Source organism: Hibiscus syriacus, unplaced genomic scaffold, assembly GCF_006381635.1.
Source record: "Hibiscus syriacus cultivar Baekdansim isolate YM2019G1 unplaced genomic scaffold, ASM638163v2 tig00018586_pilon, whole genome shotgun sequence".
Taxonomy (NCBI): domain Eukaryota; kingdom Viridiplantae; phylum Streptophyta; class Magnoliopsida; order Malvales; family Malvaceae; genus Hibiscus; species Hibiscus syriacus.
Window position 1 is genome coordinate 229,869 of NW_024062441.1, and position 69,123 is coordinate 298,991.

A 69,123-nucleotide genomic window follows, 5' to 3' on the forward strand; every position below is an offset into this window, starting at 1 on the left:
TCACCAATGCTATCCACATATCCAACCTTTTACCAATAATTGCAACATTTTCCATTGATAACCAATCAAGTGGGAAGTCATGAACAACCTAAATCCAATATTGAATACTAGAAAAGGTCTACATCACTCGATATTTAGAGCTCATATTCGATTCAACATTTTAGTCGATAATATTATATTTCTCACAATTGATGATGGGTTTAAAAATTAAAGAATGGGATCTAAAATTTTAATACTCTAATTTTAAAAAATATTGAGTACATAAATTTACTTATTCTTTCAATTTCTATTAATAAAATAAAATAAATTAAATATTTTTCTAAAATAATAAATGTGCAGTTACTCTTTTAATGAAGCACTCTGCCCACAACCATAAACTAATTTAAAACAATCCTACCATCATCCTTGCCCTCCAAGTTAAGTAAATCTTCAGATCGCTTATCCTAACCGCTATGGCGCATGATTTGAATGAATCAAACAAATAATTGTGCCACAAAGCTTCCATCTATTTATTAATCAATAAATCTAAAAGAATGTAAAGTACAAGAAAACATAGGTTGACTCTATGGTTTTACTCAAGAAATGACTCGGAAATTAAATAGAAATAAACCTAACTGTTGACACAAAAAGAGACTAAAAAAAATACACGAAATTAATATTTTACATAAAGTTTAAAGATTAAATTGATGTTTAGAGATTAATATTTAACATTTAAAGTTTAAAGGTTAAATTTATTTTTTTAATTAATATTCTATATTATCAGATTAACAATTAATTACAATTCGATGATCAAAATATAAAAAATCAATAATATATATATATATATATATAAATTAATAAAAAGCGAATAAAATCAAAGAAAATAGCATTATAATATAAAATATTAAAATCAGATATATTTAATAAAAATTAAAATTCTTACAAATCTGGGTAACATACCATTGACATCTTATTTATCTTATAAAATTCCAGCAATATTTTCCACTTCAATAAAAAAAAACCCACCGCCTAACTGGCGAGGTTCGTTCTTTCAAAATTTTACCCACACCGTAACCGTACATCAAAATCATAATAAACTAAAAATTAAACTCTATTTTTCTATTATTTTTAATAAAGATTGAGTGTTCGATCGAGCCAAGTTAAATATTTTGAATCATTTAAGTTAACGAATCTTATTTTATAACTCAAATTTTTGTTCAAAATTTTTTAATTTGTATTAAATTTATAAAATTCAAGTCGAATTGATTCGATCTTTTCAATTTTTTAATTTAATTATAAATATTTATAATATTATGATATTATTTAATTCAAATTTAAACGATTTTTTATAACTACATACAATATACATACATAGTTCTTCATGTAAAATTTAGAACTCGACTTCAACTTAAAAATTAATCTACTTTTGATTAAGGGTTTCAAGTTATTCAAGTTTTATTTTATAATTCAACTTGGATTTAATTTTTTTTAAGTCGAGTTAAATTTATAAAATTATAAGTTAAGTCTAGTCAAATATTTTAATATCCAGTCTAATTAAAATATTTAATTTTTAAATCGAGTAATGTTTTATTCGCCCATAATTCTAACTTACCTAAAACTTCCTTCCACTCAAAACCTGCCACGTCTGCCCCCGAGGCTCCATTAACGAACCTAGCCTGCCCTCTTTCTTCTCATCTCCACCACAGTTAAAACAAAGCAAGACAGACAGATCCAACGGCTACCAAGTTAGGGCCGCAACTAACCGGTCAACCACCCATTATTAAGAGCCACAAACGCCATCTTCGGCCCACGACACCTTAGAAGATTCACCGGATTACATGGAATTGACGGTAACCATCCACACAACCATTACCAACAAAGAACTAACAACCAAGTTTTTACCTTTTGTTTTTTCGTTCCCCATTTCTCTTTTTATATCCCTTGGATCAACTTACCCGGAAAATAAAAGATAAAAAATACGGCATAAACAAAGCACAGAGAATCATCATACTTACCCTTTGTGAGGATTTTCGTTTATTTTTCTCTCCTGTTATGATCTGGGTTTCTTTTTTGGAGAAATTCCTGCAACTGCTTTGAGTGATTGTAAAAATCCAAATTTTAGATGGGCTGTTGGATATCGTGATCCAAATGTAATTCAAGGCTTAGTTATCGTATAAAGTTTGATTTTTTTTTCTTTCTTTTGATACCATCTGGATTAAGATAGTTTGATCTCGAAGTTGACTCTGGGCTCTTCATATTTTAGTAATGCTACATCTTTACCCAACGAATTGGTTTTTTCTCAGATTTATGAATTGTTGCCGTGGAACCCTGATGTGCGAAGTATCAGATTCCTTGAGGTTGGGATTTCGACAAGGCATTTGATTGTTTCAGTTATTTTATCTGTGTGGTAAGAAACTTTTGAGAAGTTTGGCTATACTTGAATCTTCAAGCTTGATTTGGAAGATTCTTGAGAAGTTGCTTCAGGATTTGGTTGTTTTTGGAACCTTTTGAGACATTTCCCCGGGAACTTTAGAGAAGGAATTGCTTTATAGTGCTTGAAATTTGAAAGGGCTTGTTTTTTTATCTTCAATTTATGTTCGGGAAAGTAATATGGTAGCGGATATGGATTTTTCACCTCCATGTGAAATCACAGAAGATAGTTATAGTAAGGATGATGTATCAGACATGGAAAATGAAAATTTGGATAATGTAAAACGGGTTTCCCTTGGTAAACCTCCCCGCCACCTCTCGGTTATGTGCCATTCCATGGGTTCGGCAAAGTTGATTGCCGAGGCTAACTTGGTATGTTTGATAACTTCTGATCCCTCTTTCGATCATATTATCGAATATCATGAGCCTGCCTGATCTTTAAGGACTTCTTAAATGAACATAAAATCTGAACTTTTATCATAAGGCTTATCAATTAGTTTCAAGTTACTTAGAATTGTATTCCATTTAAATCTTGAAGTGGTGTTCTTAAGGCCTAGCTGACCTGTATTTGTTTTGTGTAAACTTCCATCACTTTCTCTATTTTGTTCGAGATATTAGGAGAAAGAAGGATTATATTTTGTTCAGAAAAAATCTGTAACTGTAATTTGTTGAAACTTATCAACTTGAGCAAGATTTTAAATTGATTTCATCTGATGTTTTGTTGGATCATCAATTCAGAAATGGCTGAAGATAAAATCAGATTTAGCAATTTCGTTCCACTTATTTAATCTTATGTAGTTACTAGAGTCGATATTCCCTTCCTTTCCTAACACGCCTCTTTTTCCTTCTCCAGGAATTGGATATTGGTATTATAGTCCACAAGTCATCTACTGATGAAAAGAGCAAGTTTTTGCCTGTATTACGATCAGGAAGCTGTGCTGAAATGGGACCTAAACAGTATATGGAGGATGAACACATTTGCATAGACGATCTTATTGGACATCTAGGGACATCTGCGGAGGTTCCTTCTCCGGGAGCTTTCTACGGGGTATGATAATGTTAGAATCTTCCTTATATGATCTGACGAGTGTGTTTAATAAGTAATCTTTTACTGAACCTCTTAGTTATCATTTCAAGTAGGGAACTTTAATTAATAGTATTTAATTTATGCACTTCCTTCAGCTTGTCTATGTTGTATGGTTGTTGTTAGTCGGTTAAAAACAGGTTTCCTCATTGATATAGCTTCTGCCTATATCATTCACTATATTTACATCTGCGTTTAATATGGAGGAAGGTTTGGCTGTGGTTTTTGGAGCGCATTTCGTTAGAAAAGAGAAGGGAATCTAGAGATTTTATCCCAGTCCAAAGGAGAAAAAAAAGGAAAGACATGGGAACCATGTGCATTAGTTTCTTAAGTTAACCGGACTTGGGAGTATCTAATATTATGTGTCCAACATGGTATACTTATTTCTCCCCCAAATTTTTCTATATATTTGGAGGACCATACCCCTATAACCATGCCCAAATGGGTGTCAGGTGCAGGTTTCAAGGAAAATGAACAGTTAGGTCTAACATTAGCTTTTGAAGTACCATAAGTTTTTGAAGTACACAATCCTTTGTCCCCGAATGGTTATTAATTTATAGTACTTTTCTCCCTTTGATCTTCTGCCTCCTTATACTTGGCTACTTCTTGTCTAGGTTTAAGGTGTCTGGACATGTCATTTCTATTATATTTGGTTTGTTCTATTACATTTTGTTTGTTCTCTCATTTACAATTACCTTAAAGGGTGGCACTGGAAGCATAGTTCGCCACACTACTCATGTACTGATTCTTTCTGATGCATTTGGACAGGTTTTTGATGGTCACGGAGGAACAGATGCAGCCTTATATATTAGGAAGAATATCCTTAAATTCATAGTTGAAGACTCGCATTTTCCAATTTGTGTGGAGAAGGCAATCAAGAGTGCTTTTCTAAAAGCAGATTACTCATTTGCGGATGCTAGTTCTCTTGATATATCGTCTGGCACCACCGCATTGATTGCACTTGTTTTCGGAAGGTTAGTTAAAGTTAACAACAGATCTGCACTAGTAATTTTCCTTTTAGGTATTGTTCATCAAGTCATGGCATGATAAGGTCTTCATTTGAAACAAGCATGGTATTTTACATTTATTAGTTTTATTCAAAAAAGATTGGATGAAAGGAATATATAAAAAAAATAAAGGCAAAATGCGAATGATTTGAAGTGTTTTCTTCTTACATTGCAAGCAATTTGAAGAAGACGGTCAAGTAAGTTAAAACTTGCATACAATGTTAAATAGAATCGGGATTCCATTCATCTTGGAAACTTAATATGGTGTTCGTCGTTCGAGGTTATGTGGGAAAGCCATTTATAATGAATTTTAATTGCTTAGCAAAATAAATTTAGAGGTAGAGAATAAGCAAAACTTCTGCTTCTGTTTCTATTTCAAGCATGAGCAGGATATGTTAGTTTACAAGTTGAACCTGGACTTAAAAGTCGTTTACGAGTCTATAATTTTGTATTGAGAAAGTAAGGATTATGTCTCTCTAAGACACTAACAATACACTCTCTTAACAGGACCTTGATTATTGCAAATGCTGGAGATTGTCGAGCTGTGTTGGGAAGGCGGGGTAGAGCGATAGAAATGTCCAAGGACCACAAACCTAATTGCACATCTGAAAGACTAAGAATTGAGAAGCTTGGTGGAGTAATTTATGATGGCTACCTCAATGGTCAATTATCTGTGGCACGAGCACTCGGAGATTGGTACATGAAGGGCCCAAAAGGATCTGCCTGTCCTTTAAGTGCAGAGCCGGAGCTGCAGGAGACAGAGTTAAGTGAGGAGGATGAATTCTTGATAATGGGATGCGATGGACTGTGGGATGTTATGAGTAGCCAGTGTGCAGTGACTGTGGCAAGGAAGGAGCTGATGCTTCATAATGATCCTGAAAGATGTTCAAGAGAGCTTGTGAGGGAGGCACTGAAACGCAACACTTGCGATAATTTAACAGTAATCGTGGTTTGTTTCTCCACAGACCCTCCACCGCGAATAGAAATACCCCAATTCCGTGTTCGGAGGAGCATATCAGCGGAAGGACTGAATTTTCTAAAGGGTGTGCTGGATGGGAACTGATGAAATAGCGGATAAATGAAAAGAGGCTGTGCATAAAGACGGTGGAGTTCAAATGGTGGTGGCATGTTTCTCCCAAGTGGCTGCAGGCGAACATCCATCGACGTTGAAGGGCATAGTTAGCACGTGATTCTTTACGAGTTATTAAATCCTGCACATCTGAGATAACTCAGGTAGGTTGTACTTGTAGGGATTGGCAGGATTAGATAGATGTTCAACCCTTTTTTACTTTCTTTCTTCCTTCATCTGCTTACTCCCGTCCTGTGTAAATAAACTGAATCTTGAGAGATATGTTGTAGCAGTTTTTCAGTGAATCAAATAATTGCTATCATTGACAATTTGGTTTATCTATCTATCTATATATATATATATATTATTGGTTATTGAAGCTCTGCAGCAAATACAATGATGCAACTGCCATTGCCATGCAAGCAGTAATTATGCGAAATGTAAATACAGAACAGATGATGCTAGTTATTAAAATGATAAAACAGATGCTATGATTGTAAGTTTTCTTGTATTTGTAAACTGAGAATTCCGTTGGCACTTGGTATCTCTTCATTCGTTCGCATTGATTGACTATTCTTCCTCTTTTGCTGGAAAAATAAAACGAGATAAAATTGAAATGGAAGAGATTGGTAGGGTTGTTCTATTTCACAAGGAAAATAGTCCTTCTAGTTTAAATGTTTTTACTGTTAATGGATTTCGAAATTGAAAAAAAAAGGTAAGAGATGAAGAAAAATTGTTTATTTTTAGCACATATTGAGAAAGATCGCAATTCTCCTCATCTAAATGTTGAAATAGCACGTGCAGACCTTATTAATCAATCTTCAAATGTTCAAAGAAAAAAATAAATAATTTTCATCTCAACAAATTGTGAAGAATATAGTCCGATTTACATGGTTTGTATCTCAAGGACGTATTTTTAGAGATGATGATGAAAGCAAAACATCACAAAAAGCCGATAAATTTTATCCAACTACATCTTATAATGACGAGGTAGTAACAATTATAGAAGAAGTTTCAAAAGAAAAAAAAATGCTACATACATTTCGACACAAATATAAAAAGAAGTCTTACATGTCCTCTCAAATAAAATAAAAAATGTCATTCGTGAAAATTTTGGTGATAAAAAGTTTTGTATAATAGTTGATGGAACTCGAGATCATGCAAAAAAAAAAAAAAAGAGCAAATATATATTGTTTTGAGATATATTATTAAGAATGAACATTTAAAAGAGTGAGTTTTTTGGACTTGTTAAGACATTATTGCATCTACATTAAATGATAATATATTTTTTACCCTTTCCCAAATATAATCTTGATATTCATAACATTCAAGGATAATGCTATGATGGTGCAAATAATACGAGAGGTGAGTGAAATGACTTACATATTTTGATTTCAAGTGTATGCTTATATGCTTATTATGTTCATTGTATGACACATCCATTGCAATTTATGTTAGTTTTCGTTTTAAAAGAAGTTGCATGTATTCATTAGTTCTTTATCAAACCGAGTTTCATTATCAATATAGTTTGTGCATCATGCAAGCGTACTGATCAATAAAAAGTTTCTCATGCTATAAATGTTATTTTTTTTACTTGATATTGATGAACTTTAAAGTGGACAAGAAATTAATCAAATTGGCCCTTTACAAAGGTTAAGAGATATTTGATGTAATTCACATTTAAAATTCATTTATAGGTTAATCAATATATTTAGTGCAACATGCGAAGTTTTGTTGAACATTATTGATGATAGTGTTACTTTAGCTCAACGTGCAAAAACAAATGCAACATGTAAGGCTTTAACTTCTTTTGAGTTTGTTTTTATCTTAGATCTTACGAGGTAAGTTCTTGAATTTTCTGATATGCTATATCAAACTTTGCAACAACAATCTTGGAACATTTTAAATGTGATGCATCTTGTTTTACGTTCTATGTCGTTACTTTATAAATTAAGGGTTGAAGGATGAAATAACCTAATTATTAAGGTGAGATCCTTTTATGACTCAATTACCATACCTACTATGTATTTGAATGCTCATAATGTTGCAAAAGAAGGAAGAGCTCGCCATGAACAAGATGACATTACATTGGAGCATCATTATAAAATAGACATTTTTAATAATGTGATTGATACTAAATTGCAAGAATTGAATGATATATTTAATGATCTTTCAATGAAATTGCTTACTTTTAGTTTAACATCAGATTCAAATGAGATGAACTCTTCATTTAGAATTGATAACATTTGTCAATTGGTTCACAATTTTTTATTCTCGAGACGTTGTTGAACATGAGATGATGCATCATTTAAGGATGTAATTTGAGCATTTTGATCATGTGCGAAGACTTCAAGATTTCAAAAGTTTAGAAACTATTTTTAATTGTGTCAATGGATGGTAAAAATAAAAAGAGTTTGAGGTTTATCATCTTGAATACATTACTTTCTTTTTTATCATTCCGGTTTCTACAACCACTAAACAACGATTTTTTTAACGATAAACATCATTAAAAGTAAGCTTCGTAACAAGTTTGAAGATGAATTTTTTATCTAATTATTTGTTGTTGTATATTGAAAAAGAAATTGTCAAAACATTTGGTGTAGATTCAATTATAAATAACTTTTGTGACATGAAAAAACGACACATTCCATTTTATTAGGTTGGATTTGAATGTATTTTAAAACTATTCTAGCAATGAATGTTATTTTATTTTGTTGGATTCTCTAATTAGTTTTACTTTATCATCTCCTGAGATAATATTATCTATGTTCATGTTAATCCTCAAGTCATTTTTAACAATTAGAATTATAATAAAATTCAACTTAATTATTAAATAGAATTTGAGTTAATATCTAACTTTTTAAATATAAACCACAAACAAACATAACCTTTTCAAATTTAAAATATACAATGTTTTATATTACTTAAATCTAAAATCAAAGAAAATAATTACTCACCCAACAAAAATTACAAAAAAAAAACATATATTTAATATTTGTAATTTGAAGTGAATTGTATGTTTAATATAATTGTATAGCCAATATAAAACAAGAGGTAATTTATAACTTTTTGAAAGCATTTAAAAACTAGTTTGAAGGCAAAATATTGTTGAACAATACATACTTTTTTTAGTTAAAAACCAATTTAATGGTGAAAATTAGTTTGTTAGTATTTGATCTTGTTGTCTAATTGAGCCAAATTATCCAAACTTCACCTTAATCAAGTAGGTTTCATTAGTTTGTTAGTATTTGATCTTGTTGTCTAATTGAAGTGATTTTTTTTGAATTAATCAATGATATCTGATTTATAGACCGACTAATTCAGATTGGGTATTGCAGAGGCGAGGGCGATCCTCTCAACTCAGTTTGCTCCATTCGCAAATGTAAGGATTCTAACCCCTGACCTTAATTAAGGGACCTAGTGCCTCATCCCACTAGACCAACTGGTAGTTGGTTATGGTTGAAGTGATTTTTAATCTAACTTCAAAATCTCAAATTTCTAATTTTTACTATGAAAAATTACTTTTGGATGAAATTATATTTTTATCATCAATTACTTAATTTAATCGATTTTTAAATTGATACCTATACATGTATAAAATGAGTATTTTATATTTTAAAAAATATTTTTTTATAATAATCTTAAATAATTAAATTTTAAATTTCCCTTTTCAAAACTAATATGAAACTAGGGATGGTCTATAACTCTAAAATCCAATGAGAGAGCATAGATAATTATGAGAAGCAAAAAATTTATGTCATGAATTATTATCTTCTTTTCAAAAAATTTATGATCGATTTACATAATGTAAAACTCGTTTAATTTTACATATATTTTAGATCATTAGATGAGTAAAATAAATGGTTGAGATTAACTCATTATTTTTTTCCAGTGAATATATTTTTATTTTCTATTGTTAATCTCAATATATATTTTTACTCATCTTATGATTCTAAATCTATGTAAAACTAAAAAGAAATTATATTATGTAATAAGATTTTATTTATACACACAAGTTAAAATGCGTAACATCAATCACATCAATGTTTTTAAACTTCAAAATCTCTCTTTTCTTTTTTATATAAGACTAAAATTTTTTATCTCTCTAAGATGTAATATTTAGAAGTCATGTGATCAATAAAATAAAAGGTAAATTATATATTTAGTCATACATTTATTCTAATAGTTTTGTTTTGATCATTTAACTATTTTTTTAAAAATTATATCTAATGTTACATTTTAATACTATTTTAATCATCCGTTATTAAATAATATATCATCATACCGTAACATCATATCATCATTGAAAAATAAAAAATATCAAATCAATAATTCTATTTATTTATTTAATAGAAGGTGACTAAAAATAACCAAAAACATGTTTAATACAATTTTTTAAAAAATGTTGAGTAACTAAATAGAATCACGGAAATATAAATAGATAATTTACCCAAAAATAAAAGCACACGAAAGGGTGTTGTGGAATGCAAAAATTCCAAATCCCGCCTAAACCCCCCGGCCCCAATTTGGTCATTATCTCTGCCTTTCGAGGTTCACCCCTCATTATTTCTTATCACATATCGCGTCCCTTAACCCTAACCCTAGAGCTCTACCAGGTATTTTCCCTTCGATTCTTGTCGTTTTTGTATCGATTCCACTGCCTTTTTATCTCTCAATTTCCCAATTTGCGATTTTAGTTGCAGGATTCGACATGAAGGGAGGTAAATCCAAGTCGGTTACCAAGAGCGCAAAGTAAGCCTTTCTCCTTTTTATCTCGTTTTTTCTTTAGCTTCTTCGAATCGAATCGTGTCTTCTAAGAGCTCCGATCCTGATATGGATTTACGTTTCCTATTAATTTGACTTTTTTTTATTCATTTATAGGCTCTCCGTGGATAAGAAATCAACCAAAAAGGCTGGAAAGAAATCGGGGAAGGCGGCTAAGGATCCAAACAAGCCAAAGAGACCTGCTAGCGCCTTCTTCGTCTTCATGTAATCATTCATGAATCTCTGTTTTCTTTAATGTATTTGGTTTCTTGCGTTTGCTTCGCGGAAAACTCTGGCGTTTATATTGAAGAGGTGAATTGAACTATTTTTCTTATTGTCATAGCATAGTTGATCTTCGAGGATGGTTTTGCTGATTTTCCTTCATATTTTATCTAATTTGTTAATGTTGGTTTCGTGGTTTAAGGGAGGAGTTCCGTGTGCAATACAAGGAGGAGCACCCTAAAAACAAATCCGTTGCTGCAGTAAGTATGAACTTTTCTTTCAGGTTTCTTTCCTTTCCTTATAATTTGTGTTTTTTAAATTTCTCCTTTTGCTTTCAAATTCAGGTTGGCAAAGCTGGTGGAGATAAATGGAAGAGCCTGTCTGAGGCTGTAAGTATTTTGCTATTTTTAGCTTTGTTTTTTTTTTAATTAAATACATAAAAAAAATGCATTCTGACTAGTTTGACATAAATGGTTATAGGAAAAACGACCTTATGTTGATAAGGCAGAGAAACGAAAGGCCGAGTATGAAAAGAACATGAAAGCCTACAATAAGAGACAAGTAATTTTTCTTTAATCTTTAAAGTTAAATCCTTTGTTACACTCTCTTTTGATGAGCTAAAATTTAATGACCTTTTTTGGATTAATTTCAGGCTGAGGGTCCCAAAGATGATGATGAATTGGAGTCTGAGAAGTCTATGTCGGAGGTGAAAGATGAAGAGGAGGAAGATGATGAAGGCAGTGGAGATGTGAGTTTTTCATGTTGTTTCAATTGTGTACGGATCTTTTGGCTTATTTTGGACTCTGGTGATTTGGGCTTATCTCATTTTTTTTTGAAATGCAGGAAGATGATGATGAGTAGGAAATTCCAAGGAGGATAGCATAATCAAAGTAGGTTGTGATAGTGTTTGATCATCTTATGTTAATGCTTTTAAATGCACATTTCATTTAAAGAAAAATGTAACTTTGAATCTTGTCGGTTTCTTTTTACATTTTGAAATTAAAAGGTGTAGATGGGGAATTCGCTGCTATATATATTTTACGTTCAAGGTTGAATGGCTTAACATAGGTATGTGATGGTAGAAAAAAAGCATTCTATGTTATTATAATTTGTAACATCATTTTTGTCATTTTTCCTTACCTTATTTTCTCGATATTTGTATACCGAGTAATAGATATAATGAAAGCATTTTTAGAATTGTTTTTTAATAAATATTTAGATTGAGTTCAATACTCATCATGAACAAAAATTTTCTCTTCTCCTCTAGATAGGGATCGTTCGAAAGACTTAAAAATTTCTATTACTTGCTCCTTTGTGTTGGACAACATTATTTGGAGTTCCTGAAAGTCCATAAATAGTCAAAGATCTAACCCATCAGAATCAAAACAGCTACAACCAATCGCGTAACATTAGCATGTATTTTTTTTAATATTCTAGAATGTTATAATGTGGTATTTATTCATAATCTTTTTTAATTATTGATAATATATATATCTTGAGACCCTACTCGAATCTAGGATTTTAAGGAAAACAACACTCTCTTTAAACATTAAGACCACTCAATGGGTTCACATTACATGTATTTTTAAATGTTAGCTAACTATTATGTCCAAAAATTTCTCAAATATTTAATAGATAATTACTTTGACTTGTATTCTTTTTTTAGTACTTTAACTCTGAGCATTTGATTTTGAGACAAAATATCTCATAATTGAATGAAAATCATTAACCAATAGTCACGCTTATTCTTGATATGATACGTCAAAAATAATGACATATCATAAGCTCAAAATATTAACGTGATATGTATCACATCAATAAAAAAAATATTTATATTCAGTCAAACGAGAGAAACGCAACACATGTCTTTTGTCCATTAATTCCCCATAGTTACATTATGATGTCACCTTCAAAACTTCCTTAACTTACGTCTTTATACAATATACGAATTTTGTATTGGCTTAATATCACTTTTGACCCTTGCACTTTACCTAAATTTTTGTTTGACCTCTCTATTAATTTTCTCTCCATTTGGCCCTTGTACTATTATTATTATGTCCATCACTGTATCCCGTCACCATTACCATTAACATAATTATATACTCCATTCAGAATATGTAAAATGGAATAAAAATATAAAACCTATAAAATTTTAAAAATTCATTAAAATGTAAAAAATGAAGAAGCTATTTTTATAAAAAAAATCTTTAACAAATTCTCAGAATTTTATAAGTTATGTTTTGAATTTCTATTCTTTTCAAAATTGTAATTATAGCTAATTTATTTTTTGAACAGAAATAATTTTATTTAAAATCTGTTTTTTATAAAGGTCTAAATACTTCTTAGTGCACATAACAACCTCTTGCTGAGCCACATCGTATTTTTTGAAAAAATGGATGTGATGAAGTAAAATGATGGACAAAATGATAGTAAGAATAATTAAGAACAAATATACATTTGCCAAACTAACAATTTGGATAAAGTTCAAGGGTGAAAAAGGGTATTAAGCCTTTTATATGCATGCCATAAAAAATGGATCTTGTCTTATTTGATCGATTTGATGTCTTTAATCCAAAATTAAGTTTATTTTTTCATAATTATTTTGAGGCCGGCCCCAGCACCAAAATGTGGTCATCCAATTCTCATGTATTATATCTTAATCGGACGAGAAAAACAAATTTTCTAATACATTAATTTACTAGTATTATATACGTCACTTTCTTTTATTTCTTTTAAAAATATTATTAAAATTAAAAATAATAGATTTGTATAATTACAAAAAAAATAATCGGTGCAATATATATGCGAATTATATTTGATTATAAACTAGAATGATTTTAAATAATATTTATATATAATAAAATTCAAATTAAAATAAATTTAAAGTAAAAATCCACAACTAATATTTATAAATGATAAATTTAAACCATTTCAACCTTTGATAACTATGCTAGTTTCTCTATCACTTAAGACGATTATGTTTACGTAGTCTTTGGGGGTCACAGACGAAGATAAAAGGGTTTGACCTTTTCTTTACAATTAAAATGGGTTTGACCGGATAAAATTTATTATTTTTCTTAATACATTTAAATCATTAATTTTGTTCTTAATTTAAATTGTATTAATTTTACCCTAAACTTAGTTGATTGTGTTAATTTATTTCTTCGAGTGACGTTGATGGTTATAATGTTAATATAATAGTTAAATAGGCACAATGACAAAATTACTTTCTAACGTTTGTAAACGTGGTTACTTTGCCCTCTCTTTTTTTATGGAGCGTTTTAGCTTTCAACGTCTGAACTGTATTTTTTTTATGAAAATCATTAGTTGGCTGACAGTTAATGTTTCATGCGGATGTGGCAAGTCCATGTGATGCCATACCAACAAAAAATATTTTTTAAGTAAACTATAATTGTAATTAATTACATATAAACTTATAAAAGTATATTTAAAAATAATTTTTTGATGATGTGTCATCACACATGGACCTGCCATGTCAATAGGAAGCTTTGAATCAGGGATATTTTGCCCTAAAATAAAATGTTAGGGGCTAAAATGATCCAAAAAAAAGATAAAGGGCAAAGTTACTATTTGTACAAACTTTGTGTAGTAATTTTGTTATTATGCCTAGTTTAATGTGCTAAAATGACTCTCCACATGGCTTTTGTAACCGTCTACGAGGATGATGTGACAATATGCATATGAAGGGTATCGAGACAGAGAGTTTTAATTAATTTTTTAATCGAAATTAAATGTATAAGTTGATTTTAATTTAATATTCGACGGTTCATTTCATCTTTAAATAAAAAATTATTAAAATTTAAAAAATATAAAAATAGTAAAATATTCAAAAGTTGCTAAAAATATTATCAAAAACTAAGTAAAAAATTAAAAATATATATTAGAAGCCATAGAATGAAAAATAATTAAATTATTAAAAAAATGTACAATTTTATCGGAAACATCCACCTCTTGTTAGGTTGGTTCTATTACTAATCTATAAACATATTTTCAGTGGAATCAACCTTATATTATAATGAATCTATTTAAAATAAAAAATATTAATTAAAATTATTTAAAATTTAATTATATAATTATTAAAAATAAAAATTTATATAATATGAATTTTTTTTAACTCGTACTGATTTCACTTCAAGAACATAAAAATAGGAAAGAAATAATCTCAGTTTATTTGATTGGGTGTGAAATTTGTCTACAAGTTCACATTATCATTACCCAGAACTCGTATTCCACGGTGTAGTTAAAGACTGGCCCCATTGGCTCCCAAGTGATTATCGTTTTTATTATTGAAATATACACGATCGCAATAGGAGACTTTCTCAAACTAATTTGCAGGAAAGAGATTTTACAAGTAATATATTATTATTATTAGAATAATATAGAAATCATAATACAATAATATATTTATGTAATTACTATTAAGATCAATATTATAAGATATAAATTAAATTTTAGTCTTTTTTTCTACCTATAATCTTCGGGTTTTTTTTTTCATTTTGGTTTCATAGACGACGATGTTAACCTTAATGTTGACTGTAGATCGCCTATATTCTTTGTTTCTCATTTATTTTCTTATATTCATATTTATACCTTTGTGTTTTTTAGTTTATAATAATTTTGTTTTTATGACACATTTTTTTTTGTATTCGTGACACGATTTTAGTTGTTTGACCTTTTTTAGGGTTATATTTGACATTATCTCGACTGATCAATATGAAATTTATTTGTTATCCCGTTGATCTTCATTGTTTTGGAATCTCGAATTGAACTTGGATACTCAATTTGCTTTCGTATATAATTTTCTCATGATGCTCGATTCTAATTTGCTATTATCAATGATCTTTCATTAGTTTAATCTCTCGTTGTGGTTCATTTACCTATGCAGTTAATTTGTTTGTATCTATCTTTTATTTTGATTTGTTGGATGAAGTTTAACTTTTTTCGTGTATGATCTTGAATGATCTCGAGTGACTAATTTATTGTATCAATAGTTATAAAAAATTCTAATTACGTGTTTAGTTAAAACTTCATTATAATTTTTCTTTTTAATAAAATCAACAACTTTATTTACATAAAAAGATATAATTAAATATTAAATTAAATTAAAATGGATGGATCATAAGTTTCCGTGCCATTGAATGAAAATTAAATAGAGTATTGATGTTGAATGAGACACAAAGCTCTCAAGGATGGGCGGAGATTACCGTTTAGTTCCTCCTCCACTCTGATTCTTTTTTATTATTTTTCTAGGGTAAAGTATACAAATAGTGACAGATTATAAGATATTATTTTTTCAAGTCCTCAACTATTGAAAGTTATAAAATGATCTTTTTAACCATAGGGAGTTACTTTGTTGAGTCCATCAACTATTAAAAGTTACAAAATGACCACTTGAATATTCATTATGTTCTAAACTTACCCTTTTTCGTTGAAAAATTAATGTTCGTATGAGTTGTATGTTAACATCTGAATGATATATGATAGTCGTTTGAGATTATGAGATTATATTTTATCATATCTCAAACAGTAGGTGTACGTCCAACTCAGTCTGTCTTTAAATTTTTAACAAAAAATGATGAGTTTAGAACACAATGAATAATCATACATTCATTTTGTAACTTTTAATAGTCAAGAGACTCAACAAAACAACTCCTATAATTAGGGGACTATTTTGTAACTTTTAATAGTCAGGGACTCAATAAAATTGTATCCTATTTTCAAGGGACCATTTGTATACTTTACTTATTTTTCTAGAAATCTTCTACCTCTTTCTAGTGCCCCTCCGATCAAATATTGACACCTGGATCAACTTTTAATCCATTAAATATATTTTAGGTTCAATTTTTATCTCGAAAGGTGGGTCGGGTGAAGTCACCATAAACACATGTTGAGTTGGATTTTGGGTGGAGGGTGTATATTTTGCAGGTCGAGTTAAGTTGATCGGAATCCCGACCCAACTTAACCCAACCCATACCCATACCCATACCCATACCCATACCCATACTTGTGTTAAATGTTAAACATGTTAAACCCATCATGTAGGAATGGACATAAAGGGTGATTCCATTAAAATTTTATAAGTTTGTCATATCCCAAAATTTTATAAGTTCACCTCATAAGATAAACACTTACGTTCATCTCTGGCATCATAGATGATTGTAAAAATGATACGAGTTAATTATTAAAATTAATTTGTTGTATATATTTTAGCTTTTTTGATTTATCAAATTTTGACCCACATTAAAACTTTTTTTCCTGGGTTAAAATGTTAAAAAAATATAAATAGGGTAAAAAAATAGTTGTATATTTTTTATAATTGTTAGGTCAACAATTAACAATAAAATTGAGTAGAAATTAGAAGAATAATCAAGATATCCAAATAAAAATAGTGTATAAGATTTCAACGTCATAAAATTATATTTGAATAGAAAATAAATAATTGTCATAAATTTAAATTATAAGGACTAAATTTTAAATTTTGAAATAATAAAAGAACGTGTAACATATTTAAGCCATTATAATTCTTTTGCGGTTCGATGATTTTGCACATCTTAAGGGATAGAAACAATAGACCAGAGTATAGAAGTGGAAGTTGAAATGCGACTTATAGAGAGAGATTGTAACAACCACATACTGCAGGTGACCCGATCTGATTCGAGATGTCACATTAAAGCCATCGGAGCGACCCATAGTAAAAATACAAAAAATAAATTAAAATTTCTGATAAAACATGTAAAATTATAAAACAAATTATAATTAAAATACAAGTTCAGAAAAATCATTCATATACTACAAACATAATTAAAATCATACACATTTCAGACTCAGATATAAAAACATAATACAACCTACATGCCCCTTAATCATAAACACCTTACTCCGCAAGTAAAGCCGGTGGAACTCCAATACTGATGTCGTAAGCTGTACTGGATCAATTTAACCTGAAATAGTAAGTAACAAAGTGAGCTTTAGGAAGCTCAGTAATACAGAACTACCAAGTGATGCTGAAGGACAATGCAAATAACGAGCAAGCATAAAACTTCCTTATCGATTCAGACATCTACAAGTTTTCAGGATGAGCTGAGGTTCCACTAATATTTCTTCGAATAAAAGACATGAAATTATAGTTTCAAGGAAACGTTCAGAGAACTAGGTTCAGGAGATCAGAATAGGGTGTCTAGTGTGTTCCCAAAAAACCAGTAAAAAGGTACTAATCTTTTTAAACATTAACAATTTAAAACGTATTTTTTAAAACAATGGTAAAACCCTCCAACCGAATGACAGTATGCAGTTCCCTAGAACTGCATCCATAAGGACTTACCCTAGGCCCATTGGGCACAGGTTCCAATCTAAGGGAACAACTTGGGTCCATAAGGTCTTACCCTAGCCGAAGCATAGGTGCCCACCTGAGGGGAATGCCCTCAGGTCCATAAGGACTTAGCCAAATCACATAGCAGAGATGCCACCCTAAGGGAGTACCTAGGGTCTATAAGGTTTTACCACTATGCATATTAGGCCTAGGAGCCCACCCAAGGGTCACCTTAGATCCGTAAGGAATTACCAGCTCGATTGGTCTGAACCTATATAAGAAATTACCAGTTTGACCGAGTTGAACCTGCAGAAACTTCATACCAGATCCTAGAGTACCATGAAGGAATCAATTTTCAGACAGTATATTACAGCAACAGAGAAACCAAAGTTCATACATATCAATTCAGTATGAACAATATCCATAGATCATTAATCAGACAGACAGACTTAAAACTTCAGTAACTCAGAAATCTCGGTAAAACACATTTCAGAACAGATAAAACAATCATATAACACATAGGGAACACACTAGAAGATCTAGTTATTTTCAAAAGGCACTTGGTATTTATCATATAGGGAGCCATGAAACCTCTGTAAACTGATTAAATTTAGAAACAAGATCCCTATAAAAGAGTTTGATAGCTGACAAATTCATCAGTTATTCGGGACATGATTTATCAAGATCATATAATATTCAAATAATTTTCGGAGGCACTATGTGATCGGAAAGGTATTCAGAATCCTTTGCATCAAAGTTACTTGTGATTTCATATATGAAAGGAGTGATTCCATTATTCAAGAAATCAAGGGCATTTTGAACATTAGGTTCTCGGAGGATTCTTAGTAAGTTTATCTAATAAGGGAGAAACAATGATTCATGCTATTTAAGATTCATGTCAATTTATGAGGATATTGAGTTAACTCAAACTGAACAAATCCAAGCATTGTGATACCTGTCAACCGGTTAAATCGTTACACTTCAAGGGTATTCACACTTTAATACTGACAACTCTTGTCGAACTGATTATCTTAAGAATCATTGTTGAATGGATCTAAAGGAAACGAACATGTATTCCAATGGTATTTATTTCATTTCTATATTACAACGATCTCAAGAAATGTCGACGTGCTTGATTTATGGTTCAAAACCCTTATAGACGATACAACATATAAGATCATCAGATTTTCCAGACTTATCCAACTTATTCGCTTAATTCTAGGTCTTTGAGGATACTTAGATCATTTAGTAGTCAAGTTATCTTAGTCACTTCAGAGTTTCTAGAGTAATTTAGTCGTTTCAATAATTCAGAGACTTATAATAGTTCTATTTAGTTTAACTTGGTCATATAATATAGTCATTTTACACTTTAGGAGCAATTTCGTGATTTTATAATCAAGTAATTTCAGTATTAAAGTTTTTAACGAGGATAAATAAAATTTAGATATTCCGAGGTTATTTGTTTTTCTGGATAAACGCTGAACTTGAAATCATTCTTATCAATCTTCTTGTGTCTAAGCTTATAGTCTAAGCCTTATTCAATTCAATTTATTTTATTTCACAATCATAGCGAGTTTAGAATTTTTAACTACACGCATGTAACCATATTCAACCATGTATTTACCAATACCAACATGTTCCATACAACATACATAAGGCAATAATGTATTATCTCGATATACGAGCCATATCGATTGACCATTTAAACTCTATTCAAATTCCCTCAAACTTTAATTCTACGTCCCATAATGTCTCAGATACATAACAAACGAATTTACGTTAGAAACTGAACTTAATCGAAAAACCAAATTAAATCCGAAGATGAAACACTGAAAAATAGCTTACCAAAGGCGAATTTGGAAAAACGGACTTCGGATTCAGACTCAGGACGTCGAAAATCATAAAATAAGACTTTTCGAAAAATTTAACTTTTTTGTTCAAAGTCAACGGTCAGACCGGTCGACGGGTCATGTCAAAGTCAACGGGTCGGGTCGAATTGGGTTGACTCGGTTCGAGTCAGATTAACTCGATTTAGGTTAAACAAACTTGGTTCAGACCAAATTGGTTGATTCGGGGCGGTTCAGACCAAATTGGTTGATTCGGGGCGGTCCAGACCGACTGGGTTTTGGTCGCATAGAGGAGGGGATCCCTATGGTGTAGGCGGTGAGGTGAGGCGATGTCTTGATCGACTACAATCAAGTGGAAAACGAGCGGTGGGGGTCTTGGAAACAATAAAGCTTCGATGGTCCCCACACGTCGATCAGCGGTTGAATTCGGAGCAACAAGAGAGGGTTTTTGGTTGGGACGAGGTGACAGTTCGGATGGAGGTGGTGGGGTTCTACACTGTCGGCCGGAGTAAGGCGGATCGGGGGAGGAAAGGTGACGGGATAGGGATTTTAGGCTTGGCGAAAAAATTAGGGATTTTTGGGTTGGCTTGCTAAATAGGGGGTTTAATTTTCACTGTTAAGCAAAAATGAAAAAATTTTAGGGTTAAGTCCTTAAACTTCTCAGAGTTTTAAAACTAAGCTGCAAGTTTCTAGAACTTATAATTTAGTCCTTTAAATTTACTTAAATTAATAAAATATAACCCCTAAATTAGGGTTTGACAATTTTCATCCCCTTAAACAAATTTCGTCCTCCAAATTCACTCAAGTCATAGAAATACAGAAATGAAGCTTCTAGAAATTCTTCAATATCTTCATATAGTTTTTACAGAAGTACGAGTCATCTATTAATCCTTAACCAGTTGAGTATATATTCTTGTCAGAACTCTCCCTCATCCTAATAAAAAAATATGAACTAAATTATCCTTGTGGAAATAATTCGGTATTTCGCTATGAGGTTAGGTTCATAGGGTCAGAATTTCTCGGATGAGTAACTCTCACATTACTCGTGAGGTACTTTACAGAATTTGGATAAACATTACTGGTATTCCTTTATGCATAGGTCGAGCCCTAATGGATATAAAACTTTGGTTAGCTCATTACAGAGAAGAGCTCGACTTTGGAATTTCGGCTTAGAGAAGTACGATTATAGTCTAAGGGCATGTACTGACGAGACATCGTATAACAGTCGATCGATCGGTCTACCCAGAAAAACTCGAATCAACCTAACCTCTGATACCACTAAATGTAACACCCACACACTGATATGGGTGACCCGATCCGAATCGATGTGTCACATTAGGGCTACCAGAGTGACCTACAGTAAAAATCCTAGAAAAATTTAAAATTTCTGTTAAAATGTGTAAAATCATAAAATAAATTATAATTAAAATACAAGTTTAGAAAACCATTCATATACTACAAACAGAATTAAAATCATACACGTTTCAGACTCATATATAAAAACATAATATAACCTATATACCCCTTAATCACAAGCACACTACTCCACAAGTAACGCTAGTGGAACTCCAATGCTGATGTCGTAAACTGTAATGGATCAATTTAACCTGAAATAGTAAGTAACAAAGTGAGCTTTGGGAAGCTCAATAATACAGAACTACCAAGTGATGCTGAAGGACAATGCAGATAACGAGCAAGCATAAAACTTCTTTATCGATCCAGACATCTACATGTTTTCAAGATGAGCTGAGGTTCCACTGATATTTCTTCGAATGAAAGACATGAAGATTATAGTTCCGAGGAAACGTTCAGAGAACCAGGTTCGGGAGATCAGAATAGGGTATCTAGTGTGTACCATAAAACCAGTAAAATGATACATATCTTTTTAAATAGTAACAGTTTAAAACGTATTTTTAAAACCATAGTAAAACCCTCCAACCGAACGCCAATATGCAACTCCCCAGAACTTCATCTATAAGGGCTTACCCTAGGCTCATTGGGCATAAATACCAATCTAAGGGTATACCTTGGGTTCATAATGTCTTACCCTAGCCAAAACATAGGTGTCCACCCGAGGGGAATTCCCTCAGGTCCATAAGGACTTACCCAAAGCACATAGCAGAGGTGTCACCCTAAGGGAGTACTTTAGGGTTCATAAGGTCTTACCACTAGACCCATTAGGCCTAGGAGCCCACCCAAGGGTCACTTTAAATCCGTAAGGAATTACCAGCTCGATCGGTCTGAACTTATATAAGAAATTACCAGTTTGACCGAGCTGAACCTGCAGAAACTTCATACCATATCCTAGAGTACCCCGAAGGAATCAATTTTCAGGTAGTATATTACAGCAGCATAGAAATCACAATTAAGACATATCAATTTAGGAGGAACAATATCCAGAGATCATGAATCAGACAGGAACACTTAAACTTCAGTAACTCAAAAATCTCGATAAAACACATTTCAAAAAAAATAAAACAATCATATAAAACATAGGGAACACACTAGAGGATCCATTTATTTTCTGAAGGTACTTGGTATTTATAAGATAGGGAGCCATGAAACTCCTGTAAATTGATTAAATTTAGAAAGAATATCCCTATAAAAGGGTTTGATAGCTGACTGATTCATCAGTTATTTGGGACATGATTTATCAAGATCATATAGTATTCAAATAATTTTCAGAGGCACTATGTGATTGGAAAGGTATTCATAATCCTTTGCATCAGAGTTACTTGTGATTTCAGATATGACATGAGTGATTACATTATTCAGGAAATCAAGGGCATTTTGGGCATTAAATTCTTGGATAATTCTTAGTAATTTTATCTAATAAGGGAGAAACGATGATTCATGGTATTTAAGATTTGTTTTGATTTATCAGGATATCAAGTTAACTTGAACTGAACAAATCCCAACACTGTGATACTTGTCAACCGATCAAATCGTTACACTTCAAGGGTATTTACACTTTAATTATGTCAACTCTTGTCGAGCTGACCATCTTCAGAATTATCGCTGAATGTATCTTATAGAAACGAACATGTATTCCAATGATATTTATTTCATTTTTGTATTGCAACGATCTCAAGAAATGTCGACGTGCTTGATTCGTGGTTCAAAACCCTTATAGATAGTACACCATATTAGATCATCAGCGTTTACAGACTTATTCAAGTTATTCGCTTAGTTCTATGTCTTTGAGGGTAATTAGGTCATTTAGCAGTCAAGTTATCCTTGTCACTTCGGAGTTTCTAGAGTAATTCAGTCATTTCCACAATTCAGAGACCTACAATACTTCAATTTAGTTCAACTTGGTCATATAATATAGTCATTTTACACTTCAGAGGCAATTCTGTGATTTTATAATCAGGTAATTTCAGTATTAAAGTTTCTAATGATGATAAATAAAATTTAGAGATTCTGAGGTTATTTGCTTTTTTGGATAATCGCTGAACTTGAAATCATTCTTATCAGTCTTCTTGTGTCTATGTAGGTAGTTTGAGCCTTATTCAATTTAATTTATTTTGCAAATCAGACCAAGTTTAGAATTTTTAACTACACATATGTAACCATATTCAACCATGCATTCACTAATACTAGCATGTTCCATACAACATGCATAAGGTAGTAACGTATTACCTTGATATATGAGCTATATCGATCGACCATTTAAACTCTATTCGAATGCCATCGAACTTTATTTATACGTCTCATAATGTATCGGATACATAACAACGAATTTACGTCAGAAACTGAACTGAATCGAAAAACCAAAATGAATCCAGAGATAAAACATTGAAAAATGACTTATCGAGTGCAAATTTGGCAAAACAGACTTCAGATTCGGACTCAGGAAGTCAAAAAATAGAAAATATGACTTTTCGAGAGAAAAAATTTGACTTTTTGTCAAAGTCAACGAGTCTGATCAAAGTTAACGGGTCGGGTTGACTCGGTTCAGACCGGGCTAGCCGGTTCGTGCCGGTCTAGACTGAATGGACCGGTTCTAGAAGGTTTCCAGGACGGGCTGAAGAAGCCCTCGCGCACGCGGAGGTGCGTGGCGGTGACGACGGGCTCGGGGTGATCGGTCGATTCTTTCGAGAGCATCTACACATCATTTGCAACCAAAAGTTTTTACCACAACAACCATCAACCATACCTAAACAATCAAAAATATAATCGACTTACCCAATGACGGTCGTCCGAGGAAACGACGACGATGCGACAACCCCCGGGCTGGGTTTTGGGCGCATGGAGGAGGGGAGTCCGATGGTGCAGGCGGTGAGGTGAGGCGACGTCTTGATCGACGATAATCGAGTAGAAAACGAGTGATGGGGTCTTGGAAACGACAAAGCTTTGATGGTCCCCATACATCGATCGGCGGCTGAATCCGTAGCAACAAGGTAGGGGTTTTTGTCGGGACGAGGTGACAATTTGGATGGAGGTGGCAGTGACCTACACCGCCGGTCGAGGCAAGGCGGATCGGGGGGTGGGAAGGTGATGGGTTAGGGATTTTGGGATTAGGGAAAATTGGTGATTGTTTGGTTGGGTTGCTAGACAGGGGGTTTAATTTTCACTGCAAAGGAAAAATGAGAAAAATCATATTTAAGTTCTTGAACTTCCCAAAGTTTTGAAACTGAGTTGCAAATTTCTGTAACTTGTAATTTAGTCCTTTAAATTTACTTAAATTAATAAAATTCAACCCTTAAATTGGGGTGTGACATAGATATATTCTATGTGTAGAGAAACAAAAAGTCCAAACAGAACTCCAAGTCTCCATCTTCTCCTCCCACATCGATACAGCTGGTCTGGTTGCTTCCTCCCCCTTTCTTCTCTTCTTCCTCGAACCTGCAAATAAAAACAAAAAGTCAATACTCATTACCCTTCCCATATCTAAAATCTTCCTTTTCAATCCCAAATACAAAAAGAGTTTTTTGTATATCAGTTATGGGGAACTGCTTTGGAACTCAACAAGTTGATCACCATAGCCAATCCACCATCAAGTCATCCAGCCCAGGTACGTTTAAATTTTGATTTTGTTCATAGTTTTCTGTTTTATCATCTTGTGTGATTGACGATACACATGTATTTGCAGAAGAGTCGAAGAAAGTAAAAGACGGCACACCAAATGGATCACTTCCACCACCTACAACGAACAAAGAGAGCAGCGGCGTTGAAGGGAGAAGCAAGGAGGTTGGTGAAGCGGTGTCCGTGCCGGAAAGTGGAAAGATTCCGATGAACACCACCTTGAAAATATTCACTTTTGCTGAACTCAAGGCCGCCACGAGAAATTTCAAGCCGGCTACGGTGCTCGGAGAAGGCGGTTTCGGTAGAGTTTTCAAAGGTTGGGTCGATGAGAAAACATATGCTCCTTCGAAAGTCGGCGTTGGCATGGCGGTCGCCGTCAAGAAATCGAATCCCGATAGCTCTCAAGGCTTGCAAGAATGGCAGGTATTTTTTTTCTTGCTTCCATCAAACATTAACTAAGCAATGTAATTTAATTTTGTTATCACCAGTTCACCTCATGTTTAAAGATTATTGTTAAATGAGTGCATAATCAAAATATTCTATTATTAATAATTTTGATTACCAATTAATTTATTTGATTATATTTGAAATCCTTTAAATAAAATTAAATGTTTTAAATTCTATGATACTGAATAAAGAAAATTAAATTAAAAAGAATGTGCTTTTTTCGATTAAGTTAAAGTGATTACAAAGTTATATCTATTCTAAATAATCTTAATTATTTGACAATCAATAATCAATCACTTTTATAATCTTTGATGTTTAAACCTATAATCTTCAGAAAAATCAACGATTTCGTTAACTAATTTGATTAGTGTTAAAAAAAAAAAGAATGTATTTAGACGCAGGCCTTGGTTATTAAGTGTAAACACTGGGAAGGAGAATTGAAATGTCTTCCCAAAATATACGACGCCGTACTAATTTATGTATACCTTTCAATGTTTACATTTTGAGAATAAATATTTACAATTTGGCCAGTTTTTTCTTTGAGTTGACCTAACCACTACAACAATAAAGTCTTTTAATATATAATGTATTGGAGGATCATTATTGTCTTAGCGATAATTAGAAAAAAGAACTTTAATTTTTGATAGTTTTAGAATTATAAGTTAATATATTATAAAATTTTATTTCAATCTTCTAAAATTAAAATTTATAATTTATTTAAAAAAAATATAAGTTAACATCATAATAAATTTATATTTTAACTCTCATAGAACTTATGATTCAATTTTGTAGTCTGTCGTAATATAATTATGTGTTCAGCCCGAGAGGACTCTGACCTCATCCTTTAATTTTTTTTTATAACACTTTAAATTTTTGGCAATTTAAATATTTGTCACAGTAAATATGGTTCTATTTATTTTTAGGTTCTTTTTAACATTGGATCTTAGTTTTACTGTTGATATATTTGAAGATTAACAATTTAATCTCTTCTAATGTTTGATTCTAGTTTCGTCTAAGATATATTTAAAGTTTGCATTTTTGTGTAAAGAAAGGATTTTTGAAGAGTGGTGGATTTGGCTGCATGTGCATGATTATATATATATATATATATATATATATATATATATATAGATGGATAGGGGGCAGATGGGACAGTTACCCTGAAATTTTAAGATTATCATATATTTTAGATATTTTTATATATTTTTTATTGAAAATATATTTTCCCCTTTTAAAAGTACACTTCCCCGAGTATAAAATTTTGCATCATTCCCTTAATATATATAAATGAATCCATGATCTTTAAGGAATGAAAATTAAGTTGGTTTTGGTGGTGTGAGGACAGGCAGAAGTGAAATTTTTGGGCAAGTTCAGCCATCCAAATCTGGTGAAGCTATTGGGGTACTGTTGGGAGGAGAATCAATTCCTCCTCGTCTATGAATACATGCAAAAGGGCAGCTTGGAAAACCACCTCTTCAGATGTATGTAATTTAATGAACAAACACATCTTTTCTTTATCTCTATCTTAAGAGATTGGGGAAACTCAAAGCTGTTTTATATATATGAAAACTCAATTGCAGCGGGCAGAGCAGAGCCTCTTACATGGGCAACGCGGCTTAAAATAGCCATTGGGGCTGCCCAAGGCCTGGACTTTTTGCATACATCCGAGAAGAGTGTTATCTACAGGGACTTTAAAGCCTCCAATATTTTGCTGGATGGGGTAAATTCAATCCCACCCTCCCTCTTTTAGCTTTCTCCGAGTCATATACGACTAACAAACGGATTCGACTATCTTCCAGGACTACAACGCTAAACTTTCGGATTTCGGATTAGCGAAGTTTGGCCCTATAAACGGCCACTCGCATATCACCACACGAGTCATGGGCACTTATGGTTATGCTGCTCCTGAATATGTTGCCACTGGTAATGTACCAATCTTTCCTTTTGAACGGCCACCTCCTCTGTTGTGTTATGGAATAGGACTACAACTGACGTTAACATGTACAAAATTGTGTAGGTCATTTGTATGTTAGAAGTGATGTGTATGGTTTCGGAGTGGTGTTGTTAGAGATGTTAACGGGCCTGAGGGCCCTCGATACGAATCGACCGAGTGGAGAGCACAATCTGGTGGAATGGACCAAACACTCGTTGACGGAGAAGAGGAAGTTGAAGAAAATAATGGATCCAAGGTTGGACGAGCAATACCCTATGAAAGCTGCATTGCAAGCCGGTGCACTTATTTTAAAGTGTTTGGAATCCGATCCCAGAAGCCGTCCATCCATGGAAGAGGTATTGGAGACGTTACAAAAGATCAATGCCATCAATCAAAATCCTAAAGAGAGTAGTAAAGGTAGCAAATCGAAGTCAAGAGCTAACGATAATCGATCCCCGGTGCATTCTAGGTACGGTCGGGATACAAATAACCAACGCTCCGCCACGGCTACACCGCATCGATAGTTGTTCGGTTTCGGAGATGTGCATGTAACAAATTGTAATAATTGATGTTGTTCTCCTATACACGTATGTTTAACTTTTTTTTGGACTCGTATATAAAATACAATTCCAATACAGCGTACTTGAGGTCTAGTTTTATGTGAAACTCGAGCATATATTATTGTTATTATCACAATGAAAACTTTGCAGTTAATTTCAACATCAGCTTGAAATAATCAAAAGGCCAACCTGATTATTGACCATGGAAGCTTGGCCAATTTTGAGGATATCGATCTACATGGTTAATTGAGAATGATAAACATAACCTTTTACATGAAATGTTTTTCAAATATCTACAACATAGGTGTGATACCGTCAAGCGAGACTCGAGCCATGATCATGATATCATTATCATATATATAAAGATATATATGCAGTGAGTTTAGAAGATTTATGGAAGATGGTCACTCGTTCTCATAAGCTGTAAAAGTTTATTTGCTTTCCTTTGTGCTCTGTTTGTTCCGGTTACGGAGATCTCAACTAAATGCTCTTAAACACCAAACTGAAGGGCTGCAAGAATGTGAGATGAATTGTTCAAACTCAACTCGAGAAGAACCGAGGCTGCGCACTCCTTATTCTTCGGGTCCCGTCTCTGATGATATCGACCAGCACCCCAATGAAAAATAGCTGTCCGATCTCATATCTACCTTGTGGATGAGTTACTAGAAGCAAGAACATGGAGAGGGCCTCATCAACCATGCCCATTCTCTTATCCTTGACTAAGAGCTTCAATGGTGGCACAATGCCAGCGTCGATGGCCCTTGCCTTATTGGCTTGGTTGAGACATAAGTTGAACAGTGCAGTGACAGCATCTGTTTTGCCTCTACTCATCCCGGTCTCCAACAATTGTACTAATGCAGGGATGCCTTCTGAGAGAGCGATCGTTATTTGTTCTCGTCGAGCATCGATAAGATGAATAAAGCTGCGGTGGAATTCTCTCTCGACTCCATACTTCCATTTCTCGAGACGTCTAGTATAGCAGGTATTGCTTGTTCTCACGCTATGAGCTTCTTGTTAGCGTCGTCGATCGATAAATTCAATAGAGATGTCACGGCATACTGTTGATTTTAGGATTCAGATAGCGCAACAGTTGCACCAATGCTGGGATTGCTCCGCAATTAGTGAACAGAACTCGGCTCTCCGGGTGCTCCTTCGAAAGCATATGAATATCCTTCACTGCCCTTAACAGCACTTCTAATTCAGAGGAAGATAGTTCTTCAACCAAAGATGAGATCTCTTCCTCTTTGACAGAGGAGCCTTGTGAAGATTCAAGATCCTCTGTGTTGGGATGCTTATAATTGTTCTTCTCACACCATTGTGTAATAAGGTTCTTGAGGGCATGATTCGGCACTAGCGACAAGTGAGCCAGAGTCTGCCTCGTCTTCGGGCATGTCCTATTGTTAGAATCAAACCACTTCTGTATGCTCTCTCTTTCAAATGTCTGAAATTCAGTTTGAAAACACATGTATCAAACAATCAAGTGTAAATGATTCAAATGATGTAATTGTTTTCAGTCATTCTCATTCAAGTGGTTGAAACAAAGAGAAGTCCTTACCTGTCCGCTCGCGATGATAACTGGATCTCTCATTACGTCGAGTGTGATCGGACAAAGGAACTCATGAGGGATCACGAAGGACATCGACTTTTCCAACATTTTAGGCTTGACAGACTCCTTGAAAATATCAGTTACTTCCATGCCTAACATCTGTTTGAATTTATTGAGAATGTCTATAACCTGCACTACGCACTCTGAGGTTTGGCCTCTTTCTTTGGAAAGATTCCTTACAGCTATGGTTTCTTTCTTCAAGTCCTCAAAGGTATGCAAATCTAATTTCTTGGCTAGCCTTTCTATGATGGCTACATCAGCCATCCTTTCATCGGTTTCCGAGGATAGTACCATCAAATCTAATGCAAGTTCCATATCCTGCAAATGTTTTCGCCGTCTGCCTAGCCTCAACTGCGTCACCATTAGCTCGACCTGAATAACATCCGGCATTCGAATTTCAAATATACACATTGCGTTCCGAATAAGGCTTCAAAAACAAAGAAAGATTAACGGCGTGAAATTTGACCATCATTGCCTCAGTCTCCAATGCCTGAGAAAGAATAACCAACAATGGGAATTTTGAATTCAACGGATATAAATAAATGGACGGTGATGATGGGAGGCCAAATGTAGAAACATTCTCACCAGGAAAATCTTGCTACCAGCCCTACAAGTTTTCAGAAGTTTCTTCGCCAAACAAAGTACTTTCTTCAACTTCGACAATGCGGTACACCGTTAGGAGGAATGCAGGCACCGAGGAGCTGAATCTCGTCGAAGTATGGCAACAAAATCTTCATGCGCCTAACGAGGCTGTAACATTCTTGTCTCAGGGTGCTTTGGAAGTCTCCGAGCCGAGCGAAATATTCAATGAGGCTCACGCTTTCCTGGACAAAACCGGATTCATTTTGCTGTGCGTTAGCTGCACTGATTTCTTTCTCTTGCTCCATCCTCTCCCCTCTTCGGAAATCGATATCTACGTCTCTCTCCCTATGTACCAGCATCATGGTTCCCAAGCAAATGGGGACCGTGCCTATAGGTTTCTCTTCGGGCACCGGGCTCTGAAAGAAGGGAGAAATCATGTTGAAATATGGAGGAAGAGGAAGGGGAAGGCCAAGCCGAAGCCGAAGAGGGTGTCGAGAACTTAAAATCGAGAGACATTGAACATTAACGCAGGTTTCCATGAATGAATATGCTGATGGGGTTGATGTGCTTCTCCCGTGTGATCCCTTAGCGTGCATTTCGGGTCTGTTGCAAGGAATTTCGCCCGAGTTTTGCTTCTTAAAATAGAAAATCTAGAACAGGTGCTGTCTTTTATGTGATTATGTCATAATAGATAACTAAGTAAAACAGTTATATATAAATGAAATAAAAGACGGATTAAAAAAAAAGAAAATAACCTTAGTGACCAAAAATGTCTTATAATATATGATTTTAACCAACTTTTTTTGGATTTGTCAAAATGATCAACTAAATCGCAATGCGATCGATAATTCGCAACGCGATCTCCGGTATCGCAAATCAATTTCCAGATTCGCAACGCGATTCTGACTATTGCATTGCGATTTTCCAAATTCGAGTTGCGATTTTTCGACTATCGCAATGCGAATATGTAAATCGCAATGCGATTATGACTATCGCAATGCGATTCTGACTGTCGCAACACTGCATTTCAAATTCGCAATATGTTTTAGTTTCGTAACACAAATGTTTTGGGTATATAACTACGCAGCAGAAGCAACTCATAACCTAAATCCCTAAATCGCAACTCATTCCATCTCCATCTATCACTCTCTCCGGCGACATCCGTTCCTATATCTAACGACATCCTTCCCCATCCGGCAACAGGTTTTAGTTTCGCAGCTCGTTTGTTTAGTAAATTAATTTAAAATAATGAAATCATCTAATGTTGATCATGTTTGGATAGATTTGTGTTTTGGAGGGTCATGGGAGAATGTTCATGGTGTTTTACAATATATGCCTTTACCCATGAATCTTCAACTAAAACTGTTATTAAAAAAGTTAACTTATGAAACTCTAATGTTACGTGTTGCAAATAAATTGAATTTAGAGCCCTTAAGTGGATTTAGGCTATCTTATTAGAGAAAATGTAAAGTTTATTTGTTAACCGACAATGAAGATGTTAAACGATTCACTGCTTACATTAGTGTTTCGCAAGATGATGTTACATTGTATGTTGTTGAACCTAGAAGTAGTGAAGTTGGGTCAGTAGCGGGTAGTAATCAACTAAGTTTTTCAACCCCAGTTTATGGTGCTCAAAATTTAATGGTTCCACCACAATTTCATCACCAAGCAAATTTTGTTTCACCACATTTCCAATATCAAACACAATCTCAAAACCCACAACATTTCCCTAATCCAAATCCCAATCAACATTCAGCACCAAATTCCGGTTTTCGTATTAACCAGTTAGGCGATGATGAGCCAACAGAAAAAATTGTGAGTACTAGTCGGTATTCGAAATTTGATCTTGGTCAATACCCAGACTTTGATCTTGGTCAATACTCGAATTTTGATGATTTTTCATAAGAAGAAACAGACCCTGCGTGTAATGATTTTGATATTGATCAATACCCGAATTTTAATGATGAAACAGCCGCTGCCGAGGAAGATGTTGTTGATGATAATGAGGAGGAAGTTACGACTTTGAATGAACATGTTGAACATCCATTCTGTAATTCATATAACCCTGAAAAAGAAAGATAAGAAGAAGAAATCCCCGAAGAAAAGTCCTCGAAGAAAATGTCACGGGAGTATAACTGGAATATGCCAGAATTACTTCAGATACCGGAAGAAGAGTTGGTAAAAATAGCAGTTGATTGTTACACAAAATTATTCGTATCAAGAAAGATGATTGTTTTGATACAAAGGAAGACTTGAAGATAGCTTGTATACGAAATGTGTGGAAGATGGCTATCAACTAAAAGTTAACAAATCAAGCAAAGATCATTTCGAAACAAGGTGTATGATTGACAAGAACTGTACGTGGCGTATGATTGCAAAGAAGATAAAAGATTGCGAAATGTTTCAAGTTAGGATTTTTATTGATAAACATACATGTTCAAGAACCCAAGTTTTTCCTCACCATAGACAGGCAAACAAAAAGGTATTGGGTGGTTTTCTGGCTGAGTTAATGTTTTTGAATGACAGGGTATATCGGGGACATGAAATTATGACTGACATGAATGCTCGGTTCAAGATTAGTATCTCATATTCTCAAGCTTGGAGAGCAAATGTTATGCCTTGGAATTGTCGAGGGGGTCGCCAGAAGCATCGTTTGCCCAAATGTCGGCTTATTGTCACAATTTAAAGCAGAAAAATTCTGGGTCGGTAACTCATATCAAAACAGATAGAAATGGACGCTTTGAGTTGCTGTTTATCGCCATTGGTGCTGCGGTTAGTAAATCAATATAATTTTGTTGACTCATTTTTGTTAGTTACATGCATTTCACATTTAAATGATTATATTTCTTGTGTATATGATTTTGTAGATTCGTTCGTTTATTACTTGCATGCGCCCAGTTATTATAGTTGACGGAGCACATTTAAAAGGTCGATACCATGGAGTAAACTTATTAGCAGTAGCCATGGATGCTAACAATAGGATACTATCAATAGCTTACGGGGTTGGCAAATCTGAAACCTCTGATTCATGGACATGGTTTATGGGGCATCTTAGGGATTGCATAGGTCCTATTAGCAATCTGACAATCATATCCGATAGGGCAAACTCAATTGACAACGCTGTTAGAAGGTGTTTCCCATATGTTTTTCATGGATTTTGTGGTGTTCATTTATATAGAAATCTAAAATCAAGGTCTGCTGGTATAAAAAATCACAAATGGACATACTGGAAGGCTGTAAAAGCTTATCGGGAAGTGAATTTTAATAAGCATATAAATTGTTTAAGACGTGTTTTGCCTCAGTGTGCTCAAACACTAGAAGATATCGGGTTTGAAAGATGGTCAAGAGTACATCAACTTGGAGCAAGATATGGTTTTATGACGTCTAATAGTGCAGAATCAATCAATGTTCTAAGTCGTCATTCCCGGAAATTACCCATTACTATGTTAATGGAGTTTTTTCGGGCCTCTATTCAACAGTGGTACTACAAGAAAAGAAACCATGCAAGTATTATTTCTTTAAATTCGTAACTTATCATATATTTTACTAAGTATTATTTATTTAAATTTACAGGAACATTGGAACATCGTGTTACACCATGGACTGAAAAAAAGATAACGAAACGTGTTGTGAAGTCAACGTCATGGAGAGTTGAACCATGTTCAAACACTTTGTTTGAAGTACTGGATAATAGCTTAAATGGGCTTGTCGATCTAAATGCAAAGACGTGTAGTTTTATGAAATGGCAAACATCTGGTTATCCGTGTGGGCATGTTATAAAAGTTGCTCTTCATCTAAACCAAGATGATTCAAGCGTATACGCTATGGATTGCTACACTACAGAAGTATATCGACAGACTTATACCGAGATTATCTACCATATTCCACATCCTTCTGAGTGGGACATACCAGATGACTTACAAACAGTTTTGCCACCAGCCATGGACAGAAGGCTACCTGGCCGACCAAAAAGTCACGATCGTATACCGTCTAAGGGTGAAGAGAAGAAGAGATCGACATGTAGTCGGTGCAAGGAAAGTAGTCATACAAGGTTGACATGTGGATCACCAGTTCCATCACAATCATCTTTTCCTCTACCAAAATATAGATCCTCATCAAAATCCAAAGCTCATATGGTGTCAAGAAAAAGGCAATCAAAATCGCAATCAAAATCAAAATCCCAATCACAACTGACTTCACCTTTTGGGACTATTAACTTAGGTTATTTTTAAATGCAAACGTTGTATTATGTGTAAACTTTTAACATTTTCAGTTAGGCATGTATTAGTAACTTGAGTTTGAACATTGCTATGATTTGTTCAGTTGTTATCACTTATTACACATTCATTTGAATATCGCAATATGAATTTGACTATTATGTGTATTTTATGTGTAAACTTTTAACATTTTCAGTTAGGCATGTATTAGTAACTTGAGTTTGAACATTGCTATGATATGTTCAGTTGTTATCACTTATTACACATTCATTTGAATATCGCAACGCGAATTTGACTATCGCAATGCGAATTTGATTATCGCAACTCAAAAATCGCAACGCGAATATGACTATCGCAACACGAATATGACTATCGCAACGCGAATTTGTCTATCGCAACGCGAATTTGACTATCGCAACGCGAATTTGATTATCGCAACGGCTATTTGACTATCGCAACGTGAAAATCGCAACGCGAATTTGACTATCGCAACGCGAATTTGATTATCGCAACGGGTATTTGACTATCGCAACGAGTAATCGTAAAGCGTATTAGACTATTGCAACGCGAATTGACTTTCGCGTTGCGATTTTGTCTTTCGTATTGCGATTTTGAGTTTAGCGTTGCGAAAGTGTACCTCCAACAGGTCTTTTGCCTTTAATATGATGCAGATTGAAATCAACAAATCAACTTTTACATTTCAATCAATTAAACAAGCACAAATAAGAATTATTTACACATCAATATTAAACAAATCAACTTTTACAAATCAATTTTTATAAATCAATTAAACAAGCAAAAAATGATAATAATTCTTATTTTCCTCATCAATTAAACAAATCAGACTTTTAAGAATCAATTAAACAATAAAAAAAAGTGTACCCCAGATAGTTGTTTATGCACCCATACATCAATTTCACGCAGCTCACTTCAGGATTAACTTGCAGAAACCAAACATTTGCTCAAATAACATTTTCTACACATCTAAAACCAGTAAACAACAAATTATTATTGAATTCTAGGTACTTAACAACACTTGCATTTGACTTACAAATTGTTTATGGACACTTTCATAACGCGGATGCAGGTAGGCAGCGTCTCGCATATATCGCTCTAGCCATAAAATGCCGAAACCACAAGCCTACTGCACCTCTATCTCTATCGGTGGGAGGTAGAAACTGTGTACTTCCTGTTGTCAAACGCTCCAAGAACATGCATACGAGAGAACCACAATCCCCTTTGGCTTTCGGCGTTTATTGTGGCGCGGTCTCATCTCTGATAACTGTAACATTGAACTTCTTTGGCTTCTTGTTTCCAGAACAAGTCCAATAATTAATCGCATCCAAGAATTTAGTCAAATGAGAGCTCCATCCCTTAATAATATCTCTCAAATCAGACAATGATATGTAATTTATCATGTTGTCATATACTATTGTCTTCAGGAATGGGAGTTGAAGCTCGACGAGAAGCCAATGAGTACGTTCCAAAACAGGGATAAACACCTGCAATCATAAGTAATAATTCAAATTGCGCACTTATTTATGAACACCTTTAAAATATTTAAAAAATAAATACTAACCTTATCGACCTCCCACCATGCAGGATAAAGTTTAGCTTGTCCATTAGCCAACACATATGATTCCTGTCGTTGATTCTTCAAGTGAACTATGTGAAAAGACGTCGGCATAATTGTATATCGCGTATTTTTTTATTTTTATTTTTCTTCAATTTCCTTACTATTAGAAGACGTGACACCCATGCATCAATATGTTGTTTTACAAAAAAAGACATATATTGGTGAATTACATAAATTTAAAAAAAAATTAATCAAAATGAAATATAAGAAGAAATATAAGACTTACTCCCCTATCGAAATAGCCACTGTCTTCAACCCCTAATAACACACCACACCAAGACCGTTCAATCAATAAATGCATATCATCGTTGAGTTTGTATATGTCAGCGTAACACCCTTGGCTCCGCTCATGTAGATAAAAATCAACTGCGGTCTTAGCCCAAAGGATATTATCCAGAATTGTTTCCGGCAGTTGTTTCCTCTTCATTTCATCTGCCGGAATGGTACTGGCCGGTAACTTATACGAAAGCTAACGATCATCCATCATGTCCGGTACGTGAGGGGGTTTCTCAATAATTCGATATATTACGCTGTGTGAATCGGGCTCTAGAATGTTGGGAGGGACCTCTTCAACGATGACAGTGGCCTCTTGAACGGTGGGAGGGGACTCTTGAGGGATGATAGGGGCCTCTTAAACGATAGGGGAGGCCTCTTGAACGATGACAGGTGAGTCGGGCTTTTTCTTACGGATTCTTCGCACTATTGGGGTGAACGGAGACGTAATGGCACGTGCACGCCATCTGATGCATGAACTTCGTCTTGCAAGAAAAACCCGACGTAGAGCATCCACCTTAGCGGGCCGCTAAAATAAATTAATACATAAATCAGTAAATAAACAGACATGATATTAAACAGTGAAAACAAAGACAAATATATTTCAAACTTGCACGGTATTCACCCAAGCCATTATTCTATCATTGTTCACAAAATGCATCAGATAACATTCCAGAAGTAATCACTTATATAAGCATTTAAAAGGACAACATATAGGTTTAGTGCAGGTTCAATGACAACATAAAGAGTAGTAGTTTATTCTTGAAACTTAAATTTTCAACACTGTGAAGTTAGTATTTGTCTTTGTCTTTTGGTTGAAGTAATGCAATTCATTCAAGTTTCAATTTACAGAAGAAGAATAGAATCTGAAACTTAAAATCGCAACACGAATGACTATCGCAACGCGAAAATGACTATCACAACGTGAATTTGACTATCGCAACGAAAGAATCGCAATGCGATTTTCATTTCGCATTGCGATTCTTTCATTGCGATAGTCAAATTCGCGTTGCGATAGTCATTTTCGCGTTGCGAAAGTAAACTATTCTTCTTCTGCAAATTGAAACTTGAATGGATTGCATTACTTCAACCAAAAGATAACCAAAAACAAATACTAACTTCACAGGGTTAAAGAATAAACAATTTAGCAGTATTGGCAGCAACCGAATGAATTTACTAAGCAATCTAAGTGAAATGGTTAATCTAAGTGAAATGGTTAACCTAAGTGAAATTACGAGTAAATTTATCATCAAGTTAAATATGAAAAATATTAAAATTACCTCATTGCGTAGAGTATGAACCTCATTCTGTAACGATGCTACCATCTCACGTAGAGCGGCTACCTCACCACGTAAAGTAGACACCTCAACACACCATGCACCATTGTCATCGCGTAAAGTACTGACCTCCTCATGCAAGGCATTGACCTCATCACGTAACTCCCCTAACTCATCCCGTGGAGGTGGAGGTGGAGAATAAGGAGATAAACGTCATGGCATCTTTGCCGGTCGCCTATCATGAGGTGATGGTGGAGAAGAGGCTCGATGAAGTGACAGAATATGTGATGGCTCTCGTTGTGGAGGTGTATAGTTGGGTCGATCAGGTGATGGCTCTGGGTGAGGTGATGGCTCTCGAAGTGGAGGCTGCTCATCATCTGTTCCATCAAAAAAACGCTTACTAGCTTGCCACCAATCAGTGGCAAGCTCAGCTTCCATGGGTGTCAGCCTCTGTAATGGAGTGTTGGACTCCTAACAATATAAAAACTCAAACAAAGTTAAACGTGTACTAGTAATAACTTGTTTATAAACATATGGTAGTATTTGTATTAACTTACATTATTTATTGTCGTATACGGTAGTAAATCTTTCCATTGACGCAAGGTCCGTTTCCTCTTCCAGGAAATAGCCCTAGGAATATCATTAGAAGTTTTTAATGCATATGTCTGCATGGCGGGAAAGGCCTCAAATATCCAAATCTACAAACAATATAATAACAAATATTAGTAATTGTTAAATAATAATTAATTATAATTTTGGAAACATTATATAAAAATTCTTACCTTAAAGGCCCAAATAAAGCCTGACAAAATGTATTTGGAACCATCACCACGCAAACTTTTTCGATCATCAAAGGCAGAAGACAACTTATTCCATGTAGCTTTCCATAGATACGAACCCCACGGAAACAGGTTCCATACATTTAGTTCCTCTACCAATTTAATTAGATCATTAGGAATAGGTTGTCTAGCCTCTTGCCTAAAAAGCCGGCATGCAAAAGTATTAGAAGGCATACTCGGACAACATCGACGTCATCCATCCGAGTAAAACCATCTTTCTTATTCAATAATCTCGTCAAGTCTTCCACGCGTAAATTCGGCTTCTCCATTGACAGCTCAGGAAAAACCCGGGATAACCATGATAGGCGGGTAATATGTCTAGTATACCGACCTACATCATCGTGTCCGAAGCGTAGACCGGTGATTAAGCAAAACTCCTCCCACCCAAAACACGTATACACCGGTGGAAAATCAAACCATATCTCTTCATCATGATGTTGTATAGTCTCTGGTAGATCGCTAGTCATTGTTTGAAGAAACAGATGGGTCAACATAGCATCTCCACCCGGATGTTGTACTTTCAGCCATGGCCCGAAGCAAGTATCCTCAAATATTTTTCTTTGTGCAGGTGAAAGCTTCGACGCAATTGTTTTGGTCAAGCTTAATTTATTTCTTAAGGTCAATTGAGCCGAATAAAAGTTCTACAAAAACAATAAACATACCAAGTTAGATATACCAAAAACTACATTGTGAAGATATACCAAGAACAATAAACATAAAGAGTAGTAGTTTATTCTTCAAACTTAAATTTGCAACACTGTGAATTTAGTATTTGTCTTTGTTTTTTTGTTGAAGTAATGCAATTCATTCAAGTTTCAATTTGCAGAAGAAGAATAGTTTCTGAAACTTAAAATCGCAACACGAAAATGACTATCGCAACGCGAATTTGACTATCGCAACGCGAAACTAAAATCGCATTGTGATTCTGTCGTTGCGATTTTCATTTCGCGTTGCGATTCTCGGTTTCAAATACTAAAATTGAAACTTGAATGGATTGCATTACTTCAACCAAAAGACTAAAACAAAGACAAATATTAAATTCACAGGGTTTAAAGACTAAACAGTTTAGCAGTATTGGCAGCAATCGAATGAATTTAATAAGCAATCTAAATGAAATGGTTAATCTATTATTGAAATTACCAGTAAACTTATCATCAATTTCAATATGAAAAACCTAATAATAATGCAAAAATTTCAAAATAAAAATAATTAAAAAAACTAACCCTCGGTGGTTGATTTGGTTGATTTTCCATTTCTGACCGTGAATGATTGTGAGGGTGGCTCTGAGAGATGGAGATAGACGGATTTCGTCGGAGATGGTGACTGATTTCGTCGGAGATGGGGACGGATGTCGCCTTAGAGAGTGAGAGATGGAGATGAGACTGAGTTGTGATTTAAGGTTTTAGGTTATGAGTTGCGATTACGGGATATACTGTGGACGGTTCAGTTTTTCGATACATTAATATTCGTGTTTGGAATTTGAAAAAAATACGCGTTGCGATAATAATGGCGCTTTGAAAATCGCATTGCGATAGTCAACACCGCGTTGCGACAGTCAGAATCGCGTTGCGACAGTCAGAATCGCGTTGCGATAGTCAGAATCTCGTTGCGATAGTCAGAATCGCATTGCGATTTACATATTCGCATTGCGATATCGCAATGCGATAGTCGGAAAATCGCAACGCGATTTTGGAAATTCGCAATGCGAAAGTCAGAATTGCGTTGCGAATCTGGAAATTGATTTGCGATACCGGAGATCGCGTTGCGAATTATCGATCGCATTGCGAATTATCGATCGCATTGCGCTTTAGTTGATTATTTTGACAAATCCAAAAAAAGTTGGTTAAAATCGTATATTATAAGACATTTTTTGTCATTGAGATTATTTTTTCTAAAAGAAATTAATCCATGCTTACAACATAACCTGAATGATAGCTCCATTGCTCTAATTTATCTAATTTCATGCTAAAAGAAGTTAGACACCCTTCCCCTCTTCAAAGAAAAAACTGGCAAATTAATTTGATAATATCTTGATCCAAAAATATATGTTTGCTTGGCATTCCTTGTAACAATATGTGGGTTGGGCTACAACTAGAGCTGCAAATGAGACCGATCAAGTTTAAGTATTGTTGAGTACGTTTCAAACTCGAAAAGTTTAAAGTTAAACTTCGTTTGAAAGCTCGCGAAGTTAAAATTATTAAGTTTGACTCAAACTTAAATAGCTTGCGATACGTCTAATCTCATTTACTACCTTAACTACAACAAGACATCCGAATCTAGTTAATCTATGCGTTTAAATACACATTAGATTGGCAACAACATTGTGTTTAAATGCACATTAGATCGCCAACTTTTTGGATATTAACGCGTTCACTTTTTCTCTATATCTTTCATAAACTTGAGAATCATATTCTCCATGTCCGTATTTGTCAAACCAAAGTATCAGACATGAGTATTTGTCAAACAAAATATATAATCGCACTTGCATTTTTCCCTATGATCACAAACCGTAATGGACGGATTCAGAAAAGCGATGGGTTCTTAGATCAGATGTGCATGATCTATAATGTTTCCCCTGCCTCGAGCAATTATAAAAAATAAGATCATTTTAGCATTTCAACAAACGCATACACCTTGCTTTCATTTGGATCCATGAAAAATAATTTCATTTTCCACAACACAATAAAAGTATAGATCCTTTTACATCAAATATCAGTACATGCTTTGATCACTAAACACAATAATTTCTCAAGTGAACTATAATCATCAATGCTGCTCTTCACATATGAGCCTTAACCATTCGACAAGACAACATTATCTACGAACAGATGGCACAGCGCCTCTACCACCTGTTGTACCACGCCCAGCAGCTTGAGCCTGTAAAACCAAAAAAGAAATGAAATCAAAATTTGGGGAAATAAGCTTACAAGCCAAGGAAATTTATAATTAGATAAGCAAAAAATGGGGAAAACATGATTCTTTGTTTCCGTCTTAATTATGGATAGGTGAACTTACTTTGGCTCGCATTGCAACAGCTCTACCTCTTCCAACTCCTAGGGATGAGCTCTTACCCTTGAAGAAGTTATGAAACAAAGTCAGAGTTCCTCAAACACGTGCATAAAGTGATAACTTGCAAGTAGATACATACCTTAATTTTAGCATCTAGGCGTTTAAACATAGGAGCATTCTTCAACATGTCAGGTATGACCATAAACCTGTCAAAATACGCCCACCATTCAATAAACAAATAAGGTATGCCTGATTTGAATATAGCTGCATGATAAAGAAGAAAATCCGATCCTAATAACCAAACTAAATTAAACTCGAGTGCACCTGCATCACTGCAGACCTATTACCATCAAATGCTGCAGACTGAAAACAATGAGACATGGTCAAACAAGGGGGGGGGGGAGAGACCATGATACCTGACTTTACTGCCGCGAATGAAAACATGTTCAAGCTGTGATACCTTTCCATCCTGAAGCCAAGCAAATCCACCAGCTTAAAATCAGTTACAGTAATATGAGAGGAAATAAAAGAAGAGCCTTGAGCCAAAGGGCATAAGTTTTTTATGATGAAAGAAGATGCACTCAAATCACAATGAATTTTCTGAGAAAGAGCCATGACTCTATTAAATTCTCATTTCACTCATTCAACTTTTAACTAGTTCTATTAAATAAAGGACAATTATGCAAGAAGTCGGGGACAGAAATGATTCATTAAATCAGGTAACAACCCCACATTTCTATAATAATCTAAATAGAATCACACAACAGACAATAAGAACAACCCACGAGCAAACTCGAATATAGAAGTGAGAGATTGCAGAGAAACACCCTCAATTTTCAAACCCTAGAAACTCCATCCTTCCCTTCCTTTCTCTCCTGAGGCTTAACCCGCTTATAAACTTAAGTCCAGGGTTCCAGCACGCAATGCCTAAATCTAACATCAAATACATCAGGTTTGTCACTAACTGAGCATAAACCCTAAATCCTTCAGATCCAAACTAAATTAATAAATCAAACTCATTACTGCATGACTAAAGAAAAAAAAGAAAAGATTTACTTTAGCGGTGTAGGTGATGTTCTCGAGCTGGCAATTCCAGTTATCCTCGCACTCGACCATCCCTCCTCTGTAAAGCTCTCCGCTCTTAAGTTCCACCGTTACTACGTGGCCCGACGACTCGTGTAGCAGCTTCACCGGTATGCCCAAGCTCCGGCTCATTGTATATTTCCTTTTACCTTTCTTTCTTTCTCGCTAGTTCGCTCTGCTTTCGCACGAATCGCAAACCCTGGCGCACTAAGACAAATGATTATGCCCGGCGAGTTGTTTAAATTTCTAAATCGAATGATTAGGGTTATAATTGTAATTCTCCACACGTAATGAGTATGGGTGTGCAAATCCAGGTACCCGGATTTTCGGGTACCCGATTTCCGGGTACCGGAACTTTCGGGTCGACGATTTTTCGGCCCGTGTCCCGACCCGGATGTTATGGGTACCCGGTAATCGGGTACCCGGATTTTGCGGGTACCCGGTAATCGGGTACCCGATACCCGGTTTTTAATTTTTTATTTTCAAATTATTAATTTAAAAAAATATATACACAAATTTAAATGTTCGAAACTTCGAATTACATACTCTAATATCCGAACATAAAATTTAAAAGTTTGAAATATAAAATATAATAATCCATAATATAAATAATTCATTATATTTTATATAATTATATATAAAAAATAAAAAAAAATAAAAACTAACCGGGTACTCGGGTAACCGGGTACCCGGAAAAACTATATTTTGTGACCCGGGCCCGACCCGGGAAATGTCGGGCCGGGTACCCGACCCGGCCGGGTAATTTTTTTTAGAGAATTACCCGGTTTTTTTATATCCGGGTCAGCGGGTCGGTGGGTCGGGTCAACCGGGTCGGGTAATTTTGTACACCCAGTAATGAGGTCAAGTTTAAAGAGATCAATAGGTCGGTTTACCTCTCTGATTAGGGTTAGGGTGTAAATGTTTGGTCACAAATTCGAAAACAGTTGGTGTTTTGCGCGTATATATTAGCTTTTTTATTTTTTAAGCTGAATAATATTTTTAAGTTAGTAAATAAACGAATAAGGCGCACAGTTTATTTGCAGCCAAATAAAAAAATAAACGAATTCATTTATCTGTAAACAAATCCATTTGTGTATCTAAAAGTTATTTAATATATAAGTATATTTTATCCTGAACAATTTATTGTAGATGGTAGTAGTTAGAAATTTGTAGCTTTGATCTTTTATGTAAACTTCGATATTTTCATTTTAGTTCAAGTATTGAAATTTGATTTTAAATTAAAAAAATATTTTTTTATTAATTTAAGGTGATTACAAAGTAATATTTGTTATAATTAATTTCAAATATTTAAAAATGAACGTTCAATCACCCTTGCAATCGCTGGTACTCGAATATATGTCGTATAGAGACAACAACGATTCCTTTAATCACTGAGATAAGTAGGTTCGTACAAATTTAAAAAATACTATTGATTATAAACAAACAAGAGATGTGATTTTTTACTTGGTTGATTATTGTGGTAACCCAATGTGACATATTGATTTTTCTTGTGCTTATGCAATGATGCCTTCTCTTACTTAATGCCTTTTTTTTTGTTGGTTGTTAAGGACGAACACAAGATTTTAAGTTAGAGGAGCGAATTTATAAAATCTTAGGTGGCGTTTGGTTGGATGAAATCCCTTGGAATTGGGGGGAATTGAAATCCAATTCCACCACTTTCTCATGTTTGATTCAAGTTTTCGAAGGGAATTGAAATCCCTCATGGCTTCAACTTTCCATCAAATGAGAATGGATGGAATTCAATTCCCTTGTTGGAGGGAATTGAAATTTGATCATACTACCCTCATCAATCTTTTGGTAACTTATTCATATATTGAATAAAACTATTTTTATTATTATTTTGGGTCGGTTCGGGTTTCTAATTTATATATTCGGGTCGGGTTAAACTTTGTTTTGGTCGGGTTGGGTCGGTTTTTTTAAGTGTGATATTCGGGTCGGGTCGAGTTCGGGTTTAGGGTGAAAAATACTCGACCTGAAAATATATATAATTTTACCTTATATATTTAAGAATAATTACAATAATACCCTTATATATATATTTTTCAATAAAATCACTATTTTTATTGAATAATTTTTTTTTATTTCGGGTCGGATTTCTAATTTATATATTCAGGTTGGGTCGGGTGAAACTTTATTTTGTTCAGGTTGGGTCTGGTTTTTTAAGTGTGATATTCGGGTCGAGTCGGGTCGGGTTTTTTAAAGTGTGATATTCGGGTCGAGTTTTTTTAAGTGTGATATTCGGGTTGGGTCGGGTTCGGGTTTAGGGTGAAAAAAAGGGGACCGACCCAAAAAATATATATAATTTTACCTTATATATTTAGGAATAATTACAATAATACCCCTCTATATATAATTTTTTTCAATTAAGTCAATGCTTTTATTGAATAAAAATATTTTTTTTATTTTGTGTCGTGTCGGGTCGGGTTTCTAATTTATATATTGAATAAAAATAGTTTTTGGTATATTTTTTGTAACTAATTAACATACTCCGATTGGAATGTATCGAAATATTGCTCTATCTTTTGGTAACTTATTAACATATTTTGATTGCGATGATTTTAACTTATGATGTTTATTAGCATAATTTTTATAATTTATTGAAATGAATAATCAATTAATAAAATGAAAATTTAATATTTTTTTAATTTTTTATTATATATTACTACATATAAATTATAAAACAAACTAAAATAAAGCAAAAAAATTAAAAAGGGCAATTCTGTCATTTTATATTACTGAAATCAAATTCATCTGACATGTCTGCGAATCAAACATAATATGGAATTGGATTCTAATTCCATTTTCTGCCAACCAAACAGAATATGAAATTGGATTCCAATTCCTGACAGATTCCAATTCCTTCACATATTTCAATTCCTTCACAGATTCTAATTCCCTCATAAATATTCCAGCGAACCAAACGCCACCTTAGAAGTGAGCAAACTATAAAGCTTTAGGGGGTTAAGATAGATTATCAATTGAAAATATAAAGAAAATGTTTAAAATCAATGGCGAATCCAGAAAGATTATATAAATTAGGTCAATATAAATATAATAAAAAATTATCAAAAAAATTCATATATATATTTTATTTAAAAATATAATAAAAATTATATATATTATTGTAATTGACCATTATCTATTAAATTACGACCATAATCCACCACTATTGATGTAATTTCATTTTATGACACTATTTTTTATAATAACAATTTTAAATTGTGTCGTTACTTTTATATAACCGTAATTATTCCGCTATGTAACCACAAATTTTGTATGTTAATAAACTTTTAATCGGGGTATTGTCAGTGTTCTATATTACGTGCATTGAAAAAATGTCTGTGGACGGGACGAATTAGATAAAGTTTATTGCAAATATTGATATAAAAACAAAAGAGGGGAGAAGTGATAAAAGGGAGGGGATATGTTTTTACATATTAACCAATAAGATTGGAGTAATTAGTAGTGCATTGCGTTGGATCATCTTCGCTTATTCGGGCGGGTTTTCATTTTAATAATAAATCGTGATTTTTTAACGGGGAGCTGAGTTGCAACGTGTGAGCATATGCGGGTGTAAACTAACCGAGTCGAGTTTGAGTATTGCTGAGATCGACTCGAAAATTTTTAAATGAAGTTCGACTCGAAAATTCGCGAGCTTAAAATTTTTAAATTCGACTCGAACTCGAAATCCTAAATTGAAATTAGTTAGCAGCTCGAAAAGGCTCGAAATAAAAAAAAATTCTTAAACTTAACTCGATTGAAACCTCAAACTCAAACTCGAACAAGAACCTTAAATACAAGAAATCTTACTTTATTTTTTTATAAAAAAATCAATACATAAATATTAATATTATTAATAATTTATTTAAAAAAAATAAAATTTTAATATATTATATTTTCAAACTGCTTACGAGCTTTTCGAGTCGAATATCGAGTAGCTCGTTCGAGCTCGAACTCGAGTCGAATCCATCTAATCCAAGTATTTATCGAACTTTGATCGAGTCAATCTCAAATAATTTACTATATAACTCGTCTAATTTACGTCCCTAATGCTTTGTCTCTTTGGGAAAGGCAACTCGATCGTCATTTCAACTGCAGCACTTGTTTTCTGCTGAATAACAAAACTAATTTTGCTTATTTTTCGTTGAATAACCAACGGCCTATATTTTTATTCAATTAAATAAATATGGGATCTGGCGCTAATGCTGATCAATTGTGTTTATGCTTTGCTCTCTGTTTAAACCATTCTTTGCTTAAAAGAGACAATGGAGCTGAGCTTTGCTTGAGAGGCTGGATCTTGGATTCACACAGATGATGGCTTCGTTAAGTCTTCTCGCTACGCCTTCTGCTTTTCGATCTTTCTCACTTTCATCAAACAACAATCGCTCTTTGGTAATCTTAAAATTCTCGATCATTTGCAATGGCGTTTCTACTCCTTCGATGGCTGTTTAACTTGTTTATGTTTCTACAGTATTCAACAACTAATCATCATCTTGCCAAACAACTAGCCGCTGAGTACCGTCGTGGATCCCAAAAGTTGCTTCGGCGACATTTATTTCCCTGTAACTCTGTGTATGGAAGGGTATGATTTCTCCTTTCGGTTTCTTTTGTGCATGATTTGTTTTCTTCTTCTTTTTTTCATGAATATTAGTCGTAATCAGCGCTTGTGAACATATTTCTAATATCTTGCACGATGAAATGAAAAATTGATTGAAACCCTTGGCTATCTTTGGTGTCAGATATGGAATTGTAAGTGTTTTGGTGTTGATTAAGTCTTCTTCTCTGCTTTACTTTCCAGTTTCCCCTCCAGGTCAGCTATGGTTCCCCAATATCAGCTGTTATGGTTCAGGATACTTCAACGATGACAACCTCTGAGGAAGAAGCTGAACACATCCATATCTTGGATGTTGATACTGCACTCCGACCATTTAAAGATCACTTTCAATATAGAATTAAGAAATATGAACTCTCTTTGAAAAACATGAGGGAGGGTTGGAGGAATTTGCAACAGGTCATTTCAATGCTATCCGCTTATTGATTTGCTTTATCAAAGGCTATTTCGATGATGCTAAGTAATTAAGTCAATATTTTATATGAGAATGTTCAAATGAAATCTGTCTTTTACCCTCTTCTATAGGTTATTTGAAATTCGGATTTAACAAAGAAGATGATGGAATTGTCTATCGTGAGTGGGCTCCTGCTGCTCAGTAAGTTTTTGGTTTCTGAAACACAAATATACTAACTTTTGTTATTATCGTGCTACATATATTTGTTTGCTTAGATGGATTCTTTTGCATCATCCAGGGAAGCTCAAGTTGTTGGAGATTTTAATGGATGGTACGGTTCCAACCACCAGATGGAAAAAAATCAATTTGGCGTTTGGAGCATAAAAATTCCGGATTCTGAGGGGAAACCTGCAATTCCTCATAATTCAAGAGTTAAGTTCAGATTCAAGCATGGTGATGGAGTTTGGGTAGATAGGATTCCTGCTTGGGTTAAGTATGCCTCTGTAGACCCTAACACATTTGGAGCACCATATGACGGCGTGCTTTGGGATCCTCCAGCTTCAGAAAGGTGCAATTTCTTCAGTTTTTATTTGATTTATATTTTTACTCATGATTTCATTTAAACTAAAAGAAGCATAGTTAGTAGTCAACAAAAGTGTTGTGTCTAGGCCCAAAAAAGGGAGAAGAAGAAGAAGAAACAACTGTGTGGTGCAGGGTTTTGGACATTGTAGTACTTGTTTAGTCTTTTATTTCAGAACTTAGAAACCATTACTAAAATCAGTATAATATTGCTTGAGATTGGAAACTTGCTGCCTTATTCTTTTAATATTGCTGATTTTCTAATTTTAATATATGTGATCTCGAAATTGTTCCATTTAATGTACTCTTAATTGATAATGCAGGTATGAGTTTAAGTACCCTCGTCCTCCAAAACCTAAAGCCCCAAGAATATATGAAGCGCATGTTGGAATGAGTAGCTCAGAACCACGTATTAGTTCATACAGAGAATTTGCTGATGAAGTTTTACCCCGCATTAAGGCAAATAACTATAATACTATACAATTGATGGCTGTAATGGAGCATTCCTACTATGCTTCATTTGGATACCATGTTACGAACTTTTTTTCTGCAAGCAGTAGATCTGGAACTCCTGAGGACCTCAAATATTTAATTGATAAAGCTCACAGCTTAGGTCTACGGGTCTTAATGGATGTTGTTCACAGCCATGCAAGTAACAATGTCACTGATGGACTCAATGGCTTTGATGTTGGTCAAAGTTCACAGGAATCATATTTTCACACTGGCGAAAGAGGCTACCACAAGTTATGGGATAGTCGACTGTTTAATTATGGTAATTGGGAAGTCCTTCGCTTCCTCCTTTCAAACTTGAGGTGGTGGCTTGAGGAGTTCAAATTTGATGGGTTTAGGTTTGATGGAGTGACCTCCATGTTGTATCATCACCACGGTATCAACATGGCATTCACGGGGAATTACAACGAGTATTTCAGCGAGGCTAATGATGTTGATGCTGTTGTTTATTTAATGCTGGCCAATTCTCTGATACATAGCATCTTGCCGGATGCGACTGTAATTGCTGAAGATGTTTCTGGTATGCCTGGACTTGGTAGGCCTGTCTCTGAAGGAGGAATTGGTTTTGACTACCGCCTAGCAATGGCCATCCCTGACAAGTGGATTGATTACTTGAAGAATAAGAATGATGAACAGTGGTCAATGAAGGATTTATCCTGGAACTTGACAAATAGGAGACGCACTGAGAAGTGTATATCCTATGCTGAAAGTCACGATCAGGTATAAACAGTGAGGAATTGTTTTTCTCACCAAACTATTTCTACATTTAGTTAAACCATTTCTTTATGACACCAGAACTTCTTTTCCTTTGGACTTTGTTTTTCTCAATTTTGGATGATGACAGAAAGAGATATAACATAAAGAATGCTTGAGTAATAAAATGCTTACTATCTTCTCTGTCCCTAAGCAAAGCCTGAATCTGACACCACATTTGCACTTCTTAATGTTTCCTTTGCTTTTATTGTTTGTATATTTTGCAATTTCTCACGCTTCTCTGATACCACTCTTGTTTGGTGCAGTCTATTATTGGTGACAAGACAATAGCCTTTTTCCTGATGGACAAAGAAATGTACTCTGGCATGTCATGTTTAGGAGATGCTTCTCCTGCCATTGAACGAGGGATTGCACTTCACAAGGTTGGTACTAGCTCAAAACTTATAGGCTTTTCTCTGTTGTTTCCTTAATGTCTTGCCTTGATGAATTACAGCAACCATGAATCTGTGTGTTGTTCTGAAAAACTGCAAATATGGAACTCTGATTATTTTATTCAGCCATCATATTTTGCATCAGCAATAGATCATTTTCTTTGTTACTTTCTCACCCCTAACATTTTTCCTTTATTTAAAATTTCTTATGCAGATGATACATTTTATCACTATGGCATTGGGAGGAGAAGGCTACCTTAATTTTATGGGAAATGAGGTAAACATTCTAGCTCAACTTTTTCATACTGGACAGTACATCAATATCTTATTTGGGTGGATATTGGAGATATTATTAAGTATAGGAACGTAGGATGAACCAATGAAGATCTGCCCAGTCCATTTAAGTAAAAAAGACACTAAAAGAAATAAAGGGGTTATAGGCTATACCTGTCTAGAGGGCAATTTTCGAATATAAGGGTTTGTTTTCTCTTTTAACAAATAAGTTTAGTAGATATCTCCTCTGCATGTTTGTACAGTTTGGGCATCCTGAATGGATTGACTTTCCGAGAGAAGGCAATGGGTGGAGCTACGAAAAGTGCAGAAGACAGTGGAACCTGGTGGATACCGATCACTTACGATACAAGGTCCATGGTCATTTTCCTTGTTAAGAATTTATTAAAGTTTCCGTGCATTATTTCCAGTGGGCAGATCATTGTGGAAACATAAACACTTCTCACCTGCCTTTTTAACTTTGAAGGCATCTGTATAATCTTATTTTATAAACTGAAGTTTCTTCACTATTAATCACTGTTGTATCTTACCTATTTTATCTTTCTCAATTCAGGAGTGGTTTGCTCCTCCCATGCAATCTTTACCTAAACTTTTCCCTTTGCATTTGGCTTTGCAGTTCATGATTGCATTTGATAGAGCTATGAATGCACTTGATGATAAATCTCCATTCCTTTCATCGGCTAAGCAGATAGTGAGCTGCACTGATGAAGAAAACAAGGTAAATCTACAATGGCAGTTGGTGGTTAGAGTAAGACAGTTGCAGCAGTCCATCTGATTCATGATGCAAAATACATGCATATTGTTGATAATCAAAGTTATTTGACATTGTTAGGATTAAACTTTTAAATTTTAGAAATAATAAATTGTTTATCACTCTCTTTTTTATGGTTATTGGAAAACCAAAAGACTGCAATGGCCAACAAACAAGATTATTATTTCCTTTTATGAGTTCCAAACACGTTTGGTAATTAGTATAATGGATGGTTTCTTGTTATGTCATCATGCTGGTGTTTTTTTTTTCTTTTCTTTTCTTCTTTATACTTCTAACGGATGGAGATAATGGCACTACACCCTTGTTTAGTTCTTCTTTGCCTTATAACCTTATGTTGCCATGTTTTAACCACTTCAGTTTTGGTGGATTCGATAATGATTTCCTGATTTAGGTTATCGTCTTCGAGAGGGGAGATCTTGTTTTTGTGTTTAACTTTCATCAAGAAAATACATATGACGGGTATGTATGCTTCAAATCATTAAAACATATATATTTTTTTATTTGTGTGTTTGTGCAAGGATTCATTTATGAATGGAGACTAGTCTACTTATCTATATATACCAGAAAGTAATTACTTGCACCTTAAAACTCTTTGAGTGACTATTGTGCGAAACATGCAGGTACAAAGTAGGGTGTGACTTGCCAGGGAAGTATAGAGTTGCGTTGGATAGTGATGCTTGGGAATTTGGTGGGCATGGAAGAGTAAGAAACTCCTGCTATTGTTGTCATTCTTGCCTTTTTCTATTGGGATAAGAGTCATGTTATCTGGCTTGTTTTCTTCCATGTAATCGGAAGTCTACAGCTACTAATTTCATGAACTTTATGGGAACATGAAAACAATTTTGATTGTTTCCTTGGGTATAGGAATGGGTTGTGGTCCTATAAGTTGCTAACCACAATTTGTCTACCCTGATACCGGCTACTAATGAAGCAATAGCATCTAAAGCCTCTTTTTCTCATTTATGCATTGTTTTCTCTCATAGTAATGCTATAATTAATTATTCTGGTAGGTGGCTCATGATGTGGATCATTTTACATCTCCTGAAGGAATTCCGGGTGTGCCTGAAACTAACTTCAACAATCGCCCTAATTCTTTCAAAGTACTGTCACCAGCTCGCACATGTGTGGTATGATTATCTCTTCCCGGTGTTTCTGATTATACCGTATCATTTATATCCACCACGGCCTACTAACAACTCAATTCCGTCTTTTAATCGGCATGAAAATGCACCTGACTTCCTACTTACCATACTTTGCTGAGGATTATTGTGTATATTTATCATTGTGCACTTAGGCTTATAGCTTTTGAAACTTTGAATATGGGCATCAAATCTCCACGTGTATCTATGGTCTTTGTGCCTTCCTTAGAAGGAAAACGTAAATTGAAAGATCTCTTACAAAATTTCCACAGGTTTATTATAAAGTGGACGAAAGTCTAAAAGAAACTAATGACGCCGACTTAAGCAGTGTCGACGAGACGTTAAAAGTGGATGCACCAGAGCATGAGAATGTTGAAGAGTCGACTATCTTGGTAGGTGATCAAATCTGTGCCTTTTTGTATTGGCCGCTTACCCTAGAGATGAAAAACTTAACTTGACAGATTTCTTAAGATTCTTCCCAGGTTGCTCATGGAGCTGAACAGAATCCAGGAGAAACTAATGAGCGTTACTTGGGCAGTGTTGATGAGAAATCACAAAACGACGGAGCAAAGCCGGAAAGTATTGGAGAGACAGTTTCTGTGGTAGACGAAATGATTGTAGCTAATAAGCTAAATGATCATGAAGTGGAAGAGACAGAGGAGGGAATGTCGAATGAATAAGCTTTTCGGCTCCAACACAAATCCCACCGGACGGATTTGATTACTGAATCCCCTAAGTGCTTAGTTTTTGTTTTGTGAATAATAATAGTGCGAGGACCGAGTAAGCATGGAATTTTATTTTATTTTGCAGTTGTAAATATTATGTAGACAACAATAATTGTGTTCATGTTTAGAACCATGTGTTGTAGCACTGGAACTAATCAAACAATGATTGTGTTCATATTCAAATATTATCTGGTAGAGTAACCAGAAATCAAACACACTTCGAATATTGAAATATATGTAGTTTCTATTCAAACATTCAAAATTACTTGAAATTAAAAAGGGAAAAAAAAGCCTAAATTCCCAACTTTCAGAGCTTACTTAGCAACTCTTCTAGCCGCTGTTTTCTTCCGAGTGGCAGTGACAGACACTGCAAGAGGAGGCTTCTTATTCTCTGTGTTCATGCTCCGTAGCAGATACCTTGGAGTCTCCATCTCCATTGCCGACCTCTTCAAGCTCTCAAGCTTCTTCGATTGCCCTCTTCTCTTTGAAGATTCAACTTTTACTCCAAGTTGATGACCTGTCATTGGTTCGTTTTCCTTTTCGCCTTTTTTTCTCTTTAGCCTCTCGTCTCTCCTTGCCGAGTACTCGTCGTACAATCGGCCCCTCTCGAACACCGGACAAGATTTGTTGGCGCTGAGAATAGTCTCATCGCCTAAACCAGCCTTCTCCTTTTCCTCATTTCCGAGTTCATCTTTAACTTTCCGAGCCAAAGCCCGTAACTCGCAAGAAATGGAGAGGTACTCGGGACGGATTTGAGATTCTTCAACTCCCCATGTATGGATCGGCTTCTTGGATTTAGTTAAAGAACCTTTAACAAACAAAAAAATGAAATGAAAAGAAAATTATTTATCGTTTTACAGTAAAAAGAAACAAAAGTTGGTTACGAGTTCTTGAGCGGAGATAACCTGGTGGGGTTTGCAGAGAGGCGGAGTTTGATCGGAGAGAGCGGCCGGGAGGTAAGCGGATAGGCGATTTAGCAGCAAGCGGTGGCTTCCGATCATATTTCATCTTCGACATGATGATTGAAAGATATCTTTTTTTTTCTTGCAGAAAGAAACTGCGGAGATTCAAAGAGGGGAAACAGAGTATTGACGAAAAGTTTACGACAAGTTGTTTAAAATTTAAATTTGCATTGGCGGACTTAGCGTTTCAAACGGTCATATCCAATGATTTGATCCGACGGTCTACAGTTAACTCGGTCATTAATTAATTATTTTTTCCTATTTTGACCACCAAATTAGTTTTTAAACGAAAATATTACTTCAGAGTGTTAGGTGTAAGTGGGGAAATAGGATTTAAGAAGAAAATATATTAAAAAAAAGATAACATAAATTTTCATTTTTAAATTATTTTAAATTTATAAAAAAAGTCATAGTTAATATTTTATCTAAAATTCATAGTTAAAATAAGAATTAAACTAGCATGTTATATTATCAATCTAACGACATTCAATGTCTTAATAACAAAGACATAATAAAAAGTAGGAGTGTAAATGAACATTGTGTTTTGTGAACCGTTCGTATAACGTCTAAGCTAAATAAACGAGTATGAACAAATTTTCAGTTGATTTGCGCACTTATTTCCTCCACGCTAAATTTATCTTATTTTGTTTATCCAACCTTCCTTTTCGATCATTTCGCTTAATCAACGCACCGACTAGCGACCAAAGGCGTCTTACGGGGAAGGTTGTGGTCATGACGGGAGCCTCACCGCTACTCCCTCGCATACTTCTAAAAATGGAAGAACTGGGATTGAAAGTAGTCCACGTATATGGCCTGACTAAAACCTACGGTCCAGGAACAGTTTGTGTAATACCCCAATTTAGGGGCTAAATTTTTAGAGTTATAAAATATGAGATTTAATTGGTATTTTGGAAGAAATTGAAGATTGAATTGTAAGATTTCAAAGTTGACAGACCATTTTAGGAAGTGCTGGAAATTCAGTGACTAAACTCATGATTTACCCATTTTTCTTTTGGAGAGAATTATAAACTCTCTCCCCCGATTGTTTCTGTAGATTTTTCTCAGTTTCCCTTTCCCTTTGACCCTCCTTTCCCCTTTGACCCTCCTTTCCACTCCGATCTACTCATTGTCCGACCACCGTTTGACGAACCGAAACCACCATCGTGTTCTTTGTCGAAAGATGGATAAAATCCCTCAAACCTTTCGTAGTGAATCGTCGTCGTTCGTCGTTAATTTCAGTCAGAAGTATCATCGGTTTTAATTCAATTTTCTTTGGTTTTCCGTCGATTCACGTCGATTCGACCACCCGTTTTCAACACCTCCCACACCATCGTGTTCCTTGCATCGTTCTGAGTCTACCGGTGACCTCCGTGTTTCCATCGTCACCGGTAGTTAGAGGGGTGAGGAAGTTAAAGTTTTCGATGTTTCAGAATCGAGCTCTCCGCCGTTCAAAATTGTGAACCAAGCTTGGTAAGTGTCTCAAAATGCCTTAAATTAATTTTTAGAAATTTTTCCAGAAATATTTTGACACCGCACGCGTCCCACGCGCCACCTCCTGCGTGTGGGGATGGTTATGCACGTGGAAAGAAGAAAAAAAAATCGGTTTGACCTGTTTGAACCGGTTTGACCCGGCCAGACCCGATCCGACCTGACTTGTTGAGTTAATCAATCGATAAAATAAGCCAGGAGGGGGTGAATTGGCCATAAAAATTTCGGTGGAAGCTTTTGCAGAAAATTGAAAATATTTGCACAGTAATTTAGAGTGGTTCAACTTTCTTAACCAAAGTCTACGTCCACTACCTTAGCTATCCACACTAGGATTTTCCACAAATTCACTAATTTGTCTTTCTTTTGAGGACAAAGAGTAACCTTAAAAATCCCTCAAGAATTATACCACAAATTCTTGAGAACACTCTCTCCCAAAGAGAACAATACAAATTTTGCAAACTTACAAAAAAATCCTCACATGGAAAGATGTTTACACAATTCTAGAACAAAGAAAGAACACTCAAGAATAATACAATTGAGCACAATAAGTGTTCTTGAAAGCAAAAATGAATATTGAATGAAATAGACTTGAAAAATACTTAAACTTGAGGTTTGATATTTTCTCTTTGATTCTCTCTTGATTCTTGATAATTGTTGTTGATAAATGGCTTCTAAACTTGTTTAAATACTCCTTCGATCATTTCTAAATATTGGGGAACATTAGTGGAGTTAATAGAGCCGTTATTGCGTGAAAACAATTAATAAAATAGCTTAGAGTGTTGGGGGGTATCGTTACCCCTGCATAGGGTATCGATACCCTGCTGTGTAAAATTCAAATATTTCAACCGTTATAAGATGGGGGTATTGGTACCTCTTGGGGGTTATCGGTACCCTCCGAGCAATCTGTTATTTCTCGAAGCCAAATCTTACATGGGGGTATCAGTACCCTCTTGGGGGGTATCGGTACCCTCCGAGCAAGGGTACCGATACCCTCCGAGCAAGGGTACCGATACCCTCCGAGCAATCTGTTATTTCTCGGAGCCAAATCTTACACGGGGTATCGGTTCCCTCTTGGGGGTATCGGTACCCTCCTAGCAATATGTTATTTCTATTTAAGAATTATTAAGAAAATATTTTTGGCTCGATTAAATGCTCGAAATACTTTGTAAAATTGTTTAAAAGATTAAAACACACTTTTGCACTTGAGTAAGGATTGAATTTGACATTTGAAAAACATGGAGTAATATTTCGATATTCGAATAATTTGATCGAATATATATTTGAAAATGATTAGAAGATCTTGGAATCCAATAACATTTAATTTGTTATATCGAAACATCAAAATATTTCAACAATCTCCCCTTTTTGATATAACAATTTTTTTTTTGTAATTTTAAGATTTTCTAATTGAAAAATATTTTTGAAATCAAGTTTTGAAAAATTACTCCCCCTTATACTTTGAAAATATATTACCCCGCTTACTCTTAAAAACTCTTAAAAATTACTCCCCTTATAAACTTAAACTAAACCAAATAAATATAAGCATTAAAAGTTAAACATTCAACATCCACAACAAATTCAAACAGTCAATCCAAAACACATCAAAATGTTTATCGATTCAAGGTTCTAAATCTAAAGCAAAAATCGACACTAAGCAAAGTCTACTCTATTGGAGGATCAGGAGGAGATAGATGTAACACCCTCAACCCGTATCCGACCCGGATACAAGTCTGAGGTGTCACATTGACTTTTCAAACTTTAATCTTTTAACGAAAACCAATGAAATTTAAAACTTTTATTAAAATAACATTGTCACTGCACACGAGTTTACCAAAACAAGACAAAACTAATCGGAGCATTTGAACTAACACTGTTCATACATGCCAACACACTACATACAACAAAATACCTACTGTGACTTTACTTCTGATCTGATCGCTGAGTAGAGATAGGTTGATCTGCAAATTCCTATTCTTGATTCTCCTGCTCTTCGAAACCTACGTGTAAAAACACTTACACGCTAAGTCATAGACTTAGTGAGGCATAATTACATAATAAAGAATTATTAAAATAAACATGTCGTCTACTATCTAACACTTATACTATCATACCATCATTTATTATACCACATATGAGCCAATATAAATCGTAATAATACCATATTAAGATACAACTATATACATCCTCGTTATGTCTTATTTAAGCCCATATACACTATTGAGAACCCAAGGTATACGAGTATTATGAGATTGTGCACACGTATGCTGTTCCCACAGCTCCATGAATTTTTCCGAAGGACCTATCCAGAGGTCATAAAGATCCTCGGTAACTGTCCAGAGGTCATAAAGATCCTCGGTAACTGTCCAGAGGTCATAAAGATCCTCGGTAACTGTCCAGAGGTCATAAAGATCCTCGGTAACTGTCCAGAGGTCATAAAGATCCTCGGTAACTGTCCAGAGGTCATAAAGATCCTCGGTAACTGTCCAGAGGTCATAAAGATCCTCGGTAACTGTCCAGGTCATAAAGATCCTCGGTAACTATCCATATGTTCCTTAGAACATAGGTATACTGTCCATATGTCTCGAAAGACATAGGTAGTTCTTTGACTCTTGGCATACCAACTATACTTACAGTTCTCATAACTCATCTCATGGCATTGTCTCTTACCTTATTACATATTCATACATCATATCACATTTTTCTTTTTCTATAGCTCTTTATCACATGTTCATATGATCATCTTATTACCTATACCTTTTCATATAACCATTACATACATACATACCTATATGTCATCCCTCATGTGATTTCATATTCATATTCTGTATATTTCATATTCTTTCTTATGTCCTTTTCATACTTCTTATTTCATATTCTTTCTTATGTCCTTTTCATACTTCTTACTTCATATTCTTATGAAATCATATCAAACATTTTAACTATTTCACATATTTAACACATTTATCTACATACTTACACAACTCATATAATATATATTTAACATGTCAATACATATGCTCATTCATACATATAAACCATAACAAACACAGTACACACACTTCATATACTTAATATAGATATATCGTAACTCATTCATATATAAGCTCTAATCTGGAACATAGACTTACCACAATCTGCATAGTATATCCCATAATGTATATGGTATGAATTCCTATCATATTTAATAATATTGAATCATGTATCAAGATATTAAATCTAGACTTATCGCAGTTCTAAAACTGAATATATTAACATAATCCTGTTATGCACATGCACTCACCTTAGCCTTGTTTGAATTGAATCAATTCTAACCCTTCGTTTACTTTGAAGCAAAGTCACGTTCAATATCTACATAAGCATAATTTTCAAGATGATTATCAGATGCCCAAGTCTTGAAATTAACCTCTAATATCCTACCAATTTAAGAGATTAATAGTTTAGTCTCTCTTCTTTCTTCTTTTTTTTTTATTATGGGGGAATCGGTTCCCCCCCTGGGGGTATCGATTCCCCTCTAGCATTCTGGAATTCATATTCGTTTGAGGGGGAATCGATTCCCCTTGAATGGGTACCGATTCCCCTAGCCCAGAAATCTCATTTGAGCTCGAAAATCACATTATTTCAGCTTAAACCTTCCTATTTCACTTCCTTTAATACTCTTAACTTTAATACACATACTTAAACTTATTTCTATTCGCTAATCACTTCTTTAACTTCAAATCTAGTCATTCCTATGTAATTGCAAAAATTATACTAGTTTTGCAACATGTTCAAATTCCTATTCTAACACTTCCTATCCCTTAATTGACTTGATGACAAGTCAAATTCAACTTCCAATTCTCAATATAAACTTTATTTCGATATTTCATTCAAAAACTTCAAATCTTTAAATCCTCATAAACTCTTCATTTTGTTGTTTTAAAGCAAATTAATCCTTCTTTAATCTTACTTAGCATCTAATAATCAAAACTAAACTTAAATTTCAGCACATAATCAGCTCAAGAGAAAACTTACCTTTGCTTGGCTTCACACGTGGAGAAGAGAAAATGAAGAAGAAAAGAGAGAAGAGATTTTCTGGAAAAATCTCCCATCCCTATCCATATATATATATATATATATATATATATATCATTTAATTATAATTTCAAGTCTAATGACCATTTTGCCCTTTAATTCTTTGGATTATTACTATAAACCTTTAGGAAATATTTCCGAACAAATCATTAAACTATTAAACTATTCTACTTTAATCACCATATTATGAAATTTTACAATTTTGGTCACTAACCCGTATTTTGGGATGTTACAATAGATGTGTCCATATATTGGCCACATCTCGTGTAAGAGCATAGAGTCTATCGTCTATAATATTGAATCAATTATCCATTGCTTCACAATTAGCCCGAATCTCTTATTGATTCTCCTATTGTTGAGTCCATATAGCAGATAAATGGGACTCCATGGATGTAAATCGTGAATCCATTGATGCATACCGGAAGTCGAATGTCTCCATAAAAGATCGAAAATATGGAGGCATTTGATCCTCTTGTTGTGCTTGTTCTTCATGTTGCTTCAGCTCATCATCGGGAACTTCGTCAATGTCTTGCATCAGCTATTGAAGTTCGGGATCATCGTCCGCTCCCGTTGCCGGTAGAGCTCTTGAAGAACTAGCTCCCGTTGTATGCTCAGCAGATCGAACCCATTTCTCGGTTTGCTTATCCTTTATCCATCTCGATTTTGTTAAGGAAATGAGGTTAATTTGATTTTTGAGAGGGACTACGACATCAAGGCTTACCCTATGCTCGGCTTTGGAAAACAGATTACTTAGAATACAACCGTAAACTAGAGATGAACAGAGTTTCTTATTAGGAGCAAGGTTTACAGTTTCAATAATTTCAGCGAAGATAATTTGAGGTAGGTTTATTTTATTATTGTTTTGGATACAATGTATCCACCAAAGATCTAGGGCTCTAAGAGTGGAGTATTTTCCTTCGGATGGTCAAAACCACCAAGAGATCATCAGATGAAGGAAACGATCATGGAGATCTAATACACTCACACTCTCCTTTCTTTTATAAGGAGTACATATCGTTTGTTTTTCATTGTCTAAGCCGACAATATATAGTCCAAATGCACTAGTTATGTATTCCAAGTCAATATAGATGAATTTTCTTGGAAGATATGATCTAATTCCTAAGGTTTCAATTTTATCTCGATTTTGGACACAAATGGCATTGGAATAGAAGATTCGAACAAGTTGATGATAAACTATTGGTTCGAGTTCAAAAAGTTTATCAAATTTCCACTCTCGTAGGATAGGAAGATATCTAAAATCTATTTCTAACATAGCTTGAAGAGATGGGATTCGTTCCTCCCGGATTTTGTATGACTTAAAATATTGTGAATACATGAAGAAGAGATTTTGTCTACGACCAGGTTCATTAAAACATGAATCACGAATAGTCATATTAGGATCATCCGGATTAGGAAATTATTGGATAGTAAGTGGATTTAGAGGTGTGGCGGTTGGTTTGAACGACTAGAGGATGTTTTAGGGCATTTTTTAGGCATGACTTAGGAAATCGGAATATAAAAGATTAACCTGCAATTTTAAAACACATGTATGCAATAATATCAATCCCAAAACTCAAATGAGTCCTCATTATTTCAAGGTTCTCTAAAATAATCCTAATGGGCAATTTTTGAAAAACGAGTTTGAAAACAAGGTTTGAAAAATCAATATATATATATATTATATATATATTATGAAAACATCATAATTAAATCAAAAATTAGAATTTTTTTTTTAAAATTTTGAAAATCTTAAAAAAATCTTGTGTTTTTGATGAAATTAGTTGTAGATTATAGTTCTAAATCAAAATCTAAGCAATGCCCATTGTTTATTTCAACCTAGAACTAATTAAAACTAGTCTTATGTTTAAAATCAATAAAATAGAGAGTTTAGAAAAAATACCTTGAAAAGTGAAGATTGAGTTGATTTTGATGTTGTTTGCACGAAATTAATAATGCTAGCAAGTTTAGGAGATTAAAATTGAAGTTAATCCGACTTGTTTTTGAAGATTTTGGCAAAAAGATGGAGATTAGGGAGAAAATGAGAGGGAATATCGAGAGAGAGTGAGGAGAGGGTTTTGAGAGAAAAAGTTATTTTTAGCATTTAAAAAACAGACCCCGTGGATGGTATTGGTACCCTCCTGGGGGGTATCGGTACCTACTCAAAGGGGGGATCTGTACCCATTCAAGGGGAGTATCGATACCTCCTGCACTAAAACTTAAAATTTTGTATTTTAAACACTCAAATGCTAAATTAATCCTCCCTAGTGGTATTGGCAACTCATATTATGAAAATTAACTATGTTCAATGAATCAAATCTATCTTTAAAAGCTATTTGAACAAATAATCAATTTTCACTAAGAATCATAAACCCCCTAACTAATAGTAAAGAATGCAATCAAAAGTATCATTTTCATGAGCATTTTTCATTTCTATTTAAAAGTGCTAAAATTATCTTAAACACTAATTGAAGATAGGTCAGTTAAACCTAATTATCTCCTAAGTGTCCAAAATCTTTCTTTGTCTAAGGGTTTTGTAAAAATATCCGCTAATTGGTGTAAAGTATCAACAAATTCTAGAACTACATCTTCCTTAGCGACATGGTCTCTAATGAAGTAATGTCTAATTTCAATGTGTTTAGTTCTAGAGTGTTGGATGGGATTTTTAGTGAGACAAATAACACTAGTATTGTCACACTTGATAGGTATGGTACCTACTTCAATTCCATAATCAAAAAGTTGTTGTTTCATCCATAAAACTTGTGCACAACAACTACCCGCTGAAATGTATTCCGCTTCAGTGGTAGATAATGCAACATAATTTTGTTTCTTTGAAAACTAAGAAATCAACATATTTCCTAGGAATTGTCAAGTATCGGAGGTGCTTTTCCTATCTATTTTGCATCTTCCATAATCCGCATCAGAGAAGGCATGCAAGCTAAAGCTAGAGTCTCTAGGATACCAAAGTCCTAAACTAGGAGTGTCCCTTAAGGTATCTAAAGATCCTCTTAACAGCTAGTAAATGTGATTCCTTATGGCATGATTGAAATCTAGCACATAAGCAAACACTAAACATAATATCCGGTCTACTTGAGGTTAGATAGAGCAAAGAGCCAATCATTGATCTATATAATTTAACATCCACACATTTACCTCCTTCATCTTTGTCAAGCTTTGTAGAAGAACTCATTGAAGTGGCATGAGGTTTCCCATTTTCCAGTCCAAACTTCTTGAGCATATCATTGACGTATTTAGCTTGATTGAAGAAGATGCCATCTTTTCTTTGCTTGATTTAGAGTCCCAAGAAAAATGAGAGCTCCCCCCATCATGCTCATCTCGAATTCACTATGTATTAGCTTAGAAAATTCTTGGCAAAGAACATCATTAGTAGAACCAAATATTATATCATCAACATAAATTTGAACTACTAATAAATCTTTACCTTTATGCTTTAAAAACAATGTAGTGTCAACATTCCCTTTTGAAAAACCTTTTTCAATTAAGAAGTTTGACAATCTTTCATACCAATCTCTAAGAGCTTGTTTTAAACCATAAAGTGCTTTTGTCAATTTAGAAACATGATTTGTAAATTTTGAATCTTCAAAACCAGGAGGTTGTTCCACATACACTTCTTTTTTTTATAAAACTATTTAAAAAAGCACTTTTAACATCCATTTGATATAATTTAAATTCATTGAAACATGCAAATGATAATAACATTCTAATTGCTTCAATCCTAGTTACGGGAGCGTATGTTTCATCATAATCTATGCCCTCTTCTTGAGTATACTCTTGAGCAACAAGTCTAGTCTTGTTTCTCACTATAATTACCACTTTCATCAAGCTTATTTCTAAATACTCATCTAGTACCTACAATAGATTTATTACTAGGCCTTTCAACTAATGTTCATACTCTACTTCTCTCAAATTGATTTAACTCTTCTTGCATAGCCATAATCCAATGTTCATCATTTAATGTTTCTTTAATATTTTTAGGATTTATGCATGAAATAAATGCAACATAATACATTTCTAAGAGAAGATCGAGGAGCGTATGTTTCATCATAATCTATGCCCTCTTCTTGAGTATACTCTTGAGCAACAAGTCTAGTCTTGTTTCTCACTATATTACCACTTTCATCAAGCTTATTTCTAAATACTCATCTAGTACCTACAATAGATTTATTACTAGGCCTTTCAACTAATGTTCATACTCTACTTCTCTCAAATTGATTTAACACTTCTTGCATAGCCATAATCCAATGTTCATCATTTAATGTTTCTTTAATATTTTTAGGATTTATGCATGAAATAAATGCAACATAATTACATACATTTCTAAGAGAAGATCGAGTTGTTGCCCCTTTGGATGAATCACCTATTATTTCACCATCCTTGACATAGTTGTATTCCCTTGGGTAAGAGACTTCCCTTTCTTCAATGATTGGATTCTCGAGAGGATCTTGAGTTTCCTCATTTTTCGTTTCTTCCTTTGATGATGGTTCTCCAACATCATATCTAACGTCATTTGTGTTTATAATACTTACATCATCATTTACACAAGAATCCTTCCTCGGAAGGGAATTATCATCGAAAACAATATGTATAGACTCTTCTACAACTAAAGTTATTTTATTAAATACTCGATAAGCTTTAGAATTTAAGGAATAACCCAGAAAAATTCCTTCATCACTTTTAGCATCAAATTTGCCAAGATTTTCTTTACCGTTGTTTAGAACAAAACATTTACATCCAAAATGATGAAAATAGCTAATGTTAGACTTTTTATTTTTGAAAAGTTCATATGGAGTTTTCTTCAAAATAGGCCTAATCATTACTCGATTAATAACATAACAAGCGGTATTTGTGGCTTCTGCCCAAAAATATTTTGGCAAATTGTTTTCACAAAGCATGATCCTAACCATTTCTTCTAAAGTTCTATTTTCCTCTCAACAACTCCATTTTGTTGAGGGGTTCTAGGTGCTGAAAAATTATGGCTAATACCATTAGAATTAAAAAATTCAGTAAATCCAAGATTTTCAAATTCAGTTCCATAATCACTCCTAACACTAGTTATAGAGTAACCTTTTTCGTTTTGGATTACTTTTGAAAACGTGATGAATTTTTCTAATGCTTCATCTTTAGTACTTAAAAATAGAATCCAAGTATATCTAGAATAGTCATCTACCAAGACAAATGCATATTGTTTTCCACCCAAGCTAGTAGTCCTAGATGGCCCAAAAAGATCTATATGGGTCAATTGTAATACTCTACTACTGGAAACGTCGTTAATGGATTTAAAAGAAATTCGCTTTTGTTTTCCTTTAGCACAAGCATCACATATTTTATCATTATCAAATTTTAGTTTAGGCAACCCTCGAACTAAATCTCCTTGAATTAGTCATTGTAAGACACTCATACTAGCATGTCCTAGTCTCCTATGCCATAACCAACTATCATGCTCATCCTTAGCGACTAGGCATAAATTAGTCATATCTATAGAATCTAAATGCACCATGTATATGTTTCCTATTCTATCACCAACAAGCATAATACGATTAGATGCAATGTCAACAACTTTACTACCACTAGTCTCAAACATGGCATTGAATCTCTTATCGCATAATTGACTAATACTCAATAGATTATGCTTTAATCCATTCACATGTAATACATTTTTAATTTGTATGGAAGAGGTCTTACCTATATTACTTATACCTTCAATGTGACCTTTTTGAATTATCACCAAAAGTCACATCTCCTCTATTTTTGGCGTTAAGCTCTATGGACCGGCTCTTGTCTCCGGTCATGTGTCTTGAGCATCCACTATCAAGGTACCGTGAGTTTGAATTTGTTTCCCGTGCCTTGTAGCAATGCTCATTTTCCTACAAACATAGATTAATTTTTAATTTTTGGTACCCAAGTTATTTTGGGTCCATATTCATTAGTCTCCAAAATTCTAGTTCCCTTAGGTATCCATTTGTGTAGGATATTCTTATCTTTAGTAGTAATGAGTTATTTAGGAACCCATATACTTCTAAAGATTTTTCCATTAGAGGTTCTTCGGGGACCTCTATAAATTTTGTTTTTAAAACTTTTCTAACAAAGTTGGATTTTGAACTTTCTCCATTTTCAAAACATTTTGTTCCAACTTTATCAAAAGAAGCTTTAAGATCATCAACTTTCTTTTGATGATCATCATTGAGCTTTGAAAGTAAATTTTGCAAATCAGAAATTTTCTTTTCAAACTCTTCTAGTTTGATTTGTAATTCTTTGACCTTACTTTCAAGATCATTGTTGGTTTTGGACATAAGACTATTTTCATTTTTCAATTTTGAAACATCATTTTTATATTTTGAAAATAAAGTCTTATAATCTGAAGCCAACCCATTATAATCCTCTAATAACTCATCTTTAATATAAATCATCTAAATCAAATGAGTTAGAGGTTACCTGAGAGTTTTCCCCGATGGCCATCAAGCACAAGTTTGTAACTTCTTGTTCCTTTTCATCGGAACCTTCTTCATCGCTCCATGTAGCCATATGAGCCTTGTGCTTCTTCTTTGATTGACCATTTTCCTTCAATAGAGGGCAATCATATTTGACATGCCCCAGCTTTTTACACTCATAGCAAATGATAGGGTCTTTCTCATTTGGTTCATTTTTGAAGCCTTCATTGCGTTTGAATTTTCTTCCTCGGTTGGGCCTCATTAATTTTCTTAACCGTTTGGCAAATAAATCCATCTCCTCATCATCGTCATCTTTATCCGAATCACTCTCATCTTTTGTGGATTTGAGAGTAACTCTCACGTTTTTCTTCTTCTTTGTCTCTTTCTTTATCTCGTTCATCTTTTTGAGGTCTACCTCATCTTGAAGCATCATTTCATGAGTGAGGAGAGAACCAATAAGCTCATCGAGAGTTAAGGATTTTAAGTTCTTATCCTCGATGATCGTCGTCTTCTTTGATTGCCAAGATTTTGGAAGAGAGTAAACTAACTTCCTCACAAGCTTCTCATTTGGAATGATCTCTCTAAATGATTTGAGACCATTGACAATCGTGGAAAATCTATCCGTCATAGCTTTGATATCTTCATCTGGTTTCATCCTGAAATTTTCATAGCTATGAGTTAGAAGACTAATTTTAGATTATTTTACCTCGTTTGTACCTTCATGAGTGACTTGTAGTTTATCACATATTTCCTTGGCGGTTGTACAAGATGAAACTTTCCCGTATTCATCCGGTCCAAGAGCACAAAAAATAATATGGATAGCTTTGGAGTTGAGCTGGAACATTCTTGTCTCTCATTCACTCCACAATCTTAGATGAGTGGAGGGTTTGATGTATCCGTGTTCTATGATATTTTATGCTCACATGTCACTTGCTTGAATGAAGTACATTATTCTATTCTTCCAATAAGCATAATTAGCTCTATTGAAGAAAGGAGGCTTGTTGACGGGTAATGAATCAAGACCGAAGTCGTGGTTTGAAATAGAGGCCATTGATGACTTTATTATCGATGTAACTCTTCCCAAATCGACTCAAGAGGTAATTAAACCTTCAAATGAGTGAGGCTCTTATACCAATTGTTGTGTTAATCAATTCGATGGAATAAGCCAAGATGGGGTGAATTGGCAATAAAAATTTCGGTGGAAGCTTTTGTAGAAAATTAAAAATATTTGCACAACAATTTAAAGTGGTTCGACTTTCTCAACCAAAGTCTACGTCCACTACCTTAGCTATCCACACTAAGGATTTTCCACAAATTCACTAATTTGTCTTTCTTTTGAGGACAAAAAGTAACCTTATAAATCCCTCAAGAATTATACCCCAAATTCTTAAGAGCACACTCTCTCAAAGAGAACAATACAAATTTTGCAAACTTACAAGAAAACCCTCACAAGGAAAGATGTTTGCACAATTCTAGAACAAAGAAAGAACACTCAAGAATAATACAATTGAGCACAATAAATGTTCTTGAAAGCAAAAATGAATATTGAATGTAATAGGCTTGAAAATGCTCAAACTTGAGGTTTGATGATTTCTCTTTGATTCTCTCTTGATTCTTGATAATTGTTGTTGATCAATGGCTTCTACGCTTGTTTAAATACTCATTGGATCATTTCTGAACATTGGGTATCATTAGTGGAGTTAATAGAGTCGTTATTGTGTGAAAACAATTAATAAAACAGCATGGAGCGTTGGGGGGTATCAGTACCCCTGCATAGGGTATCGGTACCCTGCTATGTAAAATTCAAATATTTCGACCGTTATGAGATGAGGGTATCGGTACCTCCTGAGGGTTTATGCAAGATACTAGAAGTCTGTTAAGGAATCATATCGAGATCAAAGAATGTTCGGGAAAGCAATTAACCATAGGATCTCTGAATTATAGTTATTTTTGTTAAGAGTTAATACCGAAATTATTTGGGTTATAAATAGTCCAAGTTGACCCTGAGTGAGAAAATACTTTGCGGATTCGTATTTTTTTTAACTCGACAAAATATGGATTTAAATGTTAAGATTATGTCTTTGTACAGAAAATTCATGATAACCTGATTGTAACTTCTGATAAGGTAATGGACCTAAAAATATCTGAGTTAAGAATAATTTATCGATAGTGATCTTCTAACAGAATTGTACGAAATAACTGAAATAAATGATAAGTTTAAATTCAATAATAAGATCGGGCGGAAGGAAATGATTGTAATACAATGGATTTGTAAAATGACCAGAATATCCCTAAAATGGAAATGACCCAAGAATATCAACAAGCTCAGGAATGACTGGATATCCTCGAGCTCTGAAATGAATGGAATAAAACTAAACACCAAAATGACCAAAATACCCTTATGGCCTAGACTAAGTAAATGTCTTGGATTAATTAAGGAATCCAAGTAAATATGGGTGTTGTACTACCCTTAAAAGTTATGGAACATAACTTAAGTGAGCCGATCAACTCTAATAATATGTTAGTACCTGAACAACATATATATATATATGTATATATCACTTGAATGCGTGTTCGTCTTCTCAAGTTAGTTTGATGATAATTTGGGAAGTACTCAGCTCAACTCTAGATCGCATTCGGTATTAAGAATTGGTTATTAGTTAGAAAAATCAACCACGAAGACCAAATTGAACTGCACGAAAGTACAATGTGTATCCGAAATTTAGAAACGTCTGAATTACTCTAGAAAACCCCGAAGTAACTGGAATAGACTTGACTGCTAAATGAGCTAAGTAACCTCAATGACTGAGGGTTAAGTAAGTGATTTGGATAAGTCTGGAAACTCTGAGGAGTTTATAAGATGTACTGTCCTTATGTATCATGAACTACAAATCAAGCACGTCAGTATTTCATGATATCGTGGAAGCGTGGAAATGAAATAAAGACCATTGGAAGATCTATTTAGCGATGATTCTGAAGATGATCTATGGACAAGAATTTGTGGTATTAAAAAGTAAAAACCCTGGAAGGACAATGAATTAACTAGTGGATAAGCATTTGTTCTGGGAGCTATTCATATCGAGTTGTTTGATTATCCGATCAATCAATATGGTTGTAAAGGATTATGAATACACTTCTGATTATGTACAACTTCCGAAAACTATCCGAATAAGATATGATCGGGATAATTCATATTCTAAATAACCGATGATTTTGTCAGTTAATAAACTCTTCCAATAGTGATTCTAACTTCCGATATTCTATCGGTAAACTGAAGATCTGTGTTTCTCTACCGATAAGATTATTTAGTATCTCTGAATAACATCTGGAAACTCTAGTGTGTTCCCTAATCACATGAATATTTTATCTAATTTCCGATTTAAATTATGTTATGCTTTCTGATCTTAATTCTGTTCTGATTTCTGATCTGATATCTGATATGATTTCTGTTATGATTTCTTATATCTCCATTTAAATGACAGAAAAAAATGTTTTATTTGGAGGAATATTATTGGAGGAAGTATATATACAGGCTCCTCGGTTTTGTGTTCAGGGTCTTATTGTTGTGCTGGGTTGTATGGTTTTGGGGAACCTACACATTATGATGTATTCGGTTGGGGGATTTACTATGGTTTTTGATAAATATTTTATTTGGGGGTATTGTTGGAGGAAGTATATGAAGGCTCATCGGCTTTGTGCTTAGGGCCTTACTGTTGTGCAGGGGGTGTATGGTTATAGGGAGCCTA

The 69,123-nt window shown here is 34.2% G+C and overlaps 5 protein-coding genes and 2 pseudogenes across 6 annotated transcripts; 4 read left to right on the top strand and 3 right to left on the bottom strand.

Annotated features, from left to right (window-relative positions):
- Nucleotides 1-2,369: 2,369 nt before the first annotated feature.
- LOC120209297 (probable protein phosphatase 2C 27) lies at nt 2,370-5,906 on the top strand. Its single transcript, XM_039208335.1, has 4 exons — nt 2,370-2,781; nt 3,263-3,457; nt 4,262-4,467; nt 5,008-5,906. The coding sequence occupies exons 1-4, from the start codon at nt 2,590-2,592 to the stop codon at nt 5,561-5,563; spliced, it is 1,149 nt and encodes a 382-aa protein (XP_039064266.1). The 5' UTR covers nt 2,370-2,589; the 3' UTR covers nt 5,564-5,906.
- A 4,229-nt stretch (nt 5,907-10,135) lies between these two features.
- Nucleotides 10,136-11,607, top strand: LOC120209273 (high mobility group B protein 3-like). Its single transcript, XM_039208317.1, has 8 exons — nt 10,136-10,185; nt 10,267-10,321; nt 10,451-10,558; nt 10,758-10,815; nt 10,900-10,944; nt 11,036-11,116; nt 11,208-11,303; nt 11,399-11,607. Exons 2-8 carry the CDS (start codon nt 10,281-10,283, stop codon nt 11,414-11,416), a joined length of 447 nt encoding a protein of 148 aa, XP_039064248.1. The 5' UTR covers nt 10,136-10,185; nt 10,267-10,280; the 3' UTR covers nt 11,417-11,607.
- A 12,949-nt stretch (nt 11,608-24,556) lies between these two features.
- On the top strand, nt 24,557-27,680 carry LOC120209298 (probable serine/threonine-protein kinase PIX13). 2 transcript variants are annotated; one of them, XM_039208336.1, is made up of 6 exons: nt 24,557-24,749; nt 24,828-25,183; nt 26,553-26,688; nt 26,776-26,927; nt 27,007-27,130; nt 27,225-27,680. In XM_039208336.1, the coding sequence occupies exons 1-6, from the start codon at nt 24,680-24,682 to the stop codon at nt 27,662-27,664; spliced, it is 1,278 nt and encodes a 425-aa protein (XP_039064267.1). In that variant the 5' UTR covers nt 24,557-24,679; the 3' UTR covers nt 27,665-27,680. The 2 variants fall into 2 exon arrangements, with proteins under 2 accessions (XP_039064267.1, XP_039064268.1); XM_039208337.1 differs by having other exon boundaries at nt 24,573-24,749; nt 26,788-26,927; nt 27,225-27,679.
- Nucleotides 27,681-28,091: 411 nt separating this feature from the next.
- LOC120209285 lies at nt 28,092-30,484 on the bottom strand (annotated as a pseudogene).
- A 10,295-nt stretch (nt 30,485-40,779) lies between these two features.
- LOC120209277 (small nuclear ribonucleoprotein SmD3b-like) lies at nt 40,780-42,439 on the bottom strand. Its single transcript, XM_039208323.1, has 5 exons — nt 42,196-42,439; nt 41,556-41,608; nt 41,279-41,345; nt 41,146-41,202; nt 40,780-41,007 (listed from the first exon to the last, which is right to left on the bottom strand). The coding sequence occupies exons 1-5, from the start codon at nt 42,352-42,354 to the stop codon at nt 40,945-40,947; spliced, it is 399 nt and encodes a 132-aa protein (XP_039064254.1). The 5' UTR covers nt 42,355-42,439; the 3' UTR covers nt 40,780-40,944.
- A 4,024-nt stretch (nt 42,440-46,463) lies between these two features.
- Nucleotides 46,464-52,585, top strand: LOC120209300 (annotated as a pseudogene).
- Nucleotides 52,586-52,695: 110 nt separating this feature from the next.
- On the bottom strand, nt 52,696-53,502 carry LOC120209299. Its single transcript, XM_039208338.1, has 2 exons — nt 53,316-53,502; nt 52,696-53,218 (listed from the first exon to the last, which is right to left on the bottom strand). The coding sequence occupies exons 1-2, from the start codon at nt 53,425-53,427 to the stop codon at nt 52,725-52,727; spliced, it is 606 nt and encodes a 201-aa protein (XP_039064269.1). The 5' UTR covers nt 53,428-53,502; the 3' UTR covers nt 52,696-52,724.
- Nucleotides 53,503-69,123: the final 15,621 nt, after the last annotated feature.

Bases quoted from the DNA above. Each gene is read 5' to 3' on its own strand.
- LOC120209299 (XM_039208338.1), bottom strand. From the start codon at position 53,427: ATGTCGAAGATGAAATATGATCGGAAGCCACCGCTTGCTGCTAAATCG. The intron at 53,219-53,315 runs GTTATCTCCGCT...TGTTTGTTAAAG, and splicing joins CTCTCTGCAAACCCCACCAG to GTTCTTTAACTAAATCCAAG.
- LOC120209277 (XM_039208323.1), bottom strand. From the start codon at position 42,354: ATGAGCCGGAGCTTGGGCATACCGGTGAAGCTGCTACACGAGTCGTCG. The intron at 41,203-41,278 runs GTATGTATCTAC...AACTTCTTCAAG, and splicing joins GCCTAGATGCTAAAATTAAG to GGTAAGAGCTCATCCCTAGG. The intron at 41,008-41,145 runs GTAAGTTCACCT...TTGGTTTTACAG, and splicing joins CTGTTGCAATGCGAGCCAAA to GCTCAAGCTGCTGGGCGTGG.
- LOC120209273 (XM_039208317.1), top strand. From the start codon at position 10,281: ATGAAGGGAGGTAAATCCAAGTCGGTTACCAAGAGCGCAAA. The intron at 10,559-10,757 runs GTAATCATTCAT...TCGTGGTTTAAG, and splicing joins AGCGCCTTCTTCGTCTTCAT to GGAGGAGTTCCGTGTGCAAT. The intron at 10,945-11,035 runs GTAAGTATTTTG...AAATGGTTATAG, and splicing joins GGAAGAGCCTGTCTGAGGCT to GAAAAACGACCTTATGTTGA.
- LOC120209298 (XM_039208336.1), top strand. From the start codon at position 24,680: ATGGGGAACTGCTTTGGAACTCAACAAGTTGATCACCATAGCCAATCC. The intron at 26,689-26,775 runs GTATGTAATTTA...ATATATATGAAA, and splicing joins GGAAAACCACCTCTTCAGAT to ACTCAATTGCAGCGGGCAGA. The intron at 27,131-27,224 runs GTAATGTACCAA...AAAATTGTGTAG, and splicing joins TCCTGAATATGTTGCCACTG to GTCATTTGTATGTTAGAAGT.
- LOC120209297 (XM_039208335.1), top strand. From the start codon at position 2,590: ATGGTAGCGGATATGGATTTTTCACCTCCATGTGAAATCACAGAAGAT. The intron at 2,782-3,262 runs GTATGTTTGATA...TTCCTTCTCCAG, and splicing joins TGATTGCCGAGGCTAACTTG to GAATTGGATATTGGTATTAT. The intron at 3,458-4,261 runs GTATGATAATGT...GCATTTGGACAG, and splicing joins CTCCGGGAGCTTTCTACGGG to GTTTTTGATGGTCACGGAGG.